At 43.8% G+C, this 72089-nt stretch overlaps 1 non-coding gene across 1 annotated transcript; it reads left to right on the top strand.

Moving 5' to 3' along the window:
- The first annotated feature begins 39083 nt into the window (after window positions 1-39083).
- Trnak-cuu (transfer RNA lysine (anticodon CUU)) lies at window positions 39084-39154 on the top strand. Its single transcript has one exon. It is a non-coding gene; the product is annotated as a tRNA-Lys (tRNA).
- The last annotated feature ends 32935 nt before the right edge of the window (window positions 39155-72089 follow it).

Raw genomic sequence — 72089 nt, forward strand, 5'->3', positions numbered from 1 at the left:
AGGGGACATGCCCTCCTAGTAAGTGTCTGGCTTGTCCTGACATATAGATATTTCCCATTTTAGCACCATCATATGTACAAGCAATTGAGCAACTGAAGACAAAATGAGATCAAGGGGGTTGGATAGTTATATCTGTTTCTAAGGGGCTTGCTCAATGCTGTGCATGGTGAGGTAGAAAAGTCAATGCCACTTTACTATTTCTCTACCCTGGGAGAACATTGCTGTGTCCATGGACACTTTGAAGATAAAAATGTAAAGAACTGTCCCTTGACAGTTTCTGTTCTTTGTTCATCTGGCTGGTCATTCAGCCAAACAAAGTGCCCTGGAATCACAGGCTACAGATGCTCAAGGTGACTTTGGACTCCAGTCCTATTACATGGTACCTGCAAACCTATGGCAGAGCCTTTAGCTTCTTCATAATCCTCCTTTCCCCTATGCAATAAAGTGAGAGGACAGTGGTTCCTCCCTGTCAGCCAGGGAGGCTGAGGAAGGGAAGGATGCCTTACTCTGTCTGGTAATGCAATGAGAGTCACGTGGTTTTTGTTCCTAAACCCAAACTGAATTCTTGTTTCTTCTTTCCAGAGCCCTGTCAGCATATTATTTAAAAAAACAAAATGACTCACTGGCTTCCCTAAAATATTTCTTCTTTCTAGACTCAGGAAGCCAGCCAAGGGAGAATGTTTGCTAAGTGGGAGAATTAAGTAGCTCTGCCTGCTCTCTGCTGATAACTGCTGCTGAAATCAAAATACAGTAGTCTCATACAACCACCCAGAACATAGTGGGGAGGCATAGCTATTTCTGGAATGAAAACTCTGGACACCAATGGGTTCTCTTTCTGCAGGCTAAGAGGCCAGGGCTTCCTTACCCTCAAGGCTGGGGGTGGAAACGATGAAGGGAGTGGGGGTGTCAGCCAACATCTGTTTGGGAATCAACAAGAGAAGAATTAGGGTGACACTGACCTCGTCAGGGTGGCATGGGAGGCAGTTGCAGGGCTGGGAATTATGTCATTTATTTACATTTTACAGGAATGGTTGCAGGAACATTTATAATCTCTTCTATTTTGTTTGACCTATACAGTTCCAGAATGTGTCCATTTCTTCAACCACAGGCTCAGATCCTCATTTTTTTTTGATGTAAGAATGCATTTTACTGACAGAGAAATAATGTCAGAACAGCAAGAGATCTGCATGGATCAGCAGTGGGTACTCTTGATAAACCCTTATCCACATACAGCAGGAGGGATGGAAGCAGTGCCAGATCCCACAGGACATGTAGAATCATTCTCCAGCTCAGTTCTAGCACTGTGGAGCTGTGTGTTTTTGGCTGGGTGTCCTGCATGGACTCGAGGACACGACTCCTGCAAGGCCCCTCTGCACATTACTGCACATAGGGAATGCTGAGAAGCCTCTTATTCTGGCCATCTCTCAGAAAACTCTGATTCTTCCAAAGGATGCAGCCTTTAGTTTTGTTATAATAAAACTGAAGCTCGGTGCAGGACGTAGAGTTGTTTTCCTCATTTTCTCAGGAGTCAGTGTGAATAAACCCCAGAACTTCCCCAAAGCAGGTAGAAGTGGGGAGGCTAGAGAATCTTGAGAATCATAACTCATGGACTAAGTCTGCTGCTGCTGTAAGAATAAATTGTAAAAATGAAATTTTAGGTCTCAACGTGAGAGTTTCTTAGGTTCAGAGTTTCAATTTACACTCAAGTGTTAGCTGCCCCTGGGGTGCATTCCAAGGGCTTGAATAAACATTTCAAAAGCACAAAAGACCCAAGATAGAGGCAATAAAACACCTGGGTAAACGGAAGTCACTTCAAAGGAATTCTCCCAGGAACAAGATACATATGTAAAATAGGATAGCCTGGTTTGTAAATTGAGGGCTAGATAGAAACCAGGTTTGGGAACGGATGTTTGAAATCTCTTTTATTGTCTAAGAAGCAATTTACTGTCTTTGTGAACTTTGTATATATACCATCCTTTTTGGTCACTCGGGGTTCCTCTTTCTCGATTGAGGGTGGGGGACCCCGGTGCACCGGCTACTGTTATTCCAACTATTCATCAAATAAATCTCATGCGATTGCAGCGACTCCCTTCCGTGAGTATTTCTGAAAGAGCGCTTCCCGTGGGTTTGGGTTTGGATTCTTAGAGTCCAACATTTCTTGGAGGTCCCACCGAGATCCGCTCTCTCAGACCCCACGGGGTACAGGGGTCGGAGGTTTATTTCGCTCGAGCGTTTGTGTGTGATCTTTGTCTAAGTCTCTGTGTACTGTGTCTGTGTGCCCTGGCAAGGGCGGTCTGTGTAGCTTGGTTTTTTATGCTTGTGGCAGGAGCAGGAACTGAGTTAGCCACGGAGAGCAGGACCCTGGGAGAGGGTCCAGACCCTGAGAGAGGGTCAGGTTGTGGAAGCAGTACGATAGACGTATCAGCATACTGCAAGCCACAGTTCCCTGGGGACGCCCAGGGTTCGCTTGTGTGAGAGATAGGGTCTAGGAAGACCCTTCTCTGTGTGAAGGTGGTTTTTTTTTTTACCACAGCCGCCTGGGGCGGTGTCAGTTGTGCTCTCGTGGCAGTATATCCGTGTCTAATTCTGTCTGTGTTGTTTGTGATATTTGTTGGACTGACGAACCATTATGGGACAGACACTAGCTACCCCACTATCTTTGACGCTTGACCACTGGTCAGAAGTTAAGGCTAGAGCTTATAGTCTGTCAGTAAGAGTGAAGAAGCAGAAATGGCAAACCTTGTGTACATCAGAATGGCCATCTTTCCAAACCGGGTGGCCACCAGAAGGATCCTTCTTCTTAGAAAAGGTCAGACGGGTAAAAGAAAGAGTCTACCAGAGGGGTCCCAGTGGACATCCTGATCAGATCCCCTACATAACTGTCTGGGAAAACTTGATTCTCTCTCCCCCTTTGTGGGTCCGCCCATTTGTTTCACTTTCAGGCCCATTGAAGACCGAGGTACTCGCTCTAAAAGACGGAAACGAGGAGATAAAGGCCTCACATCTCGTGAGAGAAAAAAAAGGTTTTAACCACAGACGCTGACCACCTCTTGTTAGATCCTCCTCCCCCTTATCCACCAGTACCCCAAGCAGCTGCGGGACAAGGAGGCTCTGCCTCAGCAGGGGAACCGGGAGTTGTAACAGCAGCTGCCGGACAAGGAGGCTCTGCCTCAACAGGGGAACCGGGAGTCGTACAGCAGCTGCCGGACAAGGAGGCTCTGCCTCAGCAGGGGAACTGGGAGGTGAGACAACAGGTACATGACAGGGAAACTCCGAGGAGCAAGGGAGTACAACCTGGGTGGAACCCTCGGCCCCCTTACTTCACCTGGAGGAGGGAAGCCTAGAGGGGTCCGGCAGCTGGGACTCGGAGTAAGAAGGTAGTGTCTCCTGACTCTACTGTCTTGCCTCTGCGGGCGTATGGACCCCCCTGATGATCAAGGGAACCAGCTTTTCCAGTATTGGCCTTTCTCATCAGCAGATCTTTATAATTGGAGAACTCACAATCCTCCTTTTTCTGAGGACCCCCCAGGCCTTGATAGGCCTAATTGATTCCCTTCTTTTCTCTCATTGGCCCACCTGGGATGATTGTCAACAGCTCTTGCAGGTACTCTTTACAACCGAGGAGAGACAGCGTATCCTCTTAGAAGCCAGAAAGAATGTTCCAGGGACGGATGGCAGGCCCACCTCCTTGCAAAATGAAATAGACGCAGCCTTCCCGCTGACCAGACCAGATTGGGATTTCAATACAGCAAATGGTAGGTGAGCACCTCAAAATCTACCGTCAGACTCTAATGGCGGGGCTCAGGGGGAGCCCACAAATTTGGCCAAGGTAAGGGAGACAATCCAGGGTCCTGCTGAATCCCCCTCAGCCTTCTTAGAACGCTGATGGAGGCTTTTCGGCAATTTACACCCTATGATCCAATGTCTGATGAACATAAAACTACGGTGACAATAGCTTTCATTGACCAATCAGCCAGTGATATTAAGAGAAAGTTACAGAAGTTAGATGGATTACAAGACAAATCTTTGAGGGATTTAGTACAGGTGGCGATTGGCCGGGAAACTCGAGACCACCCTAGACACACGACGACCCCTTGGAGGTAGGTCTGTGTGAGTGGTGTGTGTGAGAGTGCGGCGCCACTGTCCTTGTCTCTTTGTTTTGGTTTCTTCTGCTGTCTTGTTTCTGTGTTTTGATATCGGTTTCTTTGGTGAGGGGAATCTTCCCCATCTGAGACTGAGTGCAGCTGTCATTGTGGACCGTGAGGGCCCCAATGACTGTGGATGGACAGACGTGTTGAAAACCCACAGGCTGCAGCCCGGGAAGGACGCTTCACGGGTGGTTAGGGAGTCAGAGTGGTCTGGCTGCCCTTGGGGAAAGGCGGTATCCTTCCCCATCTGGGTTAGGGAGTCAGGGAGGTCTGACTGCCCTGTTTTGGAACAGGAGATGAGTGCTCCTGCTAGGGGAAGATGTGGAATCCTTCCCGTCAGAGGTCGTGTTTGGCTGGTTCTATGAGACCAAACTCGGGCAAGTGTGTCTGACTGTGTTAGTTCTGTGTGTTTATATTTTGTGTACAGTCTTTCTGGAACCCCTCCCTGCCGCTACTGTGTGGCAGAGTACCTGAGCCAGGCTCCACAACCACTGGCTGCCCTGGCCCCCTCGGTGGTCCCCTCTTCGCCAGCGCTCGAGCCGCCCTGGTACTGGAAGCCAGAGTACATGCAGGTCTCCCGCCCACCGCAGTTTAAAAGGCGGGAGAGGAGTTCCCAGCCTCCCGCCCGTGATGAATTAAGTACGAGGCGAGAGGCGGGAGGCGAGAGGCGGGTGGCGAACACATGCAGGCAGGCGCCTAGCGAGAGATAAGGGCTTTAGTGAGTGCGCTCGACATCCTGAGAACTACGTTTCCCAACAGGCTTTGCAGCTTTGACAAGTATATCCAAGATGGCAGCCGGTCTGAGAACTACGTTTCCCAACAGGCCATGCGGTTTCCAGACACCGCTGCGATTGTTGACAATTCTGTGCCACTGATATAGTGATAGGGGCAGTCTATTGTGTTGTCTTTCCTTGTCTTTTCTTAATAAACTCCATTCTGTGTTATTTGTTTCACATGTTCTTGGACTCTGACTGACAATTGACGTTCCTTTTCTTTCTTCTGGACTGATACTGTGTTAACATCCTGAGTTTTAAAAGCAGAAGCAATGAGACAGGCTGGTCCTGTTCCACAGCTTGTGGCCAAGAGAAAGCTCTGTTCCTCTGGAGGAAGAGACAGAGTATGTCAGGTGCCTGATTTGGTGTGATGAACTACTAAAACTGCTTACTTAATTTAGTTTAAAACTTACTCATGAGACAGTCTCAATTTACACAAGAAAAACATAATTTTGCCCTGCTCTGTGGCCAGAAGGACACCAACAGAAAGAACCTTGAAGAGAACAGACTGTTTTCAAAAGCGGGCTCTTAGAAGGGGGCCAGCAGTTTTTTTTGGCTTCTATGATAAGAGAGTTGATAGTGGTTTTCCTAGTTTAATAAATAAAAGAGCACTTTTTTTTCCTTTAGTTACAGCTAAAAAGTTACAGGCTGTCCTGAGTCAGAATATATATATATATATAAGCTTCTATTTTGATAGACTTTCTAGCCATTGCTGTCTGAGATAATTTCATTATGTATATGAGACTTTCATCAAGATTTGGTTCAAAGGTGAGAGTTCAGACAAGAAGAAGTGGTGAGGACTTGTGCTCTTATGTTAGATATAAAATGTTTACTTTCCTGTTCTTGTTGTGTATCACTTCTAAAACAATATTCTAATTAGAAATAACTCTTTAAAAGATTTTTATAGAACTATGACTAAAGTTTCTATTTTGTCAAAAGTTAAATTTAAATAAGTATCAAATCATTAATACTATGTGAGCCTTCAACATCTTAATAGTCTTTACTGTGAAATGCTGTAGATAAAGTTATTCATTCTGATTTGGTTTCTTAGAGCTTCAGAGGTGAGCTCACATTACACCTGTAGACAAGGTACTGTTTACAGACTGAACTAGGTTGTGGTCTCTAGTGTGAGGGGAACAACAGTCATGCAGCCTCACAAATACATCAGTCTACACAGAGTTCTAAAAGACTACTGCTTTTACAGGTGATCAAAGCAATAAATAAGATAAGAGCCTTTCTTCCACAAGACCCTTGTAGGTTCTGGTCTTCAGGAGTGAAGAACAAGAAAAGACACTGGAAAAAGAATGCTCCTTCAGGATGGGGACCCCATCAATTGATCAGGCTGTGGTCAACAGCGGGTTACAGAAGGTAAGGGACACCCAAAGGCCCACGCCAGATTCCATTGACAGATCTTGAGAGAGATACATGAGATCCCACTAATTTTAATCAAGACACATAAGGTTAAGCAAGGGTCAGATAAGTTACCCACAGCCTTTCTAGACTAGCTCATAGAGACATTCTGTCAGTGTAGACAAGGCTTCAGAGGCTAGAGAGACTACAAGATAAGTCATTGAAAGATTTAAGAAGTATCAGGGAGAAAGGAAAAGAAAGATAAGATAGATGAGATCATAGACAGGATTAAAATTATTGATGATAATAGCAACTGTGAGAAAATTTAGTCTAAAAGAAAGGAGTAGAGAAGGTTTAGTGTAAGTCTAGAAGAAAAGAGTAGAGAAGAAGAATAGAGATAAGTTGCTGTGAAAGTCTAGAGAAAAAGAATGGAGAAGATAGAAAGTCTAGAGAAAAAGAATGGAGAAGATAGAAAGTCTAGAGAGAGGTGAAGAAAAACAAAGGTGACAGAGAAAGAATTTACAGAAAGCAGAAAAGAGGGACTTCAATCAAAGAGAGATAAGAAACTCCTTGAAAAAAGACCAGTGTGCACATTACAAGTAAAGGAGCCAGCTTCGGTATCCAAGAGGGCCCTAACAAATAGAAGCCAGGGCCAAGAAATCCCAGGCCTTGAAAAACACCCCAAATGTCGAAGATATTAACTCTGTGTAAAGACAGAGATTAAGATAGACAGGGTCCTCCTCCAGGCCAATGGGCCAAAATATATTTATGGACTACCCGAAAAATGATGGACTGAGAGATGGGCTGGGTATCCCATTCATTTATGGTCATCCTAGACTGTTCCTACCTTCTGTCGGGTTGAGACTTACTCCCCAAGATGGTGGCCCAGACGGGCTACAACTAACTGACAAGAACTCACGGGTAGAAGAAAGGTTTCTCCTACTGACTCCAGCCAGGAGCCGAGGTAACCTGCTTTACAGACGGGAGCAGTTTTCTCCATGCTGGTCAGAGACAAGACAACTTACTGTCTTACTGTGGTAGACAAATGTCATCTGGGCTGACTCCCCACCCCTGGCCTCGTCGGTGCAGAGAACAACCTTGGAACTTGTGGGGCTGACGAGAAAACCAACATCTACATGGACAACAGGTATGCTTTTGCCACAGCCCATGTCCGCAGGGCTATATATCAAGAGAAGGAACCCTGATGAAGCCAGCAACTGTGAGTACTCGTTGCCCAGGACACCAAAAGGGAAAAGACTCAGTGGCCTGAGACAATAACCGGACAGATCAAGTGGCTTGATACGGGAGCCTGTTCCGGTTGTGGGCCTAAGAGATGGCCTCACTTAAAACACAGAATAAGAGAAAGAAAAAAAAAAAAAAAAAACTCAGATTGCTAGCCATCCTGCCAGATACTATCTAGTAGGAAAAAGACAATGGTGCACACAAGAAGGGAGAACTATACTCCCCAGAAAACAGAAGATTTACCAGGTTAAATACACAGATGGACTCTTAAGATAAGAGTGCAACCAAGCAGCCAAGAGATTTAAAAACATATAATAGACCTCAGGTTTTGGGCCAGAGAAATAATAAGACAGTGTAGGATATGCCAACAAGTAAAGGCTTATGAGACTTAGAGTAAATAAGAAAAAAAGCTAGAAGGGAACAGCCTAAAATAGAAGTTGTCCCAAGGTTTTCAAGCATCTGAGATAATTAGATCAGATAATAGCCTTGCCTTTGTCTGTAAGATAAGTCAGAAATTGTCAGAAATATTAGAGACTAATTAAAAGCTCCACTGTTTATACTGTCTCCAGAGCTTAGGACAGGTAGAGAGAATAAACAGAACCCTAAAAAACTAAATTACCCCTGAGAACTGGCGCTGGCTAGAGTGTCCCTTTCCTTGTCCCTATTCTAAACCCAGAATGTCCATCTTGTGTGAGAGATGATTTTTCAGGCTACTAAGAAACTATTCCTGATGCTGTTGAACATAACTTGGGCTGACACCTGCGTCTGATGCCAACTGGAGAGAACAGCTGGACACCTGAACAACCTCCTCAGGCTCAAGATCACCTGCCATTCTACAAGGCCAAGGACCAGCAGGCCTTGACTCCTGAGATATGCCCATCCTGGAGACACAGGGATAGAGATTGCCCAATTGTGAGAGATAAGAGACATTTGAATCTAAACTGTGTCCCAGACACAGCCTTAAAGAGTGGGACTTAAGCTACATATGTACATCCCCGAGATGAAAAAAAAGCCAACAGGCCCATTAGTGTGTGTATATATATATGTGTATATGTATATGTATATGTATATATATATATATAGAGAGAGAGAGACAGCTACTTTACCTAAGTACATACTAGAGACCATCCAGGGGGTGAGAAAAAGATAGTTAAAGATTCAATGACAAAGATATAATTAGACAACAATATCACTCTTTACACCCAGATGATGATTCATAATTCCAAGATTGGAATTTGACCATGAGAGAAAAGGAGGAAATGTAAGAATAAATTGTAAAAATGAAATTTTAGGTCTCAACGTGAGAGTTTCTTAGGTTCAGAGTTTCAATTTACACTCAAGTGTTAGCTGCCCCTGGGGTGCATTCCAAGGGCTTGAATAAACATTTCAAAAGCACAAAAGACCCAAGATAGAGGCAATAAAACACCTGGGTAAACGGAAGTCACTTCAAAGGAATTCTCCCAGGAACAAGATACATATGTAAAATAGGATAGCCTGGTTGTAAATTGAGGGCTAGATAGAAACCAGGTTTGGGAACGGATGTTTGAAATCTCTTTTATTGTCTAAGAAGCAATTTACTGTCTTTGTGAACTTTGTATATATACCATCCTTTTTGGTCACTCGGGGTTCCTCTTTCTCGATTGAGGGTGGGGGACCCCGGTGCACCGGCTACTGTTATTCCAACTATTCATCAAATAAATCTCATGCGATTGCAGCGACTCCCTTCCGTGAGTATTTCTGAAAGAGCGCTTCCCGTGGGTTTGGGTTTGGATTCTTAGAGTCCAACACTGCCTTTTCCAGGAGATAGACAATATAGACAGTCAGGGCATAGGGGAGGCCTGCAGAGCCACTTCTAAGGCTAGATTAGTTCTTACTGTGGCTTCTACCAGATGTACAGGTAGAGGGGAAGTGGTCTAGGTTTGATGTCAGATCTCTATAGCTAGTGGGTGAGGCCCAGAGCAGTGGATTTTTTGAGGTAGCTGCTTCCTGGGACTGGTTTGTCAGAGAAGCATAGCCGGGAGGCTGAGGGCTAGGAGCATGGTCTCTGATTTAGACCAATAGCGTTCTGGTAAGGGACAGAATACTTTCTGCTGACTCCTGCAGTTCCTGTCCATGTGATAGATGTTTTACTGTACAATGCCTCTGGCTTCTCCCTTGGAAAGAAGAAATGTCTGATTGGAAAAACACAGCCTGGCCAAGCCCCCTTCTCTCCATGATCTTCGAAGCATGAACACTCACTCAAAACCTTGGCAGGCTTTTTTTTTTTTTTTTCCTGACATCAACACCTGTCAGAGCAGTTTTGCCTTGGACTGAGTGAGCATACCTGTTAAAGTCTGAGGTTCTTTTTGAAAGCTCCAGAAAGTGCTAAACATGTATGGTGGGGTGTGGGGTTGTTAGCTCGCATGTGGGCGTGGAACTTGTTAGGTGGTTGTGGTTCCCGTGGGTCTGCTGTCCCAGTCGGCTAGAACTGAGGCTCTGGGCAGCAGAAGCATGGGATTTTTGACTGAGTTCACTCCACTCAGTGCCCGGCGGACACTTCGGGGGCGCAGGGAGATCTCAGTCGGAAGTCTCACGGGGCAGGGCTTTTGAGTGGACCCAAAGGCTGGTGGTCTCTATTCTGGGCTTCCAGATGCCACTGGGAGTCTCAGAAGAACAGAGACTAGGGGACATATGGGGCCTGGCCTGCAGCTGAGAGAAACAAGGGGGAGAGAAAGCCCCGACACCTCAGCGGGGGGGGGGGGGGGGGGGGGGGGGGGGGAAGACTCTTTGTTACTGTACTCGCTTGGCTGACTCTGCTAGCTTGGTTGAGTTGGTGGCCTCCATGGACGGAACGTAGAAAGGTCCTTAGGCAGGAGATTAGGCGAGGCAGCGGCAATGGCTCATTAAAGGCCTTCTCCACGGTTTCCCATGGCAGGCCCCAAAGACACGAGGAAGTCCATAGTTCCAAAGGTTTTATTGTCATGGTGAAAGGTGAATGAATCTGGCTGTACCCCCCCACACAACCCAGGGCAAACCTGAGTTAAATAGGGAGGGAGGAGGGAGGAGGGTCTAAGAAGGAATACTTAAGTGGCTATGCCCTCTGGCCTTCAGGTATCTCATTAATATAGAGCTCTCTTGAGGCTGAGGTCTATAGTCACGCCCTCTACTTGTGCTAGGTGACACAAACCTCTTTGGGAGGGGCTGCATTGCCCTACTGTGACTGAAAAGTGTGGCCCTTTGGAGGTCTTGGCAGAATCAGGAGCCTGGGGTCTAGGAGGGAGGTTGAACACTTGCCATTGTCCCATTAGGGTCTGGGGTTCGAGGCCTGTGCTTGACCAGGAACCAAGCTATCCTTTCACGGTCCCACAACTCCCCCTCTTTCTTTTTTAAAAAGGAGGGGTGTCACTGGAGTGACTGTGTCATTTGTAGTGAAAATTTTGGATGAGGAAGTAAAAAAACACTACACAGGCTGTAAGAAGTAGCACAATCAAGTCACAGGGTAAGGAGAGTTGAGGATGGGGGTTGGTAAGGTAAGGTATCATTGAACCAATTAATTACAGTTTGTACTGTTTGAGGGTAATAACATCTGATTAATCTAGATAGACATTATGTTTTCTTCACTAACACATATGTTTACTCAAGTTTAGTAGCTATTTGACTTTGGCAAGAGAGTTCATCTCTAGCTGGAAGGTCTGGATTTGTCTGTAGGACTCAGTGTGTGTCTCTGGATCTCTGTGTGTGTCTCTGTAGTCTTCAGTCAGACGAGGTGTCTGGAAGAAGGCAGCTTGGTGTCCCAGGCAGGTTCCAGGAGATGGCATTGTCTCTGCTAGATTTGTGGGAGCACCTATAGGATAATCACAACAGGGAAGCAGCACCCCAGCAAGGGGATGTCTGCAAAAAGTGGGTAGCAAGTATTGAGCTACTCTGGAGCAAGCACGTCATGGTCTGTCGTTAAGATCCGGGAAAAGCAAAGGTGTTTGAAGAAATTTAGTTTTAGAGGGCACTTTGAGTCTGTTTTGGATGGTTGAGGAAGAAAAACACCATGTTAATTAGGTATCTGGGATAGGCAGCAACAGTTTGTCTGTAAAAGGAAACTAGTTGTTAATTAAGGGTTGAAAATGGTGATTAGCATAGTTGATTTGACCTGTGGAAGTAGATTATATGACTTTTGAACCTTAAAGAAATCTCGAACAAGCTGAAAAAAATGTTGGATATATATCATGAATGTTAGGGAGAAAAGGAAACATTTAAACAAAAAGTAAGAAAAATTTTCAGTTGAAAAGCACAGACATTGTTGCAGGTATTCCTGTTAGAGAGAAAAAGCATTAAAAACTTAGGTTAAAGGTCTCAGGTGTGTTTCTTTGTTGTCTTTGGTGAGTTTAGAAACAGTGGGAGGAGGGGCCTGCTCTGCCATGTGGCATCTGTTCTGCCACATGGTGGCTGAGTGCTCTGGGAGGGTGATCCTGCTGTGAACCCAGCGAACCACAGTGCCAATCTACCATGCAGTATGAATTCATGTATATAACAGTAGACAACTGTTACCGTGATAACCAATTGCTCTCTCAATGTATTTGAGACCTGTTTTTAAAAAAGGAACTGTGAACCTGGAAAAAAAAATTAATACCTCAGCAGCTTATAGACCCTTATGAGGAATATATTACAACTGGTACTTAGCTAAGTAGATGTAACTGCCTTCTAAACAGCTACACAAATATCACTCTCAACCCCGAAACCAGAAAAGTTTCTATATGGAGTGAATGACAGTGAATGCAAAGACTCTTGGGTTGCCCAAGATGCTGAGAAAAAGCAACAGATGAGGACCTAATCGTGAACAAGTCACTTATACTAATCCCTCCATGGAACACGGAACATTATGGAAGTGGCAATAGAGAGATCATAAAATACAGAAGATAGGGAGAGAGCCAACACAATCCCATCCTCTAGACAAGATACAACCAGTGTAATCATGAACAGCAGTTATGTTTACTTGTAGTTAGCCTGCACAAGACAAGACTTGTCAATAATTAGTCACAGGTCAGGGAGGGTTTCATGGGATCCTAGCCCTTACTGCTAAATTCTAGGCTATTGATGGACTCTGGGAAAGGGGACTCACTGTCTTCATTTGTGTAACCATTAGTGTACACACCAGAAAACAACAGACAGTTCAATCCAAAGACCTAACGATGACCTTGGTCAAACCCAGAGGGACACAAACAAACAAAAGGACACAGATTCTCGAAGGAGATTACTAAGGAAGGGGAAAGGAGAGAGTCAAGTAAAAAGGGTAAGTCATTATCAGTGAAGAATGATACTTCATTCATGATTATAAAATTCAAATCTATGAAACAAACTCTTATCACAAGTCGTTGGGTAATTCGCAAAGTGCTGAAGGGCCTACTAATGTTTCTTTGTCAGAGAGGAAAATAACAACCCCAAGGCATTTGGGCCGATTTTTAGTACATTGCACGTTATAATTGTCCCCCTTGCCAACCCCACTGCACTAAATTCCGTGGAGTGATGTGATGTGGGTCTGAGTGAGTTTTTGCCTTTCTGATGGACCTATGTCAGAGCTGGGAACTGCAGCCTCAGAAACTTCTCAGTCTTAGAAGGATGTCAACAAGCTGCTAAGCCTTCCCTTGGGACGTGTCTAAAAAAGGAGATATCTCTAAGCTTCACAGTCCTGGAATTCCCTGGGGAGGGGACATTGACTGTCTTTATCACATTCTGTCTCTCTGCCTCCCAAGGCATGAATTCACTTCCCAATACTCTCTGATGTGAGCAATTGGAGGACCTCTGACAAGCATCACAATTCCTATGAGTTCATGATTAAATTGGTCATATCATGTCTAGAATATGGGCTTATGTTGCCTTTCTCCCGCTTTCAGAAATTTTTGAGAACTATCAGCCCACAGTGGCAAACTCAACCAGTACCAACCAAAGTCTGTTTAGTTCTTTATGATGCTTGAGGATCAGCCATGGGTTTTCTGAAGAAAGGCTGCGTCTTTAAGTCTCCACATAGTAAGTGGCACAGTAAGAAGTACTGTCTCACTCCTCTCTCCCCCAGTTTCTGACTGGGAGCTTCTAGAAGTCCTGTGAGTTTCCATGCAATCAAACTGAAAGGAAAAATTTTGTTTTGACTCATGACCCAAGCTTAGAGGTCACAGAGGACCTCTGAAGGCTCTGAAGTAAAGACAATGTTTTTTTGTATGGTAATGAGGTTACTGTTCGGAGCCCTGGGCAACCTTTAAAAAGGGCTGCACATTACAAAGATAGAGGCATGGCTAAAGGAAGGGAACTTACAACTCCATCCCTGCCCCCGAAGCCTGTTCCTTTCCATGTGACTGGCTAAGAAACATTTATCCTTTAGCTAGGGCTGCCGTTCAGTGATACAATACTTGTCTAACATGTGCAAGTCCTAAGTTTGGCACCCTCTTCCTTTTTACCATCCCAAACCCTTTATCCCATAATGAATATGATATGATATATGATATATAATATAATATAACATAATGATTACTAAGTTTTAGTGATGAGCAGGACACAATTTCTTTTCTCTTTTTTTTACATTGTCATTTATTTATTTATCTTCCCATTAATTAATTTATTTATTCATTTTAATCCGGATTGAAGGCCCCCTTCTTCCTCTCCTCCAAGTCCCACCCTCACAAACTACTCCCTCAATGATCCTTCCTTTTCTCCCCAAAAAAGTGCCTCCAATGTGTACCAACCTGCCCTGGATTTTAAGTCGCAGCAGAACTGACGCATTTTCTCCCATTGAGGCCAGACGAGGCAGCCCAGCTAGGGAAAGGGGACTCAAAGGCAGGTGATAGAGTCAAAGGCAGCCCCGCTCCAACTGTTAGGGCACTCACATGAAGACCAACCTGCGAATCTGCTACAAATACGTAGGGTGCCTAGGTCTAGCCAATGCATACTCTTTGGTTGGTGGTTTAGTCTCTGTGAGCCCCGAAGGAGCCAGGTTAGTTGACTCTGTAAGTCTTCTTATGGTGTGGCCAGGACACAGTTTCTAGTGTGAAATTTCTAGAAATAACACTGCCAATTTTACATTAATTTTAAGAATGTTCTGTGTATCTAGACATTTTAAAAAATATATTTGGTCTAGAGAGATGGCTCAGTGGTTTAGAGCACTTGTTGCTTTTCTGTGGGACCTAGGTTTGTTTCCAAGCACTTACACAGTGATTAACAATAGACTGTAACTCCAATTCCAGGGGATCTCCTGTCTTCTTCTGGGCTTCATGGGTACTGCACACCCATGGTTTATAAGCATACATGCAAGTGAGTACATAAAATAAATATTTATTATATGTATTAATTGACTGTGTGTGTGTGTCATTTATCTAGAACCTTGTGATTGCTAAGCACACACTTTCCCAATTCAATTAATCACTGAATTCAATGCTTGACATGAGGGAGGTGCTCTATACATAATGGCAATGTCATTTTGATGCTGCTACTGTTATCATACTTGTGTCTGTGTGAAGTCTCAGAACTGAGAAATGTTCTTTTCTTTCTTTCTTTCTTTCTTTCTTTCTTTCTTTCTTTCTTTCTTTCTTTCTTTCTTTCTTTCTTTTTTGTAATTTTTCTTTTTGTTTTTTTGAGACAGGGTTTTTCTGTGTAGCCCTGGCTGTCCTGGAACTCACTCTGTAGACCAGGCTGGCCTCGAACTCAGAAATCCACCTGCCTCTGCCTCCCAAGTGCTGGGATTAAAGGCGTGCACCACCACTGCCTGGCAGAATGTTCTTTACCAAGTGGATCTGTAAAGACTTCATGGTACATACAACAAGATTAATAAGTCTGAGGGTGTGAACTTGCCTTCTTGTCAGTATGGCTATTTTCTAAACTATCTTTAGGTTGAATTATGTTATGTAGTATTCTCCAATTCCGAGATGCATAGCTAGTGGACATCATTCATTGGCATGCCGGCATAGTTGATATACTTGCCAGGATGTGTAATGCATGCTCTGACACTGACTACATGTGTTGCTACAAAGAAATCTTTTTTTAAATCCTGAAATAGGATTCCATCACTTTTGTCTCAATCTTTCTTCCCTCTAGACCCTTCCAACTACCTTTTGTCAAACCCCTTCTATTTGCGTACTCAAAAAATAGTCTATTTTTTGTTTATTGTCATTACCCACACACATATGTATGTACACACACACACACACACACACACACACACACAACTTGCTGAGTTGTTTGTGTGTAGTTTCATGACTGACCTCTCTGTTGTAAAAGGACGTATTCCTGGGAGCGGCTAATATGCTAACTCTCCTTCTAGCAGGTCAATAATTGCCTGTAGCTTTTGTCTAGGTGTAGGGCCTGAGAAACTTCTCCTGTTCCCATTTACATGTAGATGGAGATCACTACTGTTCCAGTCTTGTTTATACAGCCATTTCTAGGGGGGATTGAGTCACAGCAGACTTCCTGGTTTTCTGGCTATTACAGCCTTTCTGCCTTCTCTTCTGTGATGTGTTTCTTGAGTCATAAATACAGAAGCTATGATACAGATGTGTTTGTTGGGGCTGAGCTCCTCATGACCTGCTGACCTTTGTGTTGTGGTCAGTTGTGGTTTTCTGGGATAGCTCTCATTTGATAAAGAGATTTGCTATAAAGAAATCGAATTGTAGGACAGGAAGAACAGGGCAGGATAGGAGCAATCTAAGTTCTATGCATCTAAGCTGTTTTGGTTCAGGGTAAATAGCTCTAATTTCACTGGGTTTTCAATCTTGGAGCCACCAGATTAAAGACCCGAGACAGCCTCATGGGGAGGCAGATATGCATCCTTTGCCCCAGCGTGTCCTTTCTCTGGGAATTTCATTTTCCTAAAATAAACCTCCCACAGAGTACTTATAAGCCTTTCAAATGCTTTCTCAGCAGTGAGGACATTTTTGGGAAATCACTCCAGTGTGAATTGACTCTGAGGGCGTGCTCTTTTCCTGAGCTCTGTCATGTGACTCTCACTGTTTGCAGTTTCATGAACTCTGACATAGGGAGATTCAGGGGGAGTTTCCTTTGAGTCTTTTTGGGGATTATGAGAGTCCCTTTGCATATGGAAGCCTAAATCAGAGCAAATTAAAGGCTGGCAGCCTTTGTATCCTCCAATCTCACACATGAACATCAGTCTTACCACTGATCTAAGGAAAATTCCACATAAAGTGTGCGTGTGCACACATCAGTAAGAACCAGAAGGAAGCACGGAGAGAGCATTGGTCCTACTTCTGAGAGTCAATGTGACTTCCACTTCTCTTGCAGACCTTGTGGGCCAAGGCTATAGTCTGATGTCAACCTGAAGAGGAGCATGTTGGTTAGTTTGTGACAAGTTGACAGAAGAAACTTCAAGGGAGGAATGCCCTCCATTAGATTGGCATGTGGGTATGTCCGTGGGGGCCTTTTATTGATTGCTCTATTTTATAGAGATCCAGTCTACTGTGGGGTGGTGACTTTCTTGGGTAGGTGGGCTCCATCTGTATAAGAAAGGAAACTGAGTAAGCCAGTGGAGGCAAGCCGTGAGCAGCAGCCCCCATGCTTTCTGCTTCAGTTTCTGCCTTGGCTTCTCTTGATGATGAACTGTAAAGTGTAAGATGAAACAAAACCTTTCCTACCCAAGTTGTTTTTGGTCATGGTATTTATTACAGCAACAGAAAACCAACTTGAAAAGGTAGAAAGAGGTGATAGCATCCCAGAGGTTGAAGAGGGGCAACAGGCTGCTTAGGCTCATCAGACCTGGTCACGATGCTGACTTCCAAGGAGTGGGGAAAAAAAGTGATGGCTGGGCCTGCTCCAGGGAGTAGAATCATCTCACTGCTGCTGCCATGAGAGAATCTCAAGGGGAAGAGAAGAGAAAAGGGCCAGAGCAACTTATGCAGCAACATTTGACTGGATATAGTGACCGTGTCTGTTAGCAGGGCACCAACAAAGCATCCTTCCGACAAGCTTCAGTTTTATCCCATAGAGAAGCTAGCAGATGGGGTTGAGATAGCAAGAAGGGGAAAGAGAACATAGGGTCTTGAGTTCACTGAAGCCGATCTACATAGTGCAGTGGGAATGATGAGACTAGGTAGGAAAGCCACATTGTGACAGTTTGTATATGCTGGGCCCAGGGAGTGGCATTATTTGGAGGTGTGACCTTGTAGGAGTAGGTGTGGCTCTGTTGGAGTCAGTGTGTCACTGTGGTTGTGGGCTTTAATACCCTAGTCCTAGCTGCCTGGAAGTGAGTCTTCCACTAGCAGCCTTCAGATGAAGACGTAGAATTCTCAGACCTTTCTACACCATGCCTGCCTGGACACTGCCATGCTTCCAACCTTAATAATAATGGACTGAACCTCTGAGCCTATAAGCCAGCTCCAATTAAATGTTGTCATTGTGTCTGTTTACAACAGTAAAACCCTAACATCAAAGCAGGACTTACTGAAAGAGGCCCGGGCCTAGATCTGTGTAGATACTAGTTTTCTGGTGTTCTCATCTGAGCATTTGTTTCCATATTAGTCATTCTATTTCCTCTAAACAGTTCTCAACAGTTTATAATCTTAGAGCTTTTGGGCCACTAGTTGCCCAAGTGGTAAACTATAGGTAAACAGCAAAAGAAAGGAGGGGCTTGCGGGGCTCAACCTTGCCTAGGGGTGGCAGCAAAGGTGCCCTGTGCACGTGTTAACTTTGCACCACTGTGACAAAATACAAACAAGTTCAGAGAGGAAGTATTAATTATGGCTATGGTTTCTGCAGTTTTATGATCATTAGGATTCATTGATTCCTAAGCCTGAGGTAAGATTAACATCTTCATGACACAACCACCACTCGGCATTGCTCCCAGCTGGGAAACAAGTCTTCAACACATGAGGCTTTTGTGGTTCACTCCACATCCAAACCATGTGGGTACACATGTGATGTCTGCCATCCCATGGTTCAGGCAACACTCCAGTTGTTTCATACTCATGACTCTGGAAATACTGTGAGAGATTTGATATGTTTTCATAGATCCACTCACTGTTTAAATTAGGGCTAGAGAATACTTTGTTTGCAACCAAGAACCCGATTCATGAAGAGCCAGGAAATTACTGACATTCCAACCAGTGAGCTTGTTTTCACTGAAGGTCCAGCTTTCAAACATGGGTAGAGGAGGCTTGTGAAATAAAAGGGAGGATGAAGAGAAAGAATGAAGATTATGACTCTTAGCCTTAGTGGTTTGGGTTTGGATTATTTTTTTCTAGCTATGCATTTAAAACCATTTCTGGACATCTAACCTTTCTAACCAGCCAGATCATTTACACCTTTCTTCAAAGTCTAGCTGGAAGAGTTTTCCTGACCCACCACATCCATATAACCTAAAAACCTAGTGCTCTAGCCTAGTCTGACCAACTCTGCCTGTACTACAACCAAGCTCTAGGCTTCCACCTTTACCCACCTGCTTGCACCTCATCCCACAGGCTTCTCCTATGCTACATCCAACTTCTTCACTCAGTCAGATGTATTTCTACACTCCAGGATTGGAACAGGGTATTCTGGACACCAGTCCAGTCCCCTCTGTTCACCTGACTTTATTCCATCTATACTATTTCCAATCTATAAACCTACCTGTTCCCATATCCTGTCTTCTACCCCAGTCTGCCTGATCCATGTCAGAACTAGCAAAAAAAAAAAAAAAAAAAAAAAAAAAAAAAAAAAAAAAAAGTCCATATGTCCAGGTCTCATCGTAACACTACAAACAATAAAGCTGGAGAAATGACTCAGTGGTGAATAGCACTGGCTGCTCTTCCAGAGGAAGCAAGTTCAATTCCCAGCACCCATGTGCTTGCTCACAAACATCTTTAACTTAGCCTTCAAGGGCACCAGGCTTATACATGTGACACAGACGTTCATGTAGGTAAAGTACCCAAATACAAAATAAAATATTAAAAAAAATACAAACAGTATTTCCATAATCAAGCCATTAGCTCTTCTTCAAAACCTACCACACCTGTAGTAATGTTTCCCAATGAGGATTAACTAGATGAACCCCAGGAGACAGAATTTAAAGAACAACCAAAGGACTCAAGGAGAGTAATGAAGACACAGAGAAACACCTCAATGAAGTTAAGGAGAATAGACCTGAGTGATGGCCAAGAAGACACAAATACAAGCCTGATAGAAATGATGAAAACAATCCAGGGCTTGAGAACAAGACTCAGTAATGAGACGGGAACTCTGAAGAGGACACAAGCTGAAAGGAAGATAAAATTGAAACACCCAGCAACTCAACTAGAAAACCCAAAGGAACACCTTAAAAGTAGATGAATCAACCAAAAGAAAGAGTATCTGGACTCAAGGATAAAGTAAACAATCTAGGATCTAGACCAAATAACAAGAAATGCAAAAATTAAAAACAACAAAAATTCAGAAAGGGGACATGAAGGAAACATAAGACACCATGAAATGACTAAGCTTTTGAATTATAGGCATAGATGTGGAAGAATAACCCCAAGTCAATGGCAAAGACTAGATCTTCAACAAGATCACAGAAGACAGAGATAGAAAAAGAAAAGACATCCTATGCTCATAGATTGGTAGAACTAATATCATGAACATGACCATTCAACCTAAAGATAGTTACATATTCAATGCAATTGAAATGGAAATTCCCATTTAAAAACAGAAAAACACTAGCCTAAAATTCATTTAAACCCAAAATAGACCTCAGGGAGTGGAAACAATACTGAGTAAAATGAACAGTCCTGGAAAGATTACTATTCTAGATCTTAAACTGTATCACAGAGACATGGCAATAAAAAATATGTTGCTAGCAAAAAAAAAAAAATCAGATTTGTAGACCAATAGAACAAAATCAAAGACCCAAATATGAACTCACGTAACTTTGGCCTCCTAATAGTTGACAGAGATGCAAAAAGAAAATTTATAAACCGGAGAGAATAAGTCATTGTCAACAAATAATACCAGAAATATTGGATGTCTATATATAGAAGAATGAAATTAGACCCATATCTATCACCTTGTACAAAAGTCAACTCCAAATAGACCAGAGACCTAAATGGGAAACCAGAAACACTGAAACTGTTGGAAGGAAACATAGACAGTGAGCAATTTTCAAAAGGATTCCATTGGCCCAAGAATTAAGGCCAACAGTTGACAAGCATGATTCATAAAATTAAAAAGCTTCAGTATAGCTAAAGAAACAATCAGGTGAAGAGGCAAGCCACAGAATGGGAGAGAATCTTTGCCAGCTACACACATGACTGAGGAGGAATTTCTGTAAAGAAAGATAGAATAAAGAACTTCATAGGTAAATGGATGGAACTAGCAGAAATCATATCGAATGAGGTAATCCAGATCTAGAAAGACAACCACGGCATGTTCTCTCTTAAAAGAGGTCTCTAGATCCAAAATTTCAGGTTTGAGTATATGGTCTGGAATAACGGCAGAACCAGAGAAGTAAAAAGGGACCATTGCAAGGTGAGGTTGGGAGAACAATAGAGAAGGAAATGGTAGGGTACAAATAATCTGAAGGAAGCAGGAGCGGGGTGACAGAGGAGGGCTCTATTATGGGAGGAGGGAAGGAGGTAAATATGGAAGGAAAGAGGAGGGTAAAAAACCCACAAAGACTTCTGAAAACATCACAAGGAATTATACTACTAACTATCTACATAAAAAATATATATAGGTAGTTTAAGTGAAACTTTCCCTTCCTGGATGACATTGCTGCTTTCAAACACCAATATCATTTAAGAAAAATTTCCGCACCGGGCATTAGTAGCCCTCTTTTGAGTTGTTGGTCAGTGTTGTCTAAGTGACTCCCAAAACATTATATAGACTATTCCATTGACCTTGGTTGGCCTGCCAGATGTGGAATTAAGTCTTTATTTCTTGAAGACATCATGCACTTTACACACAGGACCCAGAGGACACTGAGCTGGAAATGCAAGGACTAGCCTTCATGGTACCTGAAGATGCCATTCAAGCTTCCAAAGGAGGGAGCAAACTGAATTCCTACCCCATTATGATACCTATGAACCACAACAATAACTAGCATGTCAAGATAACCCTAAAGGAACACTAATGGTACACACATCTTGATGGTAATCAACAACCCTTTGGCCTGAAAACCCTCTGAACAAGAGGAAAATCATTTTGGTACCATCAACCTAGCCAATTCCCCAGGCCTAGTGAAGTCATAGATCTTGGAGTAGAACCTACAACTGCCACTTCACTAAACCAGCACAATCCACAATTACATTCTAAACATTTTTGTCCACATACCGAAAGTGTAGTCCTCATTCCTAATCAAGAAATCCTCTCTTTGTAACAGAGGCCATTACAGAAAACGAAATCGAAAATGCAGAATTGTGGAGCCTTGTCCTAAGGTAAATGTCCACCTGCCCCAAAGGCTCAGGGATCACTGGGGAAGAGGGGTCAGAGAGACTGTAAGAGCCAAGGACCAGGAAGTCTTCTGTGAGACTCTATTCTCTAGGAATGTCAGAAGCCACACTCATAAAGTCTCACCAACTTGAGTACCCAAACGAGCTGAACAGGGACAACAGACATGTCAGACTTTGGTGGAGAGACCAAGAACCACCAGTGCTACACAAAAAACTACAAGCAACTAAAAGACTGCTGCAAACTGGGAAATTGTTTTCCCCAGGGACGAGCCCACCCATTGGTTACCCAGTCCCAAATAGCCTCGAAAACTACGTATAAGTAACTATACAGATTAAGCAGGTTGTTATCTATGTATTTAGGAATGCTGTGTATGTGTGTGTGTGTTTATGTCATACATACATACACACACACATACATACATACATACATACATACAGCCACAGCAATTAGTGACAAAAGAGCCCATGCGTGTGAGATCCAGGAGTGTATGGGAAGGCATGGAGGGAAGAAAAGGACAGGGAAAATAATAATCTCAAAAAATAATTTTTAAAAAAAGTTTTTGTTCTCTCTCCACAAGACGCCAATAACGCCTGTTGTCCTGTTTTTTTTTTTTTTTTAAACGCTTATCAACATTGCAAAATGGGGGCTAGGAAGTATTGGCCGAAAACCAACTTATCCCTATCACACCCTGGGAGGAGGATGGGACAGGATTATCAGCAGCACATGGTTGCACTTGTGTGTGTTTGTAGGTTATGAATTTACAAATTACAAATTATGTAAATGAAATGAGTAGATAGGTAGACATGAAGACAATTTGCACACAGTCATTGCTCAGTTCTTAGTGAGATCGTCTATAGAGCAGACACCTGGGCTGGTAGACGAATTATGGCTCCGCTGTCTCTTCCAGAGTTCTGTTTGGCATTAAATACAAGGAAAACTTACATATTTAGAACCTTCTCGTGTCATTTCCTTGATTTATTGTCTGCAAAATGGTAGCTGAAGAAGTGGAGTTTCAGTGTCTGGCTGTTCTCGAATAGATTTACTTTAGTAACACACCTATCTAGATCCCCACTGGGAACATTGTGATTTCTAAATCTTAAGTGGAGAAAAGTGGTTTGGAGGTAACATCTGCCTTTTAAGTGTGAGCACTCAATTAAGTCATGCTGCATCTTTGGAAAACGCGGTTATCTATAGGAAATGCACCAGGCTACTGCTTTCAAGTTATATATTTCCTTCCTAGATTTTTTTTTTACATAGATAAAAGTCCTCTTCCCAGGGAGATTTATTGGTTCACATGGGCTGTCCCTCGCTTATCACCCCACTTTACTGAATTGGAGCTAACTGTGGACGAGCTGTCTGCAGCAATGGCTACTGTGAGAAGTCTGGCCCTTACAACATTCTGTTCCAGCATCTTACCCTTTACTAGCTTGAAATAACAGTTTTCACAAACCAAACCCATCTTTGGGGTTTGTTTTATTTTATTTTTTTATCCCAGAATGGCAGGAATACATTTTCTTATGGTTACTTCATTTCCATTGTGTTACCTCAGTTTACCTTATGGTTGTTCTTGAGGAGGCCACACACAGTGTGGGGAAGCCAGAGGCATGCCGGGCACAATTGTGCATGTCTGCATGTCTGTGAGAGCACAGCAGAGCTCAGGTATCACCAGCTGGCTTGCTGGCTTTATGTCCCCAGTTGAAGTGGAGCCAGGTGAAACCTTGTCATTTTGTTTCAGCTTTCCTGTTATACAAGCCTTTCTACTTCATGTCTTTGGATAGATGCCAAGTGGTGGGATTATGAGATTAAGCAATGGTTCTTTTTTTTTATGTTTTTGGAAGACTTAGTACTGTGTTCCAAAAAGGAGGAACTTAATTACATTCCCATATGCAGTGTAACAGGCCATTTTTTCTTTATAACCTCACCAAGACTTGTTATGCTGTCTTTTTGATGGACTGATTTATTTTATTTTATGCTTTACCTGTATGTAGGTATGTACCTGCCTGGTGCCCTAGGAAGTTACGAGTGGCTTCAGATCCTCAGAAACTGGAGTTAATGATGGTTTTCAGCCACCACATGGGTGCTGGGAATTGAACCCAAGTCTGCAGAAAGAGTAACACGTGCTCTCAACCACTGAACCACTTCTCCTGCTCTATAGTGTCTTCTGGATAAAAATCATTCTAGCAGACGTGAGGCAATGACTTATGCTTTAACTTGCATTTGGATTGTTAGTGATTTTGAGAGGTGTTTGTGTCCCTTCAGTCATTTCTGGGTAGTTCTTGATAGTTTTGGGTTTGTAGTTTGTGCTCTTGGTGTCAAGTCCTCCTTATACCTTTACCATGGCCTATGTCAACATGCTTTCTTCTACAAAGCTCCTGGGAACATGGCAGTTTTAAGTCTTAGGTTGAAGTCTTCAATCCATTTTGAGCTGCTTAATGTAGATGGGACAAAATAAAGACCCAGTTTATTTCTTGTGCATGTAGATAGCTCATTCTACTAGAATCAGTTGTTAGGGAACATATGCATGTTCTTGGCAGCCAACTGTAGACACAAGGATTTATTTCTGGGCAACCTATAAGCCGTGATTATGTTAGTGCCATGTTGTGTTGGTTATTATAGCTCTATAGTATGTTTTGAGAGCAGGTAGTGTAATACTTTGATACTTCAAGTTATATATATATTTGCTCATAATTAATTTTTGCTCTATCTTGGATACATTTGAGTCTTACGATTGTGAAAAATTTTGTTGGAATTTGATGGGAATAGCATTGACTCTATAAAGGAATTTTATTGGTATAGATCTGACAGCAATAGTAAGTTTCTATTCCATGAATTAAAGCCTCTTTTCATTTATGTGTCTCTTCTGGTATACATCATTATAGTATTTCTAATCAATGTTTCTGGATTTTTTTGGGATGATTTTAAGATGTAAATCAATGAACCCTGAGTAACGATCGCACTCTGTGAGGTAAGTGAACCTCATTCAATCAGCTGATGGCCTGAAAGAAACAAAAGGTTGGCTTTTGCCAAGGAGGAGAAAACACCACAGCAGATAGTCTTGTGATTTAAACTGTATGTCATCTCTTCTTTGGTCTCTGACTTGTCCACCTACCCCATAGATTGTACTTATCAGTATTTGTAGTCACATGAGACAATGAGATGTGTACACACACACACACACACACACACACACACACACACACACAGAGAGAGAGAGAGAGAGAGAGAGAGAGAGAGAGAGAGAGAGAGAGAAAGAGAGACTTCTGTCATCTACCTATGTATCTATCATCTATCTCTATTATCTCTGGTCTACCATTCATCTATCTATCTTTCTATTATCTATCTGTACTGTGGCTATTCTATCTATACATCTGTCTGTCTGTCTTCTACCTACCTATTCTGTTGGTTCTGCTGTTTCTCTGGAGAGTCCTGGAGACTTCTGTAACAACAGCCATCCACTTTAAATACAGGTGAGTCCAGGCTAGTAACACATTTCTTATGGGAGTACAGAAATGCTAGGGTTGTTGAGTGCTTACTTCATGGTGGGGAATATGCCATTCCTCAGAGGAATGCAGAGGTGAACTCAATCCACAAGCTTTTGGAGGCTGATGCTCATATAGAAACCCTCCTCTAAGGCTCAGGCAGCACACAGCTCAAAAGTCCAATGTCAAAATAAAGTACATGGGTTCTACAGCTGGGCTCATGTGGGTTTGGGTTCCTCTGCCACTTTTGAAATTTCACTGACCTTTTGTTTCCTCCTCTGTTAAATTGGGTCAATAATCATCAGCTTTATAATGAGGCTGATCAAAATATCAAAAGAACCAATGCGTGTTAAATACCCACCAAGCAGAGTATACTCCAAAGATACTGCCCAAATACCTTCTTACATACTTAGGAATCACATCAGAAAATTACTTCACCTCTGAACAATTGTTTGTTCATTCATAAAATGGCTACAATAATAATTAATGGGTTTCTATCAGTTATTTTGCTGATGGCCTGCGTTAAGTATCACAGCAACAGAACATACTGTCCAAAGCAATTCATCCCTGGCTATATCTTTTAATGTTCTCTGTGTCTGTTGAAAGTGGTATCTGGTACCTCTGGTATTTAGATAGCATACACAATACTAAAGGTAGGACTCTCAGCTAATTTCAGGTTTGCCATCCCTCTTGCAATGCCCACTTCTTGTTTGTTGCCAGGCATATGGCCACTGCTTAGCAGGCATGATCTGGGTTCATTCTCTCTCTCTCTCTCTGTCTCTCTCTCTCTGTCTCTCTCTCTCTCTCTCTCTCTCTCTCTCTCTCTCTCTCCTCACTCATCATCATCCCTTCTGTAGCTTGAGTTGTGTGAGAATCATTCTCCAGCTGAAGGACAGAAGATCAGTGATGTTCTTGTCCTCATAGAACTTAGTATTTTCCAGAAAATGACAGAATAACATTCTTGTTTGAACCCAGAGTAGTGGTATTTGGAGCACAGACACTTTGGAGGCTGAGCCTTGGGGCATAGGCCATTGCTGAGCTCCAGGAGCTTGCTTTAAGTTCCCTGAGCTATCACTTAAGGCTAGGAAAGCATCGCAGGGAAAGTAATGGGATTATCTGATTCACAACTGTCTTCTTGGCCAGAGTAAGTGAGTTAGCTTCCTAGGGGCAGATCTGGACCTCCTCTGCAGAGATAATGACTCCACACAACAGAGAAGAGTCAACTTAGAGAAACCTGAATGCTCCAGTCAGGCTGCTGCAGGCTCCCAATCAGATAGCCACTGGCAAGACTTCCAGAAAGTCTGGCTTGTTAGGCTATCGCATTGCTGGGGAGAAACGCTTATTTTCTTTTAGTAACTTGGCTTTGATAAACCTATTACCTAGTTCATGAGAAGAACATAAAAATAACTCAAATATCTGTTAGTGGAAGCCTCCCTCGCCCACCAAAGAGTTTGAAATTATGCAGGTTCTCCTGAAGAACTGATACTCACTAACTAAGGAAACCCTTTCCCAAAGGAAGCCTGGCATCCGCTGCCATCCCCTCCCCTAAGCAAAAAGGAAGCATGGCTTTATCCCCCTCCGCCCTTATGTTAGTCGCTACTTAGCTTCTGTGTGTGAGGAGCAATCCCTGATCTGTGGTTGCTCCCTGTAATTTTCTCAAATTGAAGCAGGGAGGGAAACAAACCCTTTTTGAGGACTGACCAGTTTACCACTTACAAATGTGCTTGGCTTATTTTGACGGTTTTGACAACTTAATGAGGCCATAGCTACTACCAGAGCCACCCTCCAGATTAGGAAACTGAGGCTCAGAAGTAAAGTATCTTGCTTCAGGTTCCCCAGTTAACGAGGGAAGAGAGGCAGATCTAGGTCTTTTCCAGTGTCCATGCTCCTGCCTCTGCTGATGAGTGAAGCTTTGATCACAGGAAATGCTACTCCAGACACAACAGATGAGTCTCACTCTGGGCCCCAAGTAAAAATCCAAACATGTCTGCACTGATATAGGGCTGAAACTATAAGCAGAGAAACACGGCCTGTGCAGGTCACAGGAGGTCCAGAGATTTGGAGTCAGACCTGAGGTGCTGCAATGTGACCTCTGCCTGTTCAGCTGTGTGGCCACGGGCAAGTGGCCTCATTCCAGCTCTGCCCAGCCTCTTGGATGCTGTTGTCTCGTTGTCATATGGAAGTATTGTGCCGATGAGAGAGAGCTGTGTTTATTAACTTATGGTTCAATGCAGAAAGGCCAGGTATGTGGTTCTCTCCCCCCCTCTCCCTCTCTTCCTCCCCACCCTCGGTCCTTTCCCCTTCTTTCTTATTTCTGCTCCCTGCTCCCTCTTTCCTGATGTGCTGACTCTTACTCAGAGTATGTATTTTGTTGTGTGTGTGTGTGTGTGATTACCATGAACATCTTCCAGAGAACATCCTAGCCATGCCTGCATATTAGCCAATTGAAGTTAATTGTTGGTATTTGTCTAAATCCAATTATAGATTTATTGCTCATAAAGGGAGCTATCTAGTTCCCTTAAGAAATTAGAAACTGCACTTTGCAGCTTTCTAGAAGGAAACCAGAATGGCACAGTGTTTCTATTGGACCAGAGCTCTAGGAGGCAGCAGACAGGCCTCAGAAACAGGTTGGCTCCCATTTACAACCAGGAGCTCTTTCTTCATCTCTGGGGTGGGCATGGCCATGGCCATGGCAGCTAACTGGCTGAGTTTCTTACATGGAAAGGAGGAGCCCAGGAAAGTGCCAGCAGCAGATGCTTTCCATCCCTCTACATGGCTATGTTGTAATGCAGCAACCTATCCTCCTCCTTATTCTGCTCTTCTCATCATGTGGCCCCCACTTAGCAGTGAGTGAGTGAGAGAGAGGATGATGGTGATGATGGTGATGGTGATGATGATGATGATGACAGATCTGTAAGGAAAGGGGGTGTTTATTGACCTAGACTAAGGAGCAGCAACCCAAAGTGAAAATCCTGCCTAAAATGTCTTCCCACTGTTCCTTTCCATGTCGTGCTTGCCCACCCTGCCAGCATTTGTCTCCAGCTCCACCACATGGAGGGGCCCTCTTTTTCTAGATTATTCATATCACCTTCTCCCCAGCTGACACACAACATCTTTGTGAGTTCCATTCTCCTCTGTTCTTTTGATGTTGAATGCAGAGATAAAGGCACTCAGTGTGTGATGGGTGTTTGATGCTGATGGGCCGAGGCAAACATGGTAAGGTGAAGGTTGGCATGGTTGGTAGAAGTTCCCATTTCTCATGACACTGTTTTTCTACCATTGTTGAAGTTTGTGGTCATGAAAGGCAGGGAGGGAGAGAGAGAGGGGGAAAGATGAGAGGGGAGGGAGGAAGGAAGGGAGGGATGGAGGAAGGGGGAGAGAGAGGAAAGAAGGGAGGGAGAGAAGGAGGGGAGGAAAGGGGAGGGAGAGAGAGGGGAAGGAAGGGAGGGATGGAGGGAGGGAGAGGGAGAGAGGGAGAGGGGAGGAAGAGAAAGAAGGATGAGGGAGGAGGGAGGGAGAGAGAGGGAGAAAGAGGAGAGAGAGAGAGAGAGAGAGAGAGAGAGAGAGAGAGAGCGCTGAGGAGGAGGCAGATCATGATCTATCTTTACCTGAGGAGTTTCTTTAGTTTGCTGAGGAGATCTAGGAACTTGAGAACCACATGTTCAGGGGCAGTGAGACCTTGTCACCCTTGCTCGTCACACTTGCTTGTCAGCAGAGTCCTTGTTTTTTTTTTTCAACATATGAGCCCCAGCCTCCCTGCCTTCCTTAGAACACTGGGTCTTCACAACACTTGCCTCTGTACTCTTGGGGTCTAGCTTGGTAGTAGGTTTCAAATAAAATTTCCTGTGCTTTGATGTGATACTCCATTTTTAGCATTATTTTAAATGACTCACAGAATCCCAGTGCGCCACATGTGCCCGTATGCCAATATTACCTCCATGATTGATCCATTCAGTTCCTGTGATTATTATGGTCTACTGAGCACAGGGTCTCGCTCTCCTTTGGGAAAGTCTGTGCCTCTCCCACTGCCCTCATTTCACACTGCAGGAATCTGCCCCTGGCTAGAGGAGCCACTTACCAGTTCTTGCCTAGAGCTTCCCTGTGGGTCTGGGTCACAGTCCTCATTGTATTGCTCTATCCTTTCTCCATTGCCTCCACTGCTTCTTGCTCTGCCCAGGCCTTGACATTTTCAATTCTGTCCCCTATATTTTGCAGATCTTGAGAATTCTGGACACTTACATTCATAGTTCTGATTCGATGCTCTGAGGGAGGCAGCAGAGGTGGTAGCTTGCATGTTAAGAAGCAAGGCTTAGCCTCCCTGTGCCACCCACCCCTTCCCCTATTGAGACAAGATCAACCAAAATCATTTCTTGAGTGTTTCAAAACTTCTTGCAACTTAACTGTCTATAGCTAAATTAATTCTGCACTCCACCTCATCAAATCCCTCTCTTCTTTTCCCTATGTGCCTTCCTAGCTACTTCCCCCAGTTCAAGCTGCACCCAACAGTTGTCCTCTCATCCAAATCCATCAACACCTGTAATGTTTTTAGGCCTACCAGCATCTTCCATGTGTTCCTTTTCAGCTGACCTTTTGGGAAGAGTCCCACCCTGCACCCTCACCTCTCCCTTCCCTGACATTGTTTTTCTTGTCTTTCTGGTTGCTGCCTGTGTTCTGATGCCTTTCATTTTGGTCCTTCGGTCACAAGCTGGTCTTTAAATAAAAACAGGACAGGGATGCACAGGCATTGCAATATAGTTTAACCATAGTCTACACAGCCCACTAAGCTTTGATCTCCACCTACCTGCCTCCGTCTGTGTCCTGTGAGATCCCTCATCTTCTAGAACAGCACATCTTGAAAATCATGTGACTTGATGTGATTTGTGAGCAATCTGCCTCCGCTGTGGGAAGTGACCTTTGCTGATGTCTATCTGGCAGATGACTATTCAAATCTACCCAGGTTATCATTCCAGGGTAGCCGTCACTGGGCTCTCCCGAACAGGCAGCAGCATGCCACTTGTGATGTGCACTTGATCCAGGCACACATCTGGCTTGTTCTGTCCCATTGTCCTGTTTGTATCTGGGCCTGCTTTCTGCTCCCAATATTAAGGTTTTGATTTAATTACAGCATGGAGCAACTTGGAAGGAAGGGCACAAGTGCCTGTCATCAAAGATATGGCACTGTGTCCAGATGGATGTTCTTCAGTTGGAGTTTATATTTAAACTTCAGTTGGCGTGTATCGTTATTTTGCTTACATAAGTCGCACATGGTCATTAAGAATTTGGTATATAATCTTTTAACTGTTTTCCTACGCATACCAATACAGAATGAATGCTTGAATTTTGTCATATTTGTATAAACAGACATACATATAAACATAATCATCGTGGATTTCTTCAGAGACCATTCTGTTTGAAGGAACAGGATGAAACCCTTTTGTCCCTGTTGTGAGTGGTTCAGTTAGAAACAGAAATCGTATGCCCTTCTGTTGGCTACAGCCTTGGACAGAAAACAGGTCTTGTTCTGGCATGGCAGCCGCTAACATGAAATTTTTTTTAAAACAGACATACGCATCTCACACCCCATGACATTCCTGGTAGTGTCCTGGAGACTGCCTTCTGCTGGGGGCCATAGAATGACTTACTGTTGTCTGTCATCTGCTGCCAGATTGAACGAATGAGCTAAGCTTTCAGCTTTCACAAGGAAACACCGTGAGCAGGTGCCAGAGATCCCATCATCCTCTAAGACTTCTCATTCCTGCTGTGCTCTGGGGGCTGCTACATCCCTGTCGTAGAAGCTGCAGCTTTTCCAGGGACAATTCAGCCAAGAACCCCTCCCCTTAGTCCCCACAGTCTCACTTTGGGGCTGCTTGATATGCAGCCAGCATCCACTCAACATAATGTGCCTTACCTGCCAATGTGCTTTGAGGGATATTGTTAGCATTAAATTTTCCATTTACATTTTCATGTTTGACATAATTGAGGAATGAATGCTCTTATGAAAATTAAACTTGTGGTTCTCCTGGGCTGCTGTAACCCTGTTAAAATGTAATGTGATTTTTGATGCTTCTTCTTGAGGTTTTATTAAATAGAATATCAGGATGACTAATTCCCTGGGCCTAAATGCAGGCTGGGAAGCAGCATTATTGATAGGGCTGTGTCCAAATGGTCCTCTGTGCTCAGCCTCTAATGGCCTAATAATGCATTATACTTGAAACAGAAAGACTTTGGGCTGTAGTGCTTATTGCCATTAGTGAAAACACCTGGATGCTCCATTCATCAAGGTTACATCCAATGGGGCCCATTTGTTTATTAGGCTGTCAGTAAACATCTTTATTTGGTCGGGTTCAGCCACATTTGGCCACCCTGGAGAGATCTCAGATCCAGCCAGGGAATTTCTTGTGGTTTCTTGTGATTAGTTTTTTCATTAAAAAAAAAAAGAAAGAAAGCTAATACAAAGTTAGAGGAGGCTTTATAAAGAACACATTTTTGCCTCTCGTAATCTGTGGGGATGGCAGCAAAGATCAGAGAGGTAGCTCCTGGACGTTCTTTCTTTCAGCAGTTCTTGATGGGGCAGCTGGGCTTCCTTCCAGCTGTAGAGCGTGGACCAGTTCAGATCCCTATGTCTCTCCTAAAAGCTCTGAGCTGTTCCTCTCATTCCTCAAGCCTTCTGAACTCAGAGCATGGCCACACCCCCTGGAAGGATAAATCTATCTAGCATGGAATTCTTCTTTTGTGGCATTAAGAGAGCTTGCCTTCTCCCTTCCCACCCTCCCCAGCCAGACATTTCCTGCTCTAGGGACTTCTCTTTCAAAAGGCCTGAGTATTCAACTGTAGTATCAAACCAAGAATGCTCCAGAATGTGCTTTGTTTTAAAAGCTGGGTTTTCAGAGGAATAATGCATATGGAATATAGAACCCAGGTATAGTTTAAGGAGATGGACATAATAGTTGCCTTGATTTGGCCATTACACATTGGATACATACATTGAACTATTGCTTTATATCCCACAAATATAATTAGTGTGCCACTTAAAAATTAACTTTTGAAGGAAGCCAATAAATACAGTTTAATATGTTTTGCCATATGTAATCCTATCAAGTCAAGATGAAAATCTACCAGTACCCACTAAGAGTTGTTCACACAAAATCCAGCTCTCACTTCCAAGGGAATAAGAGACAATTGTTTCTGAGCCATACGAGAGGTCACAGGCTGAGAACACAGGCTTGGGTGGGCGCTAGCAAGAGATTTTAATATGGCAGCTGTCTCATGAACTTTTTATAGTCTCAGAGCAAAAGGAATAGATCAAGGAATTTGCCACATATATGTGGGCTGGGTAGAGGTCATGGGTAATTGGGTTACAGCAAAATGGGAAGCCTATAGTTTCTAGGTGCTATCTGATGACAGTCTTAACTTCCAGATTGGGTGGAAGACAGTAGATTCTGGTGCCCATACAATTCTTTACTAGTCTAGGAATCTGGGACAACATTTTGAAACTCTCTGGACCTCACTTTACTCATCTGCACAATGGACTGGAGATGGTAATAGAGTCTGGCCCACTGATTTGTCATAGAGAATAAATGAGAGGACACATACAGAGCATGCACAGAGACATACGAAGTGACAGTTGAAGGGATGTTCCAGCGAATACAGAGTTGGACACTGAATGACTCTTAAGGAAACTAAAGGCAGCCTAAGAAAACGTGGCTCTGGATCTGTAGCATAAATCACTTCATAATCTTCTTCTAACCAGTCTCGTAGTCCCATGGAATCTTTAGCATAGGCATGACATTCCCCGCCCCCTGGGAACTTCAGGTCACAAAACCTTTCCTCTGTCTCTACTAATCTACCAGATGCCACGCTGGCAGTCCCATGCTCCAGATTCCAGGAATCTGTCATGAGATTTTGAATTTTTAGACCACCCAGGATTAGTCATGAAGGAGATTCACCCAGTGTTTCCTCTTTTTAAAAAAATGCTTTTAAACAAACTCTAAACCTTTGCTTTTCAGACCTGACAGGAAAGCATAGCGGACTGATGGAGGGAGGGGATGGCTATCCAGGGCAAACAGCATAAAGGAGACAAGTGGCTGCAGCTAGAATTTGTTGCTGCCTTCCCAAGGTGCTTGTCTGTGGCAGCTCAGCAAGCATTGGATTATGCAAATGTGCATCCCTCAAATTGTATTATGCGTCTCTTGTTTGGATGCACAGAATTCTGAATTTGCATAACTGAAAATGTGTTCTAGGCACATTCCAGATTTGTCACCTGGAAATGGAACAAAACATGTCAGAGGTGGGGGGGGGGATTATGTGTTGGCTCTTAGAAAAAACATGTGCTTGGGAAAGATTCAGGGGGCCCATCTTTTTGTAGGCACCGATTTTGTGCTCGGTAAGATGGAGTGAGATTGGCAGAGGGAGCAGGAGTCAGGGGTCAGCTTGGACTATAGACAAACCTACATGGAATGAATGTCCTGCCCAGAGAGAGGATTAGGTGGCTCATGTCGCAAGGATACCTAGTGACCTCTCTTAGCTGTGTTTTGCTATCGAGCTCTGGTGTTAAAAGGTGAGTAGGGTAGGAAAGGTTGTTCTCTGAGAAGCAAAGATTGGCAGGGGCTTTCTCATTCTATGTCTCAGAAGCTGTCTGCTGCTTCACTGTTGGGCATCAGTGGCGAGGAAAGGCGACCACACATTTTCAAACTCTCTGGACCTCACTTTACTCATCTGCACAATAGACTGGAGACAGTACCAGAGTCTGGCCCACTGATTTGTCATGGAGAATAAATGAGACAACACATATAGAGCATGCACAGAGAGAGCCTAGATTCTGCCACAGTGCATCATGGATTCCCTTTTCTCAATGGCTTGTATGTTTTAGGTGAGATATTCATTTAAGATGAGGTGTTCAGGCTGTGTGATGGTGGTGCATGCCTTTAATCCCAATACTCAGGAGGCAGAGGCAGATGGATCTCTGTGAGTTCCAGGCCAGCCTTACCTACAGATCAAGTTCCAGGATAGCCAGGGATACACAGAGAAATCCTGTCTCAAACAAAACACAACACAACAAAACACCAAAAGAAAAAAAAAGAAGGGAAAAAATGAAAGGTTTTCTTCAAGGCTGTCTGGTTGATAGTCTAGAGTATGTGTCTTTATGCCTTCTGCCTCACTTGCTTAAGCATTTCAAAAGACCGCCCCCCCTTCAAGAAAAGCATGTCACGGTTGTGGGCCCCCACAGGGCTCAGATGATGGGAAGATGTGTGGGTCCAAGAGCTAGAGGGGACTTCTGTGTCCTTTTCAATGTGGAGTCAGATTGCCTCGAGATCCCCAGAGTTTTCAGTGTATGTGTCAAGGGCAGACAGCTGTAGATAAGGAAGGAGTTCTGGGGATAGAGGGTATGAATGATATTGTGTACAGCCTGAGGGTGAACACAGGGGTATATCTTCCGTGGAGAACTGTATAGCCACAGCAGACACAGCAGCATGGTGAGCTCTCGGGATCATGAGCTCTCGGGATCATGACAAAGGGTATCTGTGACTTCTATAGTCAGGCCCAGGGTCTGAAGGCTTGCTAACTGGAACCTGGGAGGACAGTGCTGTTTCCTGGCTCTTTGGCATTCCATAAGCATCCAACTGTTACAGACACATCCCAGGAAGGACTGAGGTGAGGATGATGCTCATGGGGATTTGTTCCCAGCCATTTGACAGAAAGTTCCTTATACCAAAAATGACAATGGGGAAGTACAGACAACTGAGCTCATAGATTAAGATGCATGCTGACTTTAATGTCCCTTGACAAGAAACTCACGGAGAAGCCAAGCATGGCTGGCAAGGTGGTAGATGAAGGACACGAGAATGTTTTCCAGGAAGTGTGGGCAGGTGGAGCAAAGGCTCTCTTAGACAGCGGAACATGTTTACAAAGCAAGTGAGATCTGAGGGCCGTTGGCAAAATGATAGTGTTTTAGACATGCAGGGTACCCTGGACTTCCCACATGAGCTCTGAAGCCAAGGGTTCTCACACCAGGCTTATATTTGTTGCAGACATGCTGTCAAAGCAGGAGCCCAATGAGAGTACAGCCCAGAAAATAGGCAGCTTGCAAAATAGCCACTCCATCAAGCCTAGTGCTAGGGGTGTCTTAAACAGGATTGGAAATGAGATAGCTTTTTATGATAGGCAATGGGTGTTGGTCCTATCTCAGGACTAAGGAACACTGAAGGGAGGTGGACAGGTGGAGAGCTTGGTGGATCTGCAAGCAATGTTGGAGAGAAGGCAGGAAGTAGGCAGATAACAGGGTCTGTGCAATGACTGAAGTGAGACATTATAGGATCTGGAAGGAGCTGAACAAGAGAGTGGCAATGGGAACGCTCCATTGGCTTTTGTTGATCTTTGATTTAGTGTTTTGGCTGCAGAGAGACTTCAGAAAGTGTGACTCAGTGAGAAGATTGTTCTGAGAGCCCCATGAAGCCTTGATGAAGCTTCCTTCCGCTCACCCATCATAGAACATCAAATGCTTGGAAGTAAGGAAAGGCAGAAACTTGTCGGAGAGCCAGAGCACCTCACAGGACAGGCGAGGACAATGCTTCCGTGTCGCAGTGCCTTTGTGTATTAAGGGCTTCTCTCCTGTTCAAGGTTCCTGAACATTGCAGGGTGGCAGGAACTGTTCGTCCCTGGTTGAGGTTCCACTTGGAGATATGCTTCGTGATGCCTGTAGTAGAAGTGGAGCATGCGGCTAATTATAAGGGGCTCTTGGAGCTGCTGCAGCTTGAATGTATTTGAAGACTTGGACCCCGGACGGATGTTGTGGGGCCTTAACAAATTAGGGCTTTGCTGGAGAAAGTGGATCGCAACGTGTGAACCTGATGGGTTCAGCCCTGCTTCCTGACAGCTGCATGATAGAACCAGATACCTTCCACTTCTGCTGCTCCAATTGAGGGAACTGGAAGTCTTTTGTGCTTAGCATTGCTGAATGTGGTCATTAGAAGATAGTGAATGTTTCAGAACAGGGTATCAGCTGGGTAAAGGTTCAGGAGACAGGTCACTATGACTCTGCCTATTATTCACTTGTCCTTATCTAAGTTGGTACTATCCACCAAGGCTGCCTATTTACAAGGTCTATGACTACTCAGGCTGGTAAATTTCCACAAAAGCTGCCTGTTTACAATAGTTTATAGCCCTCTGTTTCAGTGTTTTTCCACAGAGACCCAAGACTTTGTGTTAGCAGACATGTAAGTCAGGCCTATTGCTGATTTTAGGCTTATGGCTGATTTTAGGCCCTCAGTGTATAAGCAGGGCTGCCCCTGACAGCTCCTCCCTTATCCAAGTATAGAAGGGCCATGGTGATTCTAATCTTGCCAAGGCAGGGATAGAGGCCTGACCTCCAGTAATTAAAGGGGACCTTGTAATGGCTCTGGTCCTCCTGTCATTGTCCAGTGAGGCATGAGAGCCATACCCATTCCAATGTCTTTTTCCTGGAGAGGGGATACTTTTGACATCAATCCCTATGCAGTCAAGCTTGTCCCTCAGGGAACCCAGAAACATATTTTTGACTTTTATTTATATTTCCTTGCAGTGCTTAGCCTCGCAGCCTATGCAAAAATTTAGATCGCCAGTCAGAGGGGGTTCTGGGTGGTCCCTCTCTGCTTGATCTAGGGGCGGAAGTCCCCTCTTTTAGGTTGGGTGGAGATGGGATTTGGGAACACCCTGGATAGAGTAACAACCTCATCTTGAGTCTCATGGTCCTCCATAGCTAACTTATGACAATGTATCTGAATAGATTTTGCTATCAGATTATCTATCTGTTGTTTCACAAAGTTAGTCAGCCTATTTAAGGCCCAGGAACCAAAAGAAATAAGCAAAAATAACCCAATTAATGGTCCCAAGATGGAAGGAAGTAGGGTTGACAATCATGGAGAGGTTGAAAACCAATTCTTGTACCAGCTCTTCTCTTTCTCTTTCTCTCTCTGTCATTTCTTAAGACCTTCTCTGGCCTTTTTCATGCTCTCTTTAATCATTCCTGTTTTGTCTATGTAAAAGCAACATTCTTCTTTAAGGGCTGTACACAGTCTAGAGCTGTATACATTCTAGAGCTGTACACAGTATTTTCTATTGTAAAAGAGTAAACCAAGTCCAATAAAGTTCTTTGCAATTTTTGGAGATTGCTTCAGACAGCGGAACGAGGGATTTCTTCAGATTAGTGATGTCAGTCTATAGCTGTTTGATGTCCTTGTCAAAGGCCCATTGAAGGTCTGAGTAGTATAAGTCCGGAGGTCAGCATCAGGATTAGAACTACTAACAGTAGACATCACAGGTGATTCATTTTTACCTGGAAAGGAAAAAGAAGGGAATTCTCAGGGAGATTTCTCTTCCCTGGATGTCAACTGTTATTCATCTTATTTATAATTGGGCCTGGTTTTGTGGGGTATCTATTTATTTCATTAATCTTTTTGGCGCCATTTAGCTGTGCCTTCTGTGGTATCAAACAGGCATATCAATCCTCGGCCCCATATGAGAACTGGGTCCTGGCCATTCCATTTAAGGGTAAGAGGGTCCTTCCACATAGCTGTGGCATAGTTTTTATTGGTCTCATCGATGCCAGAGGCAGTCAGTGGCAGATTTGCCATGAGCTTTCAATTTTAGAAAGTTAAAAGTGAACAAGGCTTGATGGAGAGTATTTTTGGGAGACACATTCTGGGGGTAGAGTTTCCCCTCTTTGGTTTTTAAAGCCAATTTTTCAGAGTTCTTGTAAAATCAGGGCAGAAGCCTGTTCTGAAAGATATCTGTACTCCCCCTGAACACCTATGCTCCTGTGTCATCCCCTTCCCCACATCCTGCATTTTTCTGTTTATAACCCCTGTGTTAAAAAGTAAAAATTATGATTTGATAATAATAATAATAATAATAATAATAATAATAATAATAATAATAATAATAAAAACAACAAAAAGAAGATAGTGAATAGAGGAGCCCAATGATAGACCCTCCATGTGTTTGTGAGTGCAATGCAAAGGCGAAGTGTTGGCTGGCCCAAGGAAACAGGCATGGTGTTGCCTCCCATTAGTAGGATATATACCCCATTAGTAGGCTATAAGTGGAGAATCAAGCCACTGAACTCTCAGACTTCAGTTCTGGGTCCCTGTGCCCTTGGCTCTGAGTTGTCATCTTTCCTGCTGGAAGGAGTTGAGGTCCTGGGAGACAGACATTTCCTGGTATTGGACTTGAAATCCCAGTACCTTCTGGGTTAGTACATTATGTATGTTTAACTGTGGGGAAGAAATCTCATGGGCGGGGGGGAGGGGGGGAAGAGGGAGTCTGGCGGCCAGTCCCGTGGTGGTCTGGCATTAGGGTCCTGGGCGGGCTTTCCACACCGCCAGCGGAGGGTCCCACATTCACGCAGCTGTCGGTGGGTGGGCCGTTGGCTGCATCGGCAAGGTTCTAGGGTTCCAAAAGCTGGGAATCTGGCGGAGAGACCATGTGACACATGGAGTCTGGTTTTCCAAAGCTTTTATTGTTCATGACATGGTAAATGGATGTAGGTGGTACTTGCTTCCCCCCGCCAAAGGCCAGGGGAGTCTCATTTTATAGGGAAGGAAAAAGAGGAGGGAATAACTTAATTAGCTACGCCCCTGGCCTTTTGATAATTCATTAATATTTAAATCTCTGGAGGTAGAGACTTGTTAATCATGCCCTCTACCTGTGTCCTACGTGACTGAAGGTAACAGGTTAAATAGAGTTACCTCGTCCAAGGCTCAGTCGGTAGAGCATGGGACTCTTAATCCCAGGGTCGTGGGTTCGTGCCCCACGTTGGGCGCCAGCTGTGGGGAAGAAATCTCCCGGGGGGGGGGGTGGGGGGGGAAAGAGGGAGTCCAGTGCAGTGGCCGGTCCATGGTGGTCTGGCATCAGGGTCCCGGGCAGGCTTCCCATGCCACCAGCGGAGGGTCCCACATTCACGCAGCTGTCGGTGGGCTGGCCGATGGCTGCATCGGCAAGGTTCCAGGGTTCCAAAAGCTGGGAATCTGGCAGCGAGACCATGCGACACGTGGAGTCTGGTTTTCCAAAGCTTTTATTGTTCATGACATGGTAAATGGATGTAGGTGGTACGTGCTTCCCCCCGCCAAAGGCCAGGGGAGTCTCATTTTATAGGGAAGGAAAAAGAGGAGGGAATAACTTAATTAGCTACGCCCCTGGCCTTTTGATAATTCATTAATATTTAAATCTCTGGAGGTAGAGACTTGTTAATCACGCCCTCTACCTGTGTCCTATGTGACTGAAGGTAACAGGTTAAGAAGGAGATATGTAAGATATGTTAGAGGAGATAATAAAAACCTCTCAGAGTGCTTTGAAGAAGGGACCATCAAACAAGAGGCTGTGCTCAGCCCCTGGCTCCCTTGATGGCTTCCCTCCTAGATGGTGCTGGGGACTGTCTTGCTTCTTCTTCTTTTTAAAAATTTATTTATTTATTTATTTATTTATTTTATTTTATTTATTTACATTTCAAGTCATCCTCCTTCCTGGTTTCCCCTCCAAAAACTCCCTATCCCACCCTTCCTGCTGCTTCTATGAGGGTGCTCCCCCACCTACCCACCCACTCCTACTTCACCACCCTAACATTTCCCTATGCTGGGGCACCCAGCCTTCACAAGACCAAGGGCCTCCCCTCCCACTGATGCCAGATAAGATTATTCTCTGCTACAAATGCAGCTAGAGCCATGGGTCCCTCCATGTGTACACTTTGGTTGGTGATTTAGTTCTGGGGTATCTGATTGGTTAATACTGTTGTTCTTCTTATGGTGTTGCAAACCCTTAACTCCTCTATCGGGGTCCCCGTGCTCAGTCTAATGATTGGCTGCAAGCATCTGCATCTGTATCAGTAAGGCTCTGGCCAAGCCTTTCAGCAGACAGCTGTATCAGGTTCCTGTCAGCAAGCACTTCTTGGCATTAGCAATAGTGACTGGGTTTAGTATCTGCATATGGGATGGATCCTCAGGTGGAACAGTCTCTGGATGGCTTTTCCTTCAGTCTCTGCTCCACTCTTTTCCCCTGTATTTCCTTTAGACAGGAGCAATTCTGGGTTAATATTTTTGAGAAGGGTAGGTGGCCCCATCCCTCAACCGGGGGCCATTTTATCTCCATCTCTCAACTGTGAGCATGGGGTCTCCATCTTTCCTGTGGCCCACATGGTCAGGCATGTTGAATTCTGCTCTAGCATCCTTTCCCTGGACCACTTTTGACTCACAGCATCAAGGCCAGCTGAGAGCCGTGGCTGAAAAGTTCACAACTACAGCTGACTATTAGAAAAGCAAATATACACAAATCAATCGAAAGGACAGATGTGCCATCGAGAGTGAAGGCTCCGAGTTGACAGGATCAGTCCAGAGCTAATCCCCATGCTGCTGTTTTCGGCTGTTTGCCCTTCAGCAGCTTACATAACTTCTCTGAGTTTCCTCCAGCCTTAAAATGGGATGATGATGTTTCTTAATTTACAAGCCTGGCATGAATATGAAAAAGATTGTTGTACAGTGTCCAGGGCACAGATGCACCCAGTAAAAACATTGGCTTTTACTACCACTGTCCACTGGGATCGTCTACTCTTTCCCACTGTTCTTTCCACAGTATAATTTGGATATGTGGTTTGAGACTGGGCTTTGGCTCCTACCTGCTGGGATCTTGAGAAAGTATCTTGACACCTTCTTCTTTGGCTTTCCATTTCCCAGAGAATCCAGGACTCTGTGGATGCTGTAAGGCTTCAGGGTGAGGCAGGCTATAGATGATGGATAGGTGTTGATTGCCTCTCCCTCCTAAGAGGATTCATTTCAGACTTAGAAACCATAGGGAAGGACTTACAGACATGCTGCTTCTGCATTACTATGGTGGTTACTTTTTACTATCCTGGGATGGAACCTGGGGCCTTATGGATGCTAGGGAATGCTCTGGCACGGAGCTAGAATATCTTTGGTCCCTTTTCACCTTTTATTTTGAGACAAAATTGAACCAATTTGTTCAAGCTGATTCAAAATTCACTCTGTAGCCCAGGCATGTTGAAACCTGCCATTTTTCTGTCTCAGGCTCTTCAGAGACTGATATTATAGGCTAGCACCACCAACCCTGAGCCAGCAATGTAAGTTATAGAGGTTTCATTGTAAAAGTATGGCAACCATCCCCCACTGCCCTGTGATTGTAGTTTCTTAGGTCTGGAGTTGGGCCCAAGAGTCTGCATTTCTAACAAGCTTCCCAGTGCTAAAATGGGTCCAAGATCACACTCTAAGAACAATGAATACAAAGCAATGGTGGCAAAATATGGGTGCCCAAGTATCCTAGAGAACGACAAAAGGAAAATAGAATACCTTTCGAGATCCACATGTCTCAAGCCTCATCTGAGAGAGAAAACAGAGCAAGAACTCTGATGTGCAGAGCTGAGCTGACAGGAATGATTGCAAAGAAAGCCATCCATGAACAAGTCCATTTGCATAGGAAATAAATGAAGGGAAGATCCTGTATGGGGACAGAGTGACTGCAGCTGGGCATCCTGTTTCTTCTGTGCACTGGGGAGAGGAAGGCAGAGCTCCTTAATGGCCCTGGCTCCAGAAGGATGGAAGGATGGCACTTCCTGCTTCCTTTCTCTATCCTCACTCCATCAGGACCACAGCTCCTAAGCTCAGTGCTATGGATGCTGATGGTGGGGTTTGCTGCAGGAAGCCTGCAGCCATGTGTGTCTTTGGTTTACTTGGGAGCTCTCTCTGATCATGGGTTGCTGAGTAGTGGGATACTGAACAGGAAATACTGAGTCATGAGGAAATGGGGGGTGGGGAGGATGTCAGAGTCCTCCCCCATCCAGCCTCTGGGGATGGTGGGTTTGGTTTGTGTGTGGTTTTTAACCTCTGTCAGGGCTTCTGCTGTATATCTACCTCTAACGACCCCGCCCAAGGCTTATCACGCTCCCTCATTAGTTTGGAAGATTGCTCTGCCTCTCTCACTGCATTCTTTTGTATTTTCTCTTTGTCTTCCTTCCACTCTGTACAGAGCGTGATGCAGGGGTTCTGTTGTGGTGTGCTCCACATGGAGGACTCTGTGATTTGATGATTCAGCCTGTGAGTGGGAGACTTTCACCCCATGTTTTCAGAAAACTGGAGCAGGTAAATGGAGGAGAAAGGAGCAAAATTTAAACATTGAATTTATTAGGAATCTTCTAGGACCAGCCAACAAGAACAGTTCAGAACTTGGAAAGTGAGTAGCAACCCAAGGAGACAAGATGGCAGGAGCAACACCAATGCTAGTAATTGGCTGAGCATCTGTCAGTTTGAGTCACAATTGCCTGTATCTCTAGCCCCAGAGGCTCTGATATCCTCTTCTGGACTCTGGATACCTGTACAGAACTTCACCCCATCTCCCCATAGACATATATTTAGAAAAAATTAAAAACCTTCAAGATCATTTGGTTATTTAAAAAAACATAAAATGAAAACAAAGCAAACAAACCAATGCTGTTCAGGATGCAGACAAACATAGGCCCTTGATATTCCTGCAAATGATATAAATGAGGCCAGCCTCTGTAGATCTTAGTGTGGAAGTTTCTCAAACAACTGACCAATAGATCTACCATATGATCCAGATATACCACTCCTGAGTATTTACGCAAAAGAATTTAAGTCAGTGCATCACAGAGACACTTGCACATCAGTATTTATTGCAGCATTCTTCACAATAGCTAAGCTATAGAACCGTTGTAGATGCCCCCAAGTTGAACAGCTAAAGAAAATACGATGTGTATACGTAATGGAATTTTCTTTGCAACCACAAAAAGAGGAAGATTATGTCATTTGTAGAAAAATAGATGCAACTGGAGGTAATAATATTGTTTTCTCATATTTGGGAATCCTAGATTTTATGTAGATGAATAAAACCATGCATTTATGGCAAGGAAATAGAAGCAAAACTGTCTAGGGACCAAAGGGGACCAATAGGATGGAGGAGGGGAAAGACTTGGAAAGGGGAGTGCAGGAAAGTATGGGGTGTGTCCTGGTTATTTTCTGTTGCTGTAAGGAGGAGTTTATTTGGAGCTAGTGGTTTCAGAGGGTTAGAGGCCATTACCATCATGACAGGGAGCATGGCAGCAGGCAGGCAGGCATGGAGCAGCAGCTGAGAGCTTACAAGTGATGTGCATGCACCAGACAGGGAGAGAGCTCACTGGTAATGGTGTGGGCTTTTGAATCCTCAAAGCCTACCCCTGTGAAACACCTTTTCCAACAAGACTATACTTCTTAGTCTTCAAATAATCCTACCAATTGGGGACTATTCAAGCATGCAAGCCTATGGAGGCTATTCTAGTTAAAACTACCATGGGGGTGGGAAATATGTTCAATGTACAATGTGCAATTTGAAAATGAAAATAAACTTACACTATATATATATATATATATATATATATATATATATATATATATATAACATACTATGAATATACACAATGAAAAACTGAAATTTACAGAAATGTAAACTAATTATTATTTTTTTAAAATAATCATTGGAAAGCAATGTTTTAAAAAACCGTGGTCTTCACTGTCAGAATCTGGCGGGGTTCCTCAGGGCGAAAACCCTATAATATGGAGTCTTTCCAATACGGCTGTGGCAGATTTAGATCTTAGTCTTGACCACGTGGAGCATCCAGCAATACATGAAATTCCGTTCAGATTTTCTCATCCTGGCAGCCTTTCCCACGCGGTTTCTATCTTGAGTCTTCTAACTGAGGGGTTGCCCCCGGCGTCTCTGGTGAGTCTAATGGGAGTTGTTGGTTTTCAGTTGGTTCTGTGGGAGTGACAGTTCTGGAGCTTGTTATATCCAGGGCCAGGAAATAGAAATCACGTGAGGATTTAGTGAACATTTAATCACTTCCTGGCCTGGTAGTCAAAATGAATGGCCGCAGCTTGTCTGTTGAGCCAAGCAGATGTGTGAGGAGGGTGGTTTCTTGCCCAGTGACTATCTACATGTGCCATTTACTCATTTACAGGACCATTAGCATGTCATTAGCGTGTGACAGAACCTTTGTTAACTATCTAGATGTGACATGCATGGGGGATGTGTGAGGTTATGTGGGACAGAAGGTCCCCTGACTTTCTCCCTCTCTTTCCCTCCCTCCTCTCCCGTCTCCCTTTTTTTCCATATCTATATTCAGAAATGCTCTGAAAGGTAGATTTGTGATAGGGTGGTGGTAAATAATTCTTAACCACAAGAAAACATTTAATTGATTGTCCTAGATTTTAAACTGAATCTCAGAAATTGAGGGGTAGCGTCCAAGAATGAGATTCTGCTCTTTACACATACAGCTCAGAAAGGCTCTGAGAATGGGCAGAAAAGAGCACGCATGTGTGTGTGTGTGTGTGTGTGTGTACACAACATGTACAATAGGACTGCTCAAGTCTTGCTGTCGAAGTACTGTTTGTTTCCCCAGCTCCTCTGGGGACTTGGAGAAGTCTGTGAAAACTTATTTGCTAAGTTTGCTATGTGTTACTAACATTAATACCTTTCTTATTTCTTGGTAAAAGATAAATATGGACAAAATTGTAATAATTTCTGCCAACATCTCAAGAAGTGATCTTCTATACCTATACAACCTACCTTGAAGATAAAATGTCCTTGCTTGAAATATGCAAAATGAGTTCTTTGGCTTGAATATTTGTGTGCACAGAGATATGTATGTTCCTGGTGTGTATGCATGAAGTTGGAGTATTAAATTTATGGTATTATTTATATTAAGAAAAACTGTAAAATTTGAGACATTCTAAAACTGTAGGTACAATTAGCTTTATTATTTTTTGGTTTATGTTATTTTATACATGTTAAAGGTATATGCATAAGTCTTTGCTTTTTAGAGAATTATGCACAAGGGTGCACACAGAGCTCATGCACATGTAGTGTGCACACAAGAGCTTATGCACATGAAGGGTGCACACAGAGCTTATGCACATGAAGGGTGCACACAAGAGCTTATGCACATGAAGGGTGCGCACAGAGCTTATGCACATGAAGGGTGCACACGGAGCTTATGCACATGAAGGGTGCACACAAGAGCTTATGCACATGAAGGGTGCGCACAGAGCTTATGCACATGAAGGGTGCACACAGAGCTTATGCACATGAAGGGTGCACACAAGAGCTTATGCACATGAAGGGTGCGCACAGAGCTTATGCACATGAAGGGTGCACACGGAGCTTATGCACATGAAGGGTGCACACGGAGCTTATGCACATGAAGGGTGCACACGGAGCTTATGCACATGAAGGGTGCACTCGGAGCTTATGCACATGAAGGGTGCACACAGAGCTTATGCACATGAAGGGTGCACACAGAGCTTATGCACATGAAGGGTGCACACAAGAGCTTATGCACATGAAGGGTGCACACAGAGCTTATGCACATGAAGGGTGCACACAGAGCTTATGTATATGTAGTGTGCACACAAGAGCTTATGCACATGAAGGGTGCACACAGAGCTTATGCACATGAAGGGTGCACACAGAGCTTATGCACATGAAGGGTGCACACAGAGCTTATGCACATGAAGGGTGCACACAAGAGCTTATGCACATGAAGGGTGCACACAGAGCTTATGCACATGAAGGGTGCACACAGAGCTTATGTATATGTAGTGTGCACACAAGAGCTTATGCACATGAAGGGTGCACACAGAGCTTATGCACATGAAGGGTGCACACAGAGCAGTCGATCTTAGGCTCCTGCTTATTTATTTCCTTAACATTAACTCCTTGAAGTAAAGTCACTAAGCCAGAGGGCACACAGTTTATAAATATTCTCTCCCCAGGAATATTCATGAATACTGTCACCTTAAAGCTTAACACCCCAGCAGCCCCAAATATGTACGTGTGATGGTCCAGTGAAATGCATTTTCATTTGTCTTGATGCCCAGGAAATGTCCCTGATGCTCCCGTATGTCATGGAGTTCCCAGGGGTTTTTTGTGCTTTGCCTTTCAAAGGTTTGCATCCATGACTGAGAGTCTATGGTAAGGTGGAAAATTATGGTGGGAACTCATGGCAGAGAAAGATCCTCACTTCATGGCCATTGGAAAGCATAGAGACAGGCAAGGGACAGGGGCCCTAAGATGCCTTTCAAGGCTTGTTCCCAATGCACATCTACTCTCCAAACCTCTTTTTGGCCTACAAATCTTAGAGTCTACCATCTCTCAATAGCACCATAGGCTATAGCTGTATCACACAAGCCTTTTGGCAGAATTTATCCAAACCACACCAACCCCAAATGGTCATTGGTTAACTACAGCTGTGTGGTAAGAGGTTACATCCTGGTGGCCTGGCTGGTCTGGAAGTCACTATATAGACCAGGCTGGCCCGGAGGTCACTATATAGATCAGGCTAGCCTTGAAGTCACAGAGATCTCTCAGTCTCTGACCCCGATTACAAAATTAAAGCTGTGTCCCACCAGGTCTGGCCTTGTCTCCCATCTTGGTTCTATATATCTGGCTGTACAGTTGGGAATAGAATTAACCTGTGGCCAATCTGTCTGTGTTTGGCCTGTGATCAAGGTCCTTAGGCTAAACCATGATTTACAAGGATGGAAGCTCCAGGGGTAGTAATCAAGAACAACAACAACAAATTTCTTGAAATAAATTCTTTTAATTAAAATATTAGTGTGTAAGATTTCAAAGAGTAGCATGCTCGAGTGCTATTGCTTCCCTGTGATGGCCTGAATGTCCTGCTGTACGTCGACAAACCTTTGGATCTCATAGGGTTATTTGTTTATTGTTATTTTGATCAGCATGCAAAATAACAGGTTTCATTGTGACATTTATGTTCACACTGACCCTCCATCCCGTGTCCTCTGCTGGCCCCTTCCTACCTTCAGATACTTCCTCTTCCACTTTCATGCCATATGTAGATATGTATTTAAACCAACGTTCTGCACATTGGGAGACAACACATGGTGTTTGCCTTTCTGAGCCTGACTTTTCTTTTTAACCTGGCAATCTTCACTTTCTTTACTTTTCCTGCAGATGACATAACTTCATTTTTTTTTTAAATGACTGAATGAACCTCTCCTATGAATAAGCTACAGTTTCTTTATCCAACAGCCTATCTCTGGAGCACTCAGCTGGTTCCATACCTTAGTTATGGTGCAGCAATAAGCACAGAGAATCCTCCCGGGATCATTAGGATCCCAGCTGCTGGGAAGCTTTGAATCCTGTTCAGTAGTGCAGCACTGTATAGCCCCAAATTAGCTACACAGTTTGTTCGGTCCTCAGTTTCTTCCTCTGGAGGGTGGAGATGAGCCACCATTGCTAGCACACAGGATAGTCACAGGGATCGGTGAGGGTGAGCTGCAGCTCACATTGGAAACACTTTTGTTGTCTATCATCTGTCATGATTATGGCATCTTCCCACAATAATTACCAGCCCAAGATTTTCTCCAGTTCTCTTTGTGAGCAAGATCCCTTGTTGGCTGTTCTGGATCATTCCCGACATGTTGCTATCTTACCGTATACTCATTAAGTGGCATTACGTTCTCTAACACATGAGAAACAGCCAATACAAAGGCACCCTGCACACGGCATCTTTTCTGAAGGAAAAAGACGGTCTGTCAAGGCAGACTGGAAAACAGCCTTCCCTTAATTAAACACATGCCGAATGAACACATGGTGCCCCTAGTCTTCCTGGATTCTCCCGTTATTAGGCCTAAGGTCAGAAACATAAGCCAGACCTTCACAGATCCAGTGAGCAGAAGTCTCTTTTACCACAGCAATTGACTCATCTGCCTGACATTTCGTAAGAAGTCAGATGTCATTTTGATGTCTCCTCCCCATTGCTTCATCTAAGCAACCGCCCTTGTCTCATTACCTTCCCTCGAGGTGTTTATGGCTGCAGTAAGTGGGGAAGGAGGCCCATGGGAAACTTTTACATCACTAATGCAGATCATAAACCACGAGAGTCGAGAGCCATGCCAAGAAGGGTGGCAACAGAAGCAGCTGCCACGTGAGCTTCTGAGTGACATAAATCAGACGTGAGAGCTAGGAAATGTTGATGCACTCACTCACTCCCTGCTGCCAAGCTTTGCTGGATGCTCTACTGTTTATTAGATTTGCCCTGGCAAATTAGGACCAGCCCTGTCCTGAAGATGTCAGAGCTACCCTGACTTTTGAAAGAAAAGGAGAATGGGGTGAGCTAAGCACAGTGTCTTAAGGGAGCTGGGGTTGGAGACTGAACACAGAGCCTAGGAGGCAGCACTAGGAAAGAGCGCCTTGGCATCCCTGTGGCATGAACATGCATATGAACCACACAGGCGAAGGCTTGTTTCTCTGCCTGGGTAAATGGCTGACTGTCACTTTCCTATAGGAAGTTTATTTTCTAAAAGGAACAGCAGCTGTCAGACCACTTTTCCCCAGACAAACCCCCCACAGTATACTCCTAGCTAGACTTTTCTATGAAGATCCTGGTTACAGAGGAGGACCCACTGGGTGGAGCAGGGAACCTCCATCTGTGAGAACATCAGCTCAGCTAGGCGTGGCCCATTAGCAAATGGCCTTTAATGACTGCTAAATGACCAAAGTTGGCAGCGATTTGCTCATTTTATAGGTTTTCACATATACAAAGAGATCTATACTGCTCTCTCCCTCCTTTATTTCCTCCTTTTTCCAGAATATATATTCATATACATATATTCATATGTGTGTGTCTTATATAGGGTTTTACTGCTATGAACAGACACCATGACCAAGGCAAATCTTGTAAGAACAACATTTAACATTTAATTGGGGCCACTTATGGGTTAAGAGGTTCAGTCCATTATTAGCAAGGTGGGAACATGACAGCATCCAGATAGGCATGGTGCAGGAGGAGCTGAGAGTTCTACATCTTTGTCTGAAGGCTGCTAGTGGAAGACTGACTTCCAGGCAGCTAGGATTAGGGTCTTAAAGCCCACACCCACAGTGACACACCTACTCCAACAAGGCCACACATCCTAATAGTGCCACTCCCTGGGCCGAGCATATACAAAATCATCACATTGTGTGTGTGTGTGTGTGTGTGTGTGTGTGTGTGTGTGTGTGTGAGAGAGAGAGAGAGAGAGAGAGAGAGAGAGAGAGAGAGACAAAGAGAGACAGAGAGAGACAGAGAGACAGAGACAGAGACAGAGAAAGAGAGAGACAGAGGGAAAGAGAGACAGAGAGAGAGCACTCGTACACACATAATTATGATTCATGATGTCTGATGCTGCTGTGGGAAGTTTATCTTCCTGCCTACTTTTGTTTTTGTTTTAAAATATAATCCCTGGGTTCACTTTGAATAGGTAGAAGGTAAACACTGGTGACCACAGGCTTGAACAGGCTCTTGCAGAGCCCCTTTCTTCTGGCTACTTTAAACAAACAGTTAAGATCCAACTTTAGGACTGGAAATTAGGAAACTAGTTCTTAGCCCATTGCTGCTCTGTCCTTGGACAAAACTCTGGTCTCTCCAGGGTTCAAGGACCACTGTCTCAGAGGTCCTGTGAAAGCCACTAGGTGGCGCTAGAGTACAGCTGATCTCTGCCTAAAAAAAAAAAAAAAAAAAAAAAAAAAAAAAATCTGCGCAGAATCTGCCTGGAAAGGAAGCAGTGGTTTGCAGCAAAATTAGTCCAGCCTATTGACTACCGCCCCAGGATCCACGCACACCTCTCATATTCTCCAGGCAGTGATGCGGTCTTCCGGGCAGAGATTTCTCTGTCCTGCCGCCCTGTCATTGACCAAAAGTCTTTCCTGCTTGAGTGGGGCTTCTGCGTAGTCTGTCTCTTCAGTTCTCTAGTTCTGAAATTGGATGGCTCTTAGGGAATGACCGATCCTGTTCTCAATCTGTTCATTTGACTCAGTGCCTTTAGGACAACCTACAGTGTAACTGTGTAACAACGGGCAGGCTAGCGGCCTCTCTGAATCTCGTTTGGGGAAACAGTAGATTCACTTTGCTATTAGGATTTACTAAAGTTAACACAGGAAAGGATGGGCCTGAGAGTCAGGCCCACAGCAGAGATCAGTAAAAATTTCATTTCTTAACCCACGACTGACTTGGGCTGGAGGTAACAGCTCTTGCCTTTGATACAGGGTGTAGAGGGCAGGGCCTCCTCTCGTCTCCTCCCCCAGTGCAATTCCTTTGGGCTCTAGGAAGCTCTGATACCTCACTGTAGAAAGGGGCTTGGCTTTCTTTGTGATGTCGTTCTCACATAAGAAAAGCACAAATAATAGAAGTTTTTTTCACACAGCCCCCAGTGTACCGTGGGAACAGTAGCTAAAAGGTTGATTCAGACTAGAGGAGCCCTTCACTGGAGAAATACAATCAACTTGCTCTGTGTATTGGGGCAAAGGGTTGTGGACAAGTTATTTGTTGAGTGGCTTCTGGGCCCTTGTGGACCTTGGCTGCCCCAAGCTGGACAGACCCCTTGAGGTCTCAGCAGGGGAGACCATCATCTGGAGCCATCATTGATGGCTGTCTGTTCCACAGGCTGAAGGATCAGAAGAAGCAATGCCTTGAAACTCTAGGCCAGGTTGGAGGACCGTAAGATCTGAGCCAGCAGCTCATGGCATGAGACTTGCAGGAAGCCTCCTTTCCCTTCCTCAAACCCAACATCTGCACCACCTACCTTTGGTAGGTTGGTGTTTCCTTGAGCCTTTGGTCACCTTGTGCACAGCAGTTCACAGAACGTGTCCCACGCACTTTGAGTCAGGATCCATCGCAAAGGATTTCTGACAGGATTGGATGTATGAAAGACGGTTTCTCTTCTACCCAGAAGCCTGATCCTCACCCATTCTCAGCATAGTTTAGATGTGGCTACATAATGAAAAGATTAATTTCCTGGTGCTTATTTTATTAGAGACATGCCTTTCTATAAACTGTAAGCATCCACTTCTATTCTTTGAATCCTTCTATAAATACTCTAGGATGTAGAAAGAGAGCAAGCAACTCACCAAGCATGAGAAACTACAGCAGTCTCACCAGATGCTGTTAGAATTGCTACAAGGAGCTTCCAGTCAAGGCTTAAAGGGGGGAAATGAGGCATAACCCCTGGAAACCAGCTTCTCAAGCCCCATCTTTTGGAAATTACAGCCCTCAGAGAGTCCCTAAGACCCAGTAAGGCAGAAAGCTGCCGGAAGGGGGTGGGGAGGACATGGGCATGGGAAGAGGAAGGGCCGTGGAGGAGAAGCAAGGACATGCTGTACTTTCATTATGTGTTAGTCAGATGTCTCCTGTGTCTTGGACAGTGCACTGTTGAGTTTTATTCCTTTGTACAGTCCAAGCACTCAGAATAAAGCAAAGATGGTTCTTCCTGCAGGGATCTGAAGGAGCGGGGCTGTAGACAGGTCTTGGGGCAGAGCCGGTGAGGTCTTGCACTGCTGCTGTCTGGTTCTTGGGTAGAATTAGGGCATGTGGAGAGCTAGCCATGTTTACTTAACATTTCCCCCCCCCCTTTTTTTTTTTTGTATGTGCCTGATAGTTGGATAAACAGCTTCATCAGTGTTCCTTGTCCTGGGGGATGTGGTGGGGGAGGGGAGTAGAAATGTAGGCAGTTCTGTGATTTGTGTCTTAGGCTTGATAGCATCAAGATAGTATAGCCGAGGGACTGTGAGGCAGCAGGAAGTGACATTCAGAGGAGACAGAAAGAGGAGAGTTTCCCTAGGCTGGGAAAATGCTCCCATAGCCTTGGTAGAATACTAGCGACAGTTGTCTTGTGGAGAGGGGGTTCTGGGCTCCACCAGAATCCTGTGGGAGAACCATTTGCCTACTAATTTTTGACTGTAGTTCAGGAAGCAAGAAAATGGCTTAAAATAAGTTAAAGGGCTTGCCGTACCCTTCTTGGGCTGCTGATTCCTCATGCGAGTGACAGTTGATGCTGCTATACAGTCTTCAGGATTCCCTTCAGGCACAATGACTACCTCTAGCTTCTGGGTAGACTGCTGGAAAGATCTTTCTGGCCCAAAGTCATGCTCTTTTCCAGGGAGGCTGATTAATGAGCATAAAGCCCTGAGGTTTTTTTCTCTTTTTCTTGTTTTTTTAACCACAACAAAAGGACCATGATAACTTTGAAGCTCTTTTGGCAGACAGAGCCAAAGCCAGCCTCAGAAGGAGCTCTCTGTTCGAACTTAAGACTGACCGCAAGGCAGGCAGCTACATGTGCGAAGGCAAGGGCCACATGAGTACCTATCTCAGGAAGATTCTCGTGGCACATGTTCAGGGCAGAGACCAACCCATGAAATGCTGGCCCTCAATGCTCTGCCAACTGGTGAGACAAGACTGCAGATCTAAAGTCAGAAGATCTGAGACATCCTTGTTGTTCCGAGTTTGTGAGTGAAGATTTCCCTGCACCGACTGATGATGTGGAGACATCCTGAAGCTTTGGAAGCTGCTGCAGCTATGGGGGTCCCCACTCCACTAGGCTGAGCCACTATATATAAACTATAAAATACTAGGGTCTGTTGAGTCTTATTCGGTTAGATTTAACTGCATTCATGCTAGTATTCAGTTCTGCCAAAGATCTGTCTAAAAAATTTTTTTTCTAATCACACAAAGAGCTCAAGTCTATATGGTTTAAGATAATAACCGTTTAAGAGACTATGATTGAATGTGGCCCTGCTTGCATTAGGGTCTGGGACAAGGAAATTCAATGTTTGTGTTGATGGTATTAGTAAAGGAAATAGATGGTTTCCCCCTTCCCCATTCCTCCCTCTGATCATCACTGTATCTACGTATCTGTGATTGGAGCAGGGCTGGGGACAGGGAGGTGGGTGAGAGGAGTGAGTGGGAAGAGACTAAATACAGGATGCATGTAGAAGCTACATAGAAACCTATTACCAATTAAAATATGATGATGATGATGATGATGATGATGATAAAGAGTTTGGACAGAGATAGGCTCTGTGGTGAATAATACTGTTCCCCAAAGTATAGTTTATCAGGAGAAAATCTGAGAAAATCTGAGGGATACCTTCCTGTGAGTTGATGGTCAAGAAGCCTCCATAGACCTCCAAAATAATCCTAGGCCAGTCTCAGTACCATTGGTCTTGGTTGCTCACAAGAACCAGGCAGTAAGACACAGGGTCAGAAGGTGGTGTTCAAAGTGCTTGGGGACAAAGGTATTCAAGGTCTCACCCACCTGTGAGCCTGGTGGGCTACCATACCAACGTGTCATTTACCTACTGGTGTGGCAGCGGTATCGTGTGACTGTTGTAGAAGTAATGAGTTGCTTTCTGTTGGGATCTGAGGCCCATTCCCACAGGCGGAATTCCTGCGGGAAGCATGACAGCATGTGGGCAGACATGCTGAGAGTTCTGCATCTTGATCTGAAGGAAGCCAGGAGATTGAATTCCACACTGGGCGGAGCTTGAGCACAGAGACTTCAAAGCCTGCCCCTACAGTGACACACTTCCTCCAACAAGGCCACACCTCCTAATAGTGCCTCACTGTCAAACACGTGAGTCTGTGGGGGGCCATACCTAGTCAAACCACCAGAGGGAGGAACCCACTACTGTTGATTTGTTAACTGGACAATGGGGTCATATTACCTTCTAAATATTCCTGTTACCCACAGGTTAGAACTGCTCTCAATCTGGTCAGAGCAGCTTCTGTTTGCAATGTATGATGGTTAATGCAGAGACTTGTAATCGATCAAAATTCTGAGAATAAGTGCCTGTTGAATGCTCAGGCTAAGGGAGTGATAAGTATGTTTTCCCTTTCAAGTCTCAGATACTATTGGGGAAGAGGGCTCATTAAAAAAAAAATGTAAAAGCCAGATAATGGGAAATGTGTTGCTAAATGCTGTCATCAGCCTTTCATGGGGTCTGTGAAGCTGACATGGCTACTGTACTCCTGAACCAACAGCAACTGCGGTCACCTGCCCCGTGCTTGTATACGATTCCATCATGGATCTGGTAAGGGTTCATGAGGCTTCCCTCTTCCTCCAGGGAATGAGGGCACTTAATGGTTCTTGGAGGAAGTGGAATGATTTTCTTCATCATTGTACCCACTGGTACATTGCCCAGGCTTCATTAAATAATGTCACACATGTGTCCACATAGATAACTCTAAATAATGCCATGGGTCTGCCTGGCACACTCGAAGACATGGGAGTAGGAGGAGGAAGAAAGAGATTAATGGGAGTGAGGGGTGAGAGAGAGACCCACAGGGGCAGATGTGATCGAAATGTATTTTATATGTGCATGAAAATTTCAAAGAATAAATGAACACAATATTAAAAAACCAAATGTAGTTTAACTTTCTGACTTGGGAGCACCAGGAACGAAATGGTATGATTGTGTCAGACTGAAAGGGCCACATAAGACCTCCTTGTCCACTCTCCTCCATCCAGTGACAGCTGGTACAAGGTGGTCCTGTTGCGGATCCATCCAAGGTCACTCGTGAGGTACAAAATTCATGGCGCATTACGTTAGAATCCAGTCTGATTTCATCCTTGTAGCCCTGGTCCTGATGCGGTGATTGGCTCAGGTTGCGGTTATTCTTAGCAGCATCCCTTGGTTTACTCAGTCCAGTGCCTTCATTCTCTCTTTATCTTCTTCGTTCATCCACTCAACCATGGCGCCCAGTGATTCCCCTCAGTTAGGTTTTCAGGGATCTCCTTCCTTACATCTCTTCTGGTCAAGGGACTCTTTATTGAGCCAAGGCTGCCTATATCCTTCAGAGAGGTAACAGGACGTTTCTAGAACATGAAACGTTGTGGTATTTTCTTGCCTAAAGACGATAGAAGAAATTTCCTGACCTTCAGGCTACCGTGTAAACGTCTCCCGGAAGCACTGTGCTTTCTTTTTTAGCCAGTCCCAGGCCTTGTCATTTCCCACCAGCCTTCACACAGCCACAGCCTAGTCTCTGGCCCCTGCGGATCACTCTGGGTAACCCCTGTAGCTGGGAGTAGAATTTATTTTTCAAGGAGTCAGGGCTCTGCAGTCAGATGGTCCAGATTGGGTGTGTGCCAGCTTTGCACTATGGCAACCTGGGCAACTGAGTTACCTTCTTTTCACCTCTGTACCTGTCTAATGAACTTGGCACATGAGCCAATCCCCACAACAAAGTGACTCTTTCTGATATTCTAGCCATACGGTTGGCTGTGAGCATGAGCCATGTTAAGCACAGGCTCAGTAACAAGCTAATGCTTCTTGAATGGAGACCTGAAAACAAAAGATAGGCTCTCCTGGGTGGTACAACTTTGGGAGCGTTTTAACTTCCCTCACTATATTTTATGTCTTAACATAAAATCCTCCAACATGTGGGTCATATCAAGAAACAGCCAAAGCTAACTTCTGTGGAGTTCTACTAAACTCGTCCAACAGAACTTTTTACATAACATGGCTATCAGCGTTGATCTGTGGTGCACCATAAGGCAGGCAATCATCCATTTGCTCTGCCTGCTGCCCAAGTATCCGAGAACTACTTCTGTGGATCTGTTTTCCCGGGGTTGTATGCAGCATGAGATATGAGCATGCTTGTTAGTTTGATTTAAATCAACGCTTCTTATATCGCCAATCCCGGGACATTACTGTCACCAACTTTGGTACTCTTATAGAAAAGGGTTGTAACATTTGAGAAAACAGACATTTTCAAGAGATACATTTTCACCTGTAAACTTACAGAAGATTAAGATTGTTATTGTTAGCTGCCTTAAGGGAACAAGGACGTCAGTAAAGAATACACAGCTGTACAAAGCGGTGGAGACAGCTTTTGGAGACAGTTCCTCTCTCCATCCAAGCTCTTGGGACCTGTTGCTGGGGGCATTCCCCACGCAGCAAGGGCTGTTGAGAGTTCTTAGGCACAACGCTGTTATGAGCGTCATTGGGAATCTTACTGTCCGGTTGCACCACTGCCTGAGAGGAGCCCCTGGTAACTGAGTTTTCTGGGACTTCAGTATGCAGCCTGCTGGCTCCTTATTTAAGAGCACAGCTTTGGCTGCCGAAGCCGTTGCACATGTGGCAGGATGCGCTGGGTCATTTCACATTTTAGTTTCAATCCTTGGGTTAAATTGACACTTAAGAAGCCAAAACCAAACAAAAGCACCACCACCTCTAACAAAAAGGGCCAAGCAAACAAAAACAAAGTCCCTTTCCTACCCTGAGAAACAGCATGGGTAGACTGTAGAGTTCAACATCTAACCAGTTTAAATGTATCCTGATACCCACAGGTAAGTGTCGCTCTTACCATTGTTGAAGATGTTCCTTTGGGCAGCCAATGGAGACCATTACAGAAATCCAGAACTGGCCAAAATGCAGAGAAAAACTGATTATGGGGTGCCCATACCCAGTGGATAAACCACAACTTCTACACCACACTCAGGGAACACAGCGAAGACTGTAGGTGGGAAGACTGTAGGAGACAGAGGACCAGGAAGCCTGCTAGATAGCATGTCTTTTATATATGACATGGAAGGGCTGGAGAGATGGCTCAGCCGTTAAAGGCTAGGCTCACAACCAAAAATATATATGACATGGAAGCTGCATCCATGAAATCAAAACAATACGTAGCCTGAAAATACCTGAACAGTGACCACACTAATTGACGTGACAACGTGCATGGGAGAAACTTCTCAGGGCCCTTGTTGAAGAGTTATAGGTCAGGCACTAGTTCCCTAATGGTTATTTAATACCAAGTGGTCAGCCCTAAAAACATACATGTAAGCAACAAGAAAAAGACGTAACAGGCTGTATTGATATATTTACTTTTCATATTTACATATATATAAAAAATGTTTTTTAATTTTTTTCATTTTTATTGGTTATTTTATTTATTTACATTTCAAATGTTATCCCCCTCCCCAGTTTCTCTTCCACAAACTCCCTCTCCCTTCCCCCTTCCTCTGCCTCTATGAGGGTGCTCCCCCAACTGCCTACCCACTTTTGCCTCAGTGCCCTAACATTTCGCCACCCACCCACCCACTCCCACCTCACCGCCCTGGCATTCCCCCACACTGGGGCATCCAGCCTCCACAGGACCAAGGGCCTCTCCTCCCAGTGATGCCCAACAAGGCCATCCTCTGCTACATATCCAGCTGGAGCCATGGGTCCCCCCATGTGTACTCTTTGGTTGGTGATTTAGTCTCTGGGAGCTTTGGGGGGGGTCTGGCTGATTGATATTGTTGTTCTTTTTATGGTGTTGCAAACCCCTTCAGCTCCTTCAGTCCTTGAACGATAAAAATTTTTAAAAGAGGACATGAATTCGAGAGGGAGCTGGTAGAGGAAGTGGAAGAAGAAAAATGATATAATTGTACTTTAATTAAAAATAAAATTATAAAAATTCACTTTGAGCTATCTGATGATTTAATAAGATCACTGAAATAAAATATGGCATACATGTATGAATTTAATACATATTAAGGAAAAACAGGTAAAAGATGTTTAATTCAGTTAATTAACATTTGTGTTTAATTAGTCAAATATATACTATAATTTTTAAAAAAATATATACCACAAATTTAATTAAGATTTAATGTAAAATGCTCAGAGCACTGTCTTAAATAGCTTTAATTTTCAACTTGACATAGTCTAGAGTCATCCGAGTGGAAACCCTTCAATGAGGAATTGCCTAGAAGAGATTGGCATATGGGTATGACTATGAGGATTCTCTTGGTTGCTCATTGATGCAAAAAGGCTCAGCCCACTGTGGGCAGCACCATTCCCTAGGCAGGTGGTCCTGGGTTATATGAGGAAGATAGCTTAACATAAGAGTGAACAATCCAGCTAACAGTACCTCCATGGTGTCTACTTCAGACTCCTGCTTGAGTTTCTGCTCAATTTTCTTTAGTGGGGAACTGCTATCTGGAAGTACACGCTGAACAATCCCAGTTTTCTTTTGGTCAGTGTATTTTATTACAGAAAGGAAGCTAGGACACACACCAGTACTATACTTACAGTTTGTCTAATTTTGACATGAGTAATTGCTTGTATGACTCTCACTCAGATTGAGAGAAAGGACATTGACCATTCCAGAAGCTTTCCTGGAGTCTCTTTCTAACTATATCCTTATCTTCAGCTCTAAGGCAGTTGTATAAGCTACTGAGACCTGAATGCTTTCTTTAAAAAAAACATTCTTTTTAGAGTTGACCCAGTTGATAAAAGCATTTGCTTTCCAAGGCTAGTCACTTGAGTTGGATCCTGGACGGTCCATTAATAAGCCTGATAATGTGGGACGGACCTATAATCCCAGCACTCCTTTGGGGAAATGGGAGACGCAGAAAGGAGAATGGTCCAGAGGCTCACAGGCCAGCTAACACAGCAGCAGAAACAAGAGAGACTCTGCCTCAACATGGTTGAAGAAAGGACTAACTCCAGAAACTGTTCTCTGATCTCCACAAACATGCCATAGCATTTGTGTGTAAGCACATGCATGCACACACTTAGGATTTCGTATTGCAGGCAGGGGCCTTGTTTGAGGGCCTAGTTCATCCTGCGTGTTTTATGCTCTTTGCTATGAGTCCCACTGATCTTTCATGGGCATAGAATAAGTGTGGCTTCAGGGTCTGGAAGACACTGGTCTTCCCTTTGCTACCAGCTATCAGCTACCAGTGGTTTCTTGGTTAGTGGAGAGACCCTGTGTCCACCTCCCTCTCAGTGCTTGGACCCCATCTGGCTTACACCTGTGCAGGTCTTATTTATGCTGCCAGAGTCTCTGTGTGTGCATCGGTCCTTCTGTGTCTGGAAGACACTGTTTCCAGTAGTCATCCATCACCTCTGGTTCTAACAGTCCTCCTGCCTTTGCTTCCACGGAGCTCTCTGAGCCCCGAAGGGAGAGGTTTAAAGACAAGAGCTCTGAAGTCTTTCACTCTCTGCACACTGTCCAGCTGTGGACCTCTGTTTTAATTACTGTCTACTATAACAAGAATCTTCATTGATGAAGGCCTGGGCAATGCTCTGGTCTATGGTTAGAGTGATGTATCCTCAAAGTTATTTTATTGCCATGTTTGTTTAGCAGAATAATTTTAGATTTTTCCCCTAGACCCTTGGCTTATCTAGTCTCAGGTTCTCAGCACAAAAGGCTTTAATATGGAAGTTTATACTTATTTGTTTATTCTACAAGGATCTAAGCTAACGTATGAAGAAAAATACAAAAGAGGTAACAAGAAGGAAAGAATAAGATGGTATGGACTGGGCTAAGGGATCTTAAGTTACAAGCACAAACTTGGGATTTGGGGGATTTAAAGTTTCAGATTATGATAAAGTTTTGATTTACATAACTAATTATAAATTATCAGTCATCTAGGTGATTCAGAATTACTTTAATTGGACAGCAAAGTTTTTCTTTCCTCGCTTAGGATAACATTTTTAAAAATAGAAACAGAACATTTCTCCATAAGAATTCTCAAACAGAAAGCATTTATGAGACTTCCGATGTTACTCCAAAAGGCAAATGTCTACTTTGGTATAGCCATCCTTCTTAACTAAATGCCAGTGACCCCCCATTACTCCCTGGGAAACTCTATTTGCAATCTGTAGAGACCTTTGAATCAGTTTCTCATAAGATGAACTTGGAGCACTTTGATGCTAGGCAATGCTATTGTCACTGACTAGTTGGTGAGGGGGAGTTGGGGGGAGGAGGGAGGGTGGAGATGTGGGGGTGTGGGGGAGGGGGGACGGGGACACAGAGACTTGTCTCTAGTCTTCACAGGTTTCCCAATGGCATCCTCCCTAGAGTCTGGGGTGGAACCACACTTCTGGTATGTAGCATGAGATGCTGGGCAAGGGAATGGTTCTCAGTTCTAGCATGTAGAAGATGTGGTTTGACACAGCATGCTGCTCTTTTGCTTCACTCACCTGGAAAGCTCTAAAAGCTTCCTCGGCGGCCCAGATATATCTGTGCAATCTGGTACAAGCAAATTCACTTGCTTGCTACCTGGTTTTTATCTCAAAATTTCATATAGAATATAGTATTCATATGACCTCAGTGCTGTTGCTTGAACTCTATTGAAGGGAGGTTTAGATTTCAAAAGACAGAAAACCCCAATCAGGTTATAGAAAACCACTGTGAGCCTCTATAATGGAGAACACTCTCTCTCCTGCCTCTCTAACTCCCTCCTTCCCTCCCTCCCTCCTTCCCTCTCTCTTTCCTTCCCTCTCTTTTTTTTTGTAAATTCCTGAGTACCCCTTGTTGTCATAGACAAGCATTCATCTTATAGTTCAATGAAATTGTCTATGATAGGAAGTGTAAAAGGGCTCATGTCTGAATAACTTAGTGCATATAGCTTCCTGAGGAAATGTCTAGAACAGGATCGTGGCTCATCCACCCACACCAAACAAGAATGCAAGATCAGCCTTGCTTTTGCCACGAAGCTCCATCTTGATAAGAAGTTTTCCTTAGACTCTCTAGGCAGCTTCCCCATCACTTCTTCTTGGCCCTTATTATGCATTACCACAAATAGCCTGTAGATGGCGGTACCCACCCATTAGCTCCCTCTTAACTGTTGGACACAACTTTCTGAACTCTGGCGATAATTCTACAAGAGCTCGAGACGGGCTCAGTGGTAAAGATACAAATTTCACAGTCTTTAGAGATAATAGATATATTTTACAAGAAGAAACAGAGGTGGGGGGCATAAGAAAGGTCCATGTGGTGGAACGCTGTGGGGCAGCCATGGTTTTCTCTCCGCAGTTACGACGATGTGGATTTCATAAAGCTGAGTATTCTCTACTTTCTTTGGACTGTTACAAAGTATCTTAATGTTATAAATTCTCTGGAAGATTCTGTGGAAAGACTAGTTAATTTGTCTTAACTTAAATTTTTACGAACCCAGACTTAAAGGATATGAAATTAATATGCTTGACACAATACACTCTTGGGGTTGATATCTACAAGGTGTCTCAGGGCTGGGGCAAAAGTGACGACTTCACTATTCTTCTAGGCATGGGAGAAGCTGCATCAGAGGCTGCCTACCTATGACACCTTGTCAAGTGACTAGGTGTCTTGGATGAAGAGGGAGGACTGCCCAGCACATTTTGTAGAATTGCCTAGTCTTCAATAAGAATGGGGAAAGACGCACTCGTTTTATAATATGCCTTATCTGTGCCAGGCTCTGGGTTAGACTCTTCTGATGTATTGCGAATGAGTTCATCATGACATTTCCCAGGGAGATGTTGCCTGTGTGCCACAGGTGGGAGGACTCATGCACGTCCCGGGGAAGGGGAATTAATCTAAGTTTGCATGTTAGTAAGTGGTGGACTGGTAGGGAAGTAATCAAAGTTGATTTGGCTTCAACAGCAGACTAATATATAGAAAAGGAATATGAGGAGACCTAGGTAAAAATCTCAGCATTACCATTTTCTGATGTATAGACCCAGAAACGTTATCTAGCTGTTTTTTTGAATTCTTCTGTAAAATGGGAATTACTTACAGAAAATTAAATTAGAATCAAGGTTACAAACTAAGTACATAACTGATGCTCCAATGTGGGGATGTTGTTTATTTCCATCACTGTCAGCAGAGGTAACAACTTCCACTGTATGTTATGCTCAGAAACACTGAGCCTAAAGGCCAGGATTCCAGGAGTGGTCCTTAGTGGCCCCTTCTCAACCAGCCCAGGAGTCTCTGAGCCTTGGAATTTTGCTATAACCAAGTTAGATAATAGACCCCAAGCAGTGTCTCAGTTATCAGAGTGAGAGCTATATTTAGGATACAACTCTGAGCTCTGGAAAGTAGGTGGCATGATTATCTGGCAAATTTGGTACACGTAGACCAGCTCGGCTGATGTGTTCCTGGTCGAACAGCCCCTTTCTTCCCGGCACTGTTCTCCAGAATGCCTTGCTTCTCACCCCTGTATCCTTCCCATCTCCTTTGTCTTTGGTAGCATGTCCTTTCTTTTGTGAGATTTAATACATATTTGCCCTTCCCTTAGTACAGAAATTGCAAACTGAAAACCTTGAGATGCTCTTAGGATGCCCATTTGGCCTGCACAGGTTTAAAAACATGAGCATTTCTTAGACTATTTAGGTATTTCATGCAAAATTCAAATTTCTATCTCTTCTAGAAAAAAAGGAGGGTGCAGCCACGCAGAACAGAGTTCTTCTGGGCCATACATAGGTACCCCTGCATTTCCTCCATGTGTTCCATTTATTCCTGTCCCACCGTGTGTTTACATTCATGTCTCATGCTTCTCTTTTCTGTGTTCCACTATGCAGTTTTACACTCTGACCCCGTGTCTTAGTTTGGGTGTTACTGCTGTGAGCAGACACCATGACCAAGGCAACTGTCATAAGGACAGCACTTAATTGGGACTGGCTTACAGGTTCAGAGGTTCAGTTTAGTATCATCAACGCAGGAGCATGGCAGCGTCCAGACAGGCATGGTGCAGGAGGAGTTGAGAGTTCTGCACCTTCATCTGAAGGCTGCTAGAAGAATGGCTTCCAGGCAACTAGGAAGATCTTAAAGCCTACACCCATAGTGACACCACCTACTCCAACAGGGCCACACCTTCTAATAGTGCCACTCCCTGGGCCAAGCATGTACAAACCATCACACTCTGACTGCTTCCATATAAATAAAGCCCAATGCTTTCTCCCTAGGATCCTAAAATGATTCCCGAAGTGTTTGACATACTGGTTCTCAGGCCCCACTCAAGAATTACTGAGAGAGCAGGGGCCTAGCAACTTGTGTTTAACCAGACTTCCATGTGGTTGCTATTCACACAGAAGTTTGAGAGGCTTTTGTGTCTTAGTTACTCTCTAGGTTGCTGAGACAAAACACCTGACTAAAGTAACTTAAGGGAGAAAGGGTTCATTCTGGCTCACAGTTTTATGGTGATACAGTCACCATGGCAGGGGATACATCCAGGCAGAAGCACACAGGAGGCTTGCTGGTCACACTGTATCTACATTGAGGATCTACCTTCTAAAGGTTTTAGAATCTTCTTAAACAGTGCCACCCTCTGGGTTCCAAGTGTTCAAATGTGTGAACCTACGGGGAACCCACAGCATTTACCCCATAACAATTTGTGTAATGAGATGTCTTAGTGAGAGCCCACATACATGGGATTTTGCTTAACTTTGCCATTAGACAATAAGCAAAACTTGGTGTCATTCATTTGTTTGTTCAGTTTAATCTATGTAGAGTTCCAGGTTTTCAAAATAAAACATCTGGAGGTAGATTGTTGAGATGGACTTACGGTAATGAGAGTGCAATTAACTCAATGAAGAGTTCACTTGATATAGTTAAAGTGGGAAACATGTTAGCTATGTTTTACATCAACAATGTGCATTTTTTGATTAACGGCTTTCATTCATTTAAGAAGCAAAATTAATTTCACCTTTTTCCTTTAGGGTAGTTGTGATGGTTTGTATATGATCAGACCAGGGAGTGGCACTATTAGAAGGTGTGGTCTTGTTGGAGGAAGTGTGTCACTGTGGGTGTAGGCTTTAAGACCCTTTAAGAAACTGTTAGCCAGCCTAATTAAATGTTGTCCTTGATAAGAGTTGCATTGGTCATGGTGTCTGCTCACAGCAGTAAAACCTTAACTAAGACAGAAGTCTTTTAAAAATTCCAACAGTTTTGCAGTTTCCCTCCTAATTCTTTATACTCACCCATCCATCCATCCATCCGTCCGTCCGTCCGTCCGTCCGTCCGTCCGTCCATCCATCCATCCATTCACAGAGATGAATCTATTTTGAAATCCTACAATTCCCTCTCCCCAAAATCTAGTGTCTTTTTCCTCCCCCTTCTTACTTCCTTCTTACTTTCCTTTGCCCCATCTAAACCTTTTCTTGGAGGTTCGTATTTTAAGTAATTTACCCCACAGGAAGTCAATGCAAATGAAATGAGCTTAGCTGCTGGATGCATGGGATGGGACGAAACCTTTGCATGGGGACAGAGAATTGCAGATCATATGGAAGAGGGGCCACTCCACTGGACGGGTTTGTGCTGCCTAACTTGAGAAGAGTGTGTGTGATCCAGAAGAGAAAACACTGCAGAAATTACTGTCACTACAGGTGAAAGCTCCGGGTGTGCCTAACTGACGAGATTTTTAGTGTCTTCCCATATAAGGCAGAAGTGGTTGTTTCACTGTAGCCTGGCCACTTTAGTCCGATGACTGCCCACCATGGTGTGTGCTGCTTCTTTGGAAAGTGAGCTCTACGTACAGAATTTCTTGTTCAGAAAGGTCATGGCTGGACCTTTCTATATTTTGAGGTGATGCTAATGTGGCTGTGGTTTTACACCTTGTGAAGGATGAAGCAGTGGAAAGATTTGTATCTGGGAAGAAATGGAACACAGAGAGATTAATGTGAGGCTCATACGGAGGAGGGTGGTGGGTAACCACAGGGTCTCAGTTATTTCCCTTGTATTCTGGTGAATGGAAGGTAAGTAACTTAAGTAACTTTTCCTCATTTTTAAAAGTGAGGGATTTTCACAAGGGTAATATTAATGTGTGTGCACGTGTGCTTGTGTATGTGTGTGTGTCTGTGTTGTATACACCTATGCATGTGTGTAACTCTTTACAAACATCCAATTAATGTTATCTACCATTTGGCTATGCTACCCTGGGTGGGGTGAATAAACTTTTTGAAGGTCTGAGGGCAGGGATACCCAGAGGAGGGAGGAGGAGGAGAGGGAGGAGGAGAAAAAAAAGGAGGAAGAGGAGAAGGAGGAGGAGAAGGAGGAGGAAGAGGAGGAAGAAGAGGTGATTGGAAGGTACTAGGAGCTGAGAAACAAAACCAAACCCATCATTTTGCAAGGGCCTGGCTTTGTTCCAAACTTGTAAATTTTGAAACACCAAAAAAAACCCTGGCAACTGGAGTCTCAAAGAAATCTATCTAACCACAAATGAATCTCGCTCACTCTAAATCATCTTTAAGGCTTCTGTTGGCCAGAATGCACCATGTGTTATTCACAAGGGTGATGAAATCTGAAGATTTCCCTAAAGCTCAAAAGGCACAGCCTCTCAGACAAGATACTGCCAGCTGACTGAACAAGAATGAAACAGTGTTGCTGTGACATTCTGGCCGCCCATCTACGACATCCTCACTTGCCACCTGTCACTTACTGTCATGAATCTGTGGTACACTCAGTGAGGATACCTCCATGGCCCCTTTGTGGTCTGGTTTCCAAAGGAAAGCCAAGTGCCAACTCATGCCTCAACAGTGACACAGAGTCCACTGAAATATCACCAGGGCTCCCAGAAGTCTAGCAGATGGAAGCTGGGGCCACCAAGATGAGGGTCTAGGTTGACAGATCAGGATGTCATGAGTGATATGGCATGCAAATGTTATTAGCGAGTTCTCAGAATGAGATGTGTTAAGGTTTTATATTCCCATCATTCTATTAAAGCCCATTTATTTTTATATTATTATATTTATTATAATAATAAATACAATAATATATTTATATATTTATAATTATATAATATATTATATATAATTATATATAATTATATTTATAATTATAATAAATATAATAATATATTTATTTTTAGGGAAATCTGCATTTCCCTAAAAAGAGAAAAATTGGGGGATCAGAGCAATAATAAATAATATCCAATCATGTAGAATAAGAAGTGATGAGGCCAAAGCCAACTTCACTGGAGAAGAGAAAATAAAGTTCTCTGCAGGTGGGCAAGACCCTCCTGTCAGATGCCTCCTCTGTGTGTCACAGGTAGCTGGCAGGGGACTTCATCCCTGAGGGAAGCAAACCACAGAGGCTCATGAAGGACCCTCCTCCGGTCAGTGCTTGCACTGGGCAAGGAGACCACTGTTGCAACAGGGAAGTGGTTGGCTACACCTTCCTCCAGACGCTATTTCCCAAAATGAACTTTTCTGGAAGACTTCTTATTATCATATTAGGAAAGTTTTTAAAATGTTTGACAAACCTTTCTCTCAAGATCAGTCTACTGTGGTCAACAACAAAGGTTAATAAAAGCTAAAGTTATCCAAGCCCAAGTTTTTAAAAGGAAAAATGAACTGGTTAAAGTTAGGAAGCTTAAGACCTACAACATCTTCAGTGTTGCTCACTGCTCTCCTCTGAGGAGGGAGAAGGGCCCTTTGTCTTCCAAAGCTTGGTGATGCTGTCTCCCTGTCAGTCTATTTCTTGGTGATGCTGTCTCCCCCATCAGTCTATTATTTCTTGCACATGCCTAGCATTTGGCCTCCTGTAGGACTGTATCCAGAAACATCTTTTGTTCAATAACTTGACCCAGGGCTAGCTACCCAGGCCTGGCTGGAGAGCACAGGGCTGGAGATAGAACCAGCCAGTACTTGGTCAGGAAGACTGTTTTGAACACTTGCGAACAAATGAGTCTGTTTCATTGCTTTTAACTTCTTGTTCTTACAGAGAATAGATGGTAACATCTCTCAAACCATCTGTTCCTTATTTGTCTACCATACTGTAAGTCCCTTTATAGACCTGTCTTACAGCTTGGAAAGTCACAAGATAGCATATAACGGTCTGTCTAATGAGTATGTAAAATACTATCCACTCCCCAGCTATTGGGTGCACATTACACACATCCTGGTTTTTCATCAGCACTTTAAGTCTTCCACGCATTTGCAGAGGTTTTGTCACTTCTATTTGTTTCTGCATCAGCTTTGTTAAAACATTTTCCTCAGACAGTGGATGTGATATTTCTTCCTGCAATTTTGTTAAATTCTGTCTTGTGTGGCCTAAGACTAAGTTATGATGGGCACAAAGGTCAGGAGTGTTTCATTTTCATGGTAGAAGCAGTTTCTTGATCCTTATGTGATACCCACTGTTACCTCCAATGATGCTTTTTGTCATTGACACTTCTGTTGCTCAGCCCACCACTTACTTTCCCAGATGCATCTAGAAATGGGCACTGTGTTGTATTCAGGATCAGCAGTGCCTTGTGAAGCTCCACTTAGACATCAATGTCATATTCTCCTGGTTTTAATTTTAAGCTTTTATACTTAAGAAAACGATATCGGTGATGAAAACAAAGGTAACAAATGATGCTGTTCAAACCCAGACTAAAGCGTCTTTGTCCCCTTCCTTTTTCTTTCAGTCTCTCTCTCTCTCTCTCTCTCTCTCTCTCTCTCTCTCTCTCTCTCTCTCTCTCTTTCTCTCTCTCTCTCTCTGTGTGTGTATGTGTGTTGGTGTGTGTGTGCACGCACGCATACACAAGTAAGGCAGAGGTCAACCTTGAGTTCTCCCTCAGTCATTCTTCATCTTGTGGTTTGAGATAAACATTTTCCTGAAGTTCTATGATTTGTGTCAGCTGGCAGGCCCACAAGCCCAAAGATCATGCCCCAGTAAACCTGGCCTTTACACCTGAGTCCTAGGGATTGAACTGAGCCACCTCTGCAGCCCCCAATTGTTCCTATTCCTTTGAAACTTACCTCCATCTGAATGGCCCACCCCGTCACTGGTTTTTGTTTGTTAACTCTGACTTATCATTTATTTCTTTAGGAGGCTGTTGTGAACACCTCCTACCATCCCCGCCTGCACACACACTAGTTAGGAAGGCAGGCTTTGTCATCTCTGGCTCCTTGTGTAGTTTGTCATTGTAGATCATTCATATTTATGTGTCAGTTATGCACTGCCCTTGTGACACATAAGCTTCCCCATGTCATCACTGGACTGGCATACATCAGACACTGTGTCCAGGTGACTGAACACAACAGAAAGGACTTTGCTGGCAGTCTCCTTTTCTGACACTGAGGGCAGCCCAGTTTTCTCCTAACAATTTTTTCTTCAGGACCCCTGTCTCTCTGGCTTATAGCTTGCAACTCTGACTGATGATATCCTGAACCTTTGTCCTGCCCTATCTCCGATCTCATCAGTAGATCTCAGATGGTTCATATATAATGTTGCTAGGTGATTAGTTTCCAGACACAGGCTATCTCAGGATGCACACACACTCATTCTCCACAAGCTCGTCTCCATGTGCCATTTTTCCCTCAAAAGTCCCGTGTGTTGAGGTTATGAATTTTCCTTATTTGAGCCCATTTCCAGTTTATGCTCTGTGAAATTCTCCTTTCAAGTCAGGTTTCCATCTGTCTTACTTGTCAGAATTTTTGGCTTAGACTCTACTCCAGGTATTCATTCTTGTTCTTTAACATTCACTCAGCATCTTAACTTCACTTCCCAGTTTACAGTCATGGGATTGTCTGGCGATGTCTATCACCTAACATTCTCCTCACCTAGCCCCCACTTCTCTCTAGAGCTCTCTTTGCCTAGTCAGCGTGGGTGTTTTTCAGCCATCCCAAACCTTCATTTCAGGTCATCTTTGTTCTTCTGCTTGCACTCCCCTGTTATATACACCTCTCCACCGAAGGGTGGGAAGAACTAGCCCTGGGAACCAATCACTCATGGAAGATGCTACGGTGGTGTATATACACCATCCCTAACATCAGCATCAACCCTATGGTTTCCTATGCAAAATTCACTCAGCCTTCAAGATTGTCAGGGACATGGATGAAAATGTTTAACCTTCACTGTTCTCTCTGGTCTCTGGTCTCAGAAATCTAAGTTATTTTTATTATGGTACATGTAGAAGAAAAAAAAGAAGGGTTGACTGGTTACTAGAGTATTACCTAAACTTCCTCAGGGAGACCTGGAGCTCCTGGCAGGGCTGATACCAAAACCAGGTCTCTTAACTTCAAGTTCAGTGTTCAAGAGTTCTCATGTTACATGGGGTAAACAACTGGCTGTGGCCACAGTGAAGGACTCCATGATGAATCATAGCATTGTTTAGGGTAGGTGTACTGTGAGCCCTCTTAGAAGATCTTGCTCAATACTATAAATACTATATTTACAATTGACATTTTAGTATACTTGAATTATGATACACTTTGTAATCAATAGCTTTGCCACAGTCTAATGATGCACTTTATAATCAAGAATGCCTTAGCTACAACAAAGTTCCATTTCTTTTGGACCAAACTGTGTACATACATACCCACTGCAGCTTATATTCACTCATAACAAACATGACTGTTTAACCTTAGGCTCTGAGTTCACAGGGGCACAAGGCTGTGATGTTCTGGCCTACAAGATTCTAACTAGACACATCAGAGACACTTTTTCAAAGGGGGACATGAATAATAAGTTACATTCCCCATCTCCCAAGGGGCTAACAAAACCCATCCTTCTTGACTCTATTGTCAGCCCCTCTGAAATGTAAAAATATACACGAAAAAAAATTGCTGACTTCACCTTTCCAAACAGTGGCCAGAATCTCACCATGCTTACTTAATACTTAGAAAAATAAGGAGTTATTTAGACAGGGTTTCAAGGAACCTCTGATACCTGTTATGTACTTGTCATGTTGATTATTTCTCTTTAGAATGGAGTGTAAAATTCCTCAGTCTTTAGAAGCAGACAGGAGAAAGAAACCATATGAAGATGAGCCATTCTTCCCAACTGTAGTCCTCATGGAGAAGCACATAGCTCTCTATGGGTTAGTTTGGGTTGTGGCTGACGAAGTGTTAGCCACACTGTGTTAGCCACAATGTGTCTAAACCTTCTCGCACTTTCTGATCAAGTTAAGAAAACATGGTAAATGATATTTATTCTGAAATGGAGACTTAGGTTGCAATGGCTAACTCCAGAACTGCCCCCTCCTTTTGTAGACAAATGGTTCCCTTACCTGAACAGACCTCTCAGATCACTGACACCACACAGGGAAGATCTCCATATTTGATGTTACAATCTTGTCCCTCCCCTCACTGAGCTTAGTCTCCGACCAAGACAGTCAAGTTGGCATCTTTTACCTCGTCTGCCATTTTCAGCCATTATTGTTCGTAAGAAAATTGTTCAGATGCCCATGCCGTCATCTTTCCCAGAAACCTGCTCTACTTTCTCTGGTTGATCCAGCATCTATCCTTAGATCCATCTAACTTCCTTCGGCACCTATTCTTTGGTTTTAAAGTTTTATGATGAATTTTCCCATAATCCTATATACTGTAATACAGTATGGTCTGTATTGTTTATGCTAGAAGCACCAAATCTCATCCCAAACCTGCTAACCTACGACTTTTTGGGATGAGATTCAGGAATATGTGTGCTTTATAAGCTATCTCCCCTTCTCTGAATATTGGGGATCACTTGTATGAAGTAGATTCCTTTTCTCCTTGATGAGTTACATACAGTTTCACATGTGAGAAAGAAAACATAATATATCTTCACGAAGCCTCCCTCAGGCCGAGCTGCTTTGCCTCTGCCCAGTACCTACTTTTCCAGACACCTTTATTATTATTATTTTAAGCTGGTCTCAGTAACTTTATCATTTCATTTCTAAAACTGTTAATACAGGGTAAAATTCATAACCATAACAGCAGGATCACTCGGGAAGGATTCCTGTCTCCTTGGTGTCACAGGCAGAGTAACACACCTATCCCCTCTGCCTGTATCCACAGTGGGATCTCTGAAAACCAAAGAACAGGGCAAAGAGAATTCTGCAGGCCCAGTGAGTTTAGACTAGTAACTTATATTGCATTATTTGAATGTGCCCAGGTCTGAAAAGCAGACAAATATTTCCTCAGGAAGGAAGAGGTAAAAGGCAGGACAGAAGGAGGGAGATGTAGCAGGTGAGATACTTACATAGAGTTAAGTATAAAAAGATCTGATTTGAGCCAGGAAATGGGTTGCAGTCTGACAGGCAAAGGACAACCTCAATGGCTGAAGACAGATTCTCTCCCAGAGCTGTCAGACTGTGCCTTGCTCTCTGATACAAGGAGATGTGAGGAAAGCACCAGGTGCTATTTCAAGTTATGGCACCAATATGAAGTGAATGCTCTTAGTATTCTGATCCCCCTAATTTTGATTTGGATTGAGATCTAAGCAAATGCTATCTGTTTCATTTGGATGTTTTTCTGAAGCCACTTTTTCCCTATTTGTGGAAGGAACTATGTTATTTCCTATTTTAAAAAATAATATTTTTACTAATTATTTGAGAATTTCACACAATGTGTTTTTTTTATTGGATATTTTATTTACATTTCAGATGCCATCCCCTTTCCCCCTTTCCCCTCCCTAGAAAATCCCTATCCCATACCCCTTCTCCTTTTTGCTTTTATACAAATTTTTTAAATGTTAACCAATGGCTTTATAAATTTGGTAATGCTCAATATCAATCAGAAGTATAACCTAATACTCAACCTAGATATATCAACTATTTTGACTGGTGGAGACATGTGAACATCTGCCTCCATGTCTGGCCCCTCTCTCTCTTTCTCTCTCATCACCTAGCTCCTCCTCTCCTTCTCCTCCTCTCCTTACTCCTCCCACCTTAGCTCCTCCTACATATCACCTTTCCTGTTAAAATAAAACTTTTCTCTCAAAATACAGTTAGAACATAACTATACCAATTTATGTCAGTAAGGTACAAGATAGACCTAATACCCAGTCCATCATTTTGTTGACTAAGCAGAACCTCTGTCATCTCTCCTAAATAAAAGACTTAGTTCTGAGCCTGTTTTTTTTTTTTTTTTTCTTGGCTTTAGAATGAATGCCAGCTGAAAACCATCCTCTCAGATCTTTTCTATCCAAGTAAATAGCAAGGATTGGCTATGAGACTATAAGTTTTCAACCCCATCAGAAATCCAGAATGACTGAGTTAACTGAAATTATGGGAAGCACACTGAACACCTGGACAGTCCCTATACTACAGAATGTTGGAGCATCTGATCTTCAGCCTTCTGGCCCAGGATCATCTGACAGACCTAGTGACGCAGAGTTATTAAGGGCTGATTACTCTGTCTTGGCAGATATAAACAGTCAACTATTCTGCAAGTGTGTCCTTTTCTGGACAATGATTTGTCTGTAGATGGAA

The sequence above is a fragment of the Arvicanthis niloticus genome, chromosome 8 (assembly GCF_011762505.2).
Source record: "Arvicanthis niloticus isolate mArvNil1 chromosome 8, mArvNil1.pat.X, whole genome shotgun sequence".
NCBI classification, from domain to species: Eukaryota; Metazoa; Chordata; class Mammalia; order Rodentia; family Muridae; genus Arvicanthis; species Arvicanthis niloticus.